Below are 72,089 nucleotides of genomic sequence, written 5' to 3' on the forward strand. Positions count from 1 at the left end.
ACTACCTTTGATAGCTTTCTGAGCTCGATACTCGATATCATACTCAGAAACAACATCTGCCAACGGGCAATCCTCCCAGTTAAAGTAGGCTTCTCGAAAATATACTTGATTGGATCCATTCGGGATATCAACCAAGTTGTATGATTTATCATGTACTGGCGCAAACGCTTAGCAGCCCAAGCCAAAGCACATCACGTTTTCTGAAGCATAGAGTATCGAGACTCACAATCAGTGAACTTCTTACTGAGGTAGTAGATAGCAGATTCTTTCTTCCCTGATTTGTCTTGCTGACTGAGGACACAACCCATCGAGTCTTCAAGAACAGTCAAATACATGATCAGAGGTCTTCCTTCTACAGGCAGAGACAAGATCGGAGGTTCAGACAGATACTCTTTGATACTGTCGAAAGCTTTCTGGAAATCCTCGGTCCAATCATGAGATTGATCTTTCCGGAGGAGCTTGAATATCGGCGCACATGTGGCAGTCATGTGGGATATAAATCTGGAAATATAATTCAAGCGGCCAAGAAAACCTCGGACTTGCTTCTTAGTTTTGGGTTCAGGCATATCTTGTATTGCTTTGACCTTTGCAGGATCAACCTCAATACCTCTCTCACTGTAACAAAACCCAATAACTTGCCAGAACGGACTCCAAATGTACATTTGTTCGGATTCAGACGAAGCCTAAACTTCCTCAAACGCTGAAAAAGCTTCAACAAATGCTCAACATGTTCAACTTCCATTCGGGACTTAGCAATCATATCATCAACATAGACCTCTATCTCCTTGTGCATCATATCATGAAACAAGGTAGTCATAGCTCGTTGATACGTGGCTCCGGCATTCTTCAAACCGAAGGGCATCACTCGATAACAGAATGTTCCCCAAGGTGTGATGAATGTTGTCTTCTCCATATCCTCGGGTGCCATCTTGATCTGGTTATAACCGGAAAATCCGTCCATAAAGGAAAAAACTTTGAATTTAGTTGTATTGTCTACCAACATATCAATGTGTGGTAGAGGGAAATCATCTTTCGGACTAGCTTTATTCAAATCTCTGTAATCAACACACATACGGACTTTTCCGTCTTTCTTAGGCACAAGCACAATATTGGCCACCCATTGAGGATATGTAGAAGTCACCAGAAACCTCGCATCAATTTGCTTCTGAACTTCCTCTTTGATCTTCACTGCCATATCTGGATGAGTTCTTCTGAGCTTCTGCTTCACAGGCACGCACTCAGGCTTCAAAGGCAGGAAATGTTGCACAATATCTGTATCTAGACCTGGCATGTCTTCATACGACCAAGCAAAGATATCGGAATATTCTCGTAGCAAACTGATCAACCCCTTCTTGACAGACTCTCCAAGAAGTGCCCCAATCTTCACCATACGAACACAATCTTCAGACCCCAAGTTGACTGTTTCCAAATCTTTGAGATACGGCTGAATGATCTTCTTCTCGTGCTCAAGGAGACGGGTAATCTCATCAGGAATCCCTTCAACATCATCTTCCTCTGCCTCGAATACAGGGGATTCAAAATTGGGAGATGGCGTTGGATCATTATGTTCAATGGGTTTTAGAATCAACCTGCATAATGATTTTGGATAATAAAAAGCTTTAGAATTTAAACAAGCAAACCATTATGCAGATGAAAAAGATTGCTTTTATTCTTGTTTTTAGGGTTTTTTTGTGATCACCGATTTCATGCAAAAGCAAAAAGTGAAAACAAATGGAAAAACAAATGTTTAACAATGCATTAATTGAATGAAAATATCATTGTATAAATGCTGCCAACAATGTCATCAGTTCTCCTTTTGGCATGGGAGAAGGGTTTTTAAACAAAGCAAACAAATTACGCTGACTTATGAATGACCGTAGGAACATCGACAGCGACCCAATTGTGGCAGACACCACCAGGGATGACAAAGTTGCTCAAATCCTCTGCATCCTCTTCCAGAATAGCAGCAGCTTCTTCGGCTCGATCAACATGGATGAAACCTCCACTCTTGAACAACCCTTTCTCATTAAATGCCCCAGAAGAATAGCCAATGCCAGTCTGGGATTTGTTGTCTTCAAGCTCAATCATCTTCCCTAAACCAGCAACTGCACCACATTCAATGGCCAGTTTCGCATCTCGATAGGAAGCAAATGAAGGAGACTTCTTCTCAATTGGCTCAACGATAGACAAAGCTTGGAAAGGCGTTCCAACTTCATCCTCAGCATCAATATATGAGAAAGAAGACAAGTGGCTAACCAGGAGAGCCTTTTCCCCCCTACCACCACCAGTTTCTTATTCTTGACGAATTTCAGCTTCTGGTGTAGGGTGGATGTCACGGCGCCAGCCTCGTGAATCCATGGTCTACCAAGGAGACAACTATAAGATGGGTGGATATCCATAACCTAAAAGGTGATCTGGAAATCACTTGGTTCAATCTTGATTGGGAGATCAACTTCCCCAATCACGGTCTTACGCGACCCATCGAAAGCTTTCACAACAACACCACTATGCCTCATGGGAGGCCCCTGATGTGACAATCTTGAAAGAGTGGTCTTTGGCAATACATTCAAAGATGACCCAGTGTCCACCAGCACATTGGACATGGCATCAGTCTTGCAGTTCATGGAAATATGGAAAGCCATGTTGTGGTCTCTTCCCTCCTCAGGGAGATCAGCGTCACAGAAACTCAAAGTGTTGCAAGCAGTGATGTTTGCAACTATACTGTCAAACTGCTCAATCGTGACATCATGATCAACATAAGCCAGGTCCAAAACTTTCTGCAGAGCCTCCCTATGGGGTTCTGAATTCAGAAGCAAAGATAGCACGGAGATCTTGGACGGCGTTTGTAGAAGCTGGTCTACAACGTTGTACTCACTCTTCTTGATGAGCCTCATCATCTCATCACAATCTTCATTCACAGTGCCACTCGGGCCGACAGAAGAAGTGGGAGTCTTTTGTACAGAGGAGGGTTTGGCAACAACAAGTGTCGGGTTCGGAACATTCACTGCAGTCCCAACCGGACGCTCAGCAGAATCAGAAACAACATGAGGCTTCGGGGGTGCAGAAAACACACAACCACTACGGGTCAACCCGCTCACATCAGCAATATTTACCACAGAAGTTGAAGGCAACGACACTTCTTTCCCATCTTCCACAGCAACTGGATTATAGCGGAAGGGAATTGCTCTATCTGAAGCATAAGGCACAGGCCTGCAGGCTTGATCACCAAAGAAGGAGAGGCCTTTGGCTTGCTACCATCATAACGGATGACAACAGGCTCAGGAATCTTGAACACAGGAGAAATCACGTTTACTTCTGGTTCATCTTCATCAACATTTCTGTTTTGAAGAATCTCAATGGTACCATCATCTAGCAGCTCTTGAAGCTCTCTGCGCACTTGGCGGCAACCCAATCTGTTGACGGAGTAGATACGGCATTTGTCATGGTCGTGCTCCATGTGACTGTAATCACACAGCAGACGATGCAACTCAACCAATGACTGTCGAATATGGCTTACATATTTGACCTTATATTTGCCAGGGCAACCCTGGACCATGTTAACCGACTTCCCATGCTCGGGCAATGGGTTCTTCGTAACATTGGGGCCTGAGTCCTCAAAGCTCAGAATGCCGCATCTCATAAGGTCTTGAACCTTAGTCTTCAATGGATAGTAGTTTTCTATATTGTGACCGGGAGCACCGGAATGATAAACACAATGCTGGTCGGGCTTGTACCACCACTGCGGGTTAGCAGGCACAGCCGGAGGGTCCCTCGGGGTAATCAGTTTCCGCTCTATTAAAGATGCATATAGCTCAGCGTATGACATAGGAATAGGATCGAAAGTGATCTTCTTCCTCTCATAATTCAAATTAGCCTGATTACTGTTGCCACGAGGCTAGTAAGCCTGTTGCTGTGGGCGGTGTTGCTGTTGATACTGAGGTTGTTGCTGATTATGCTGATTGTTGTCTCTGAAGACAGGTGCTATGTGAGCCACCTGATGCTGGTTGCTGGCATGACGCACAGGCTTCCTCTTGGCAGAGGGTCTTCTGGGTTTAGCATGGGATTGCACAGCATGTGCCTCCCCATCTTTCTTCTTAAACGCCCCATATCGTTTAGAAGAGCCTTCATCCTTGGTCAAACGTCCTTCCCGGACTCCTTCCTCCAATCGCATCCCCATGTTCACCATCTCGGTGAAATCAGAGGGAGCACTAGCGACTATCCGCTCATAATAAAATGAACTAAGAGTTTTCAAAAAGATCTTAGTCATCTCCTTCTCTTCCAACGGAGGAGTAATCTGAGCTGCCAGCTCTCGCCACCTTTGGGCGTATTCCTTAAATGTCTCTTTGTCCTTCTAGGACATAGCTCTGAGTTGATCATGGTCAGGAGCCATATCAATATTATATTTGTATTGCTTGACGAAGGCTTCGCCAAGATCGTTGAAGGAATGGATGTTTGCGCTATCAAGGCTCATATACCAACGAAGAGCTGCACCAGACAAACTATCCTGAAAATAATGAATCAGCAGCTGATCATTATCTGTTTGAGTAGACATTTTCCTGGCATACATAACCAGGTGGATGAGAGGGAAGGTGTTCCCCTTATACTTCTCAAAGTCAGGGAGTTTGAATTTGACGGGTATCTTAACACCGGGAACCAAACATAGTTCAGCAGCAGACTTGCCGAACAAATCTTTCCCTCGAAGGGTCCTCAATTCCTTGCGGAGTTCAAGGAATTGGTCGTTCATAGCTTCCATCTTTTAATTAACATCTGGGCCCTCAGACGGCTCAGAATGATAGATCGTGTCGTCTACCCTAGGAATGGTATGCACGACAGGAGGAGGCATTGCAAGGACCGGGCTAGATGCCGGCATGGAAGCAAAGGTAGGAGCTGGAATATCAGGCATAAAACCTGGAGGCATACCCCACGGAAACCCGGCTGGCATGGCTGGCATGAAATGAGTACTGGCAGCTGGCACAGTTGACGCAACTACTTCAGATATAACAGTCCTCTGGGGAGGAGTTGCAGGTGGTGGAGACGGTTGATTCTGGGCAGCCAAGAATTTGTCCATCAGATCTCTTAGTTTAGCGACCTCTTCCTTCAGCTCACGGTTCTCTTGTTCAAGTTGATCCATCACTCTTGCAGAATTAGCTCGGGTGTAGTACCGATGAGTCAGCTTGTCTTCAAAATAAATGAAAAGCACAGAGTTAGGCCACAGACAAGAAGACCAGAACAACACCTGCTTATGCGAGATGATGCATGCAATGCTTGTGCATATGCTTTCTTTTTATTTCAAGGAACTTTTAGGGTTCTATTTGCAATTTTTTTTGGAATATTAAGCATTTAATAGCATATAGAAAAATATCTCATCAAATATATATTCGAGACAAAGAAGTACAGCATTGTCGATTATATTACAAAGGGAAAAGGAAAATAAACATCCTATGGATCCCTAGAAGCTCGAGATGCTGGAAGACGAGATGCACAAAGCTTCTTGATCTCTCTCTCATATGCTGCTTCCATATCCGCTTTCTCCTTAGCCAGTCGATCATACTTCCTCTTCCAGAACTTGGAAGACTGAGGAAGTAGAGAAGTCCAGGTATCATTCGGATCATCTATCACCTGATGCTCGAGGAATTCGATCAGAGCATCCTTTTCCTTAAGTTGTTGAAGCAACTCTTCTCTTTCACGGATCCAGGCACGTGAAAGGTCTTCGTCTCTCAACTCCTCTACGCCTTGGTTAGGGAGGGTTGAAGGCCTAGCCACATCCAACGGTGTAGGTCTCGGATAATCATAAGGCATAAGATACTCTGATGCTCTCTGACGGACCCAAGAAGTATACGGCTCCAAAGCAATGCAGTTCTTCGGACCCAACTCATTTCTACCCTTCTTGTGAATCTTGCGCCAAGCGCGGGCCATCCTGGTTTTCAGGTCTTTGGGATCTTTACCCTCCTGAAAGAATACACCTTCTAACAGAATGTTATGAGGTTTATCCTTTAGGGGGAACCCAAGCTGACGACGTGCTAAGATAGGGTTGTAGCTGATCCCACCACATGTACCAAGAAGAGGCACATTAGGGAATTCACCACAATAATCAATGATCTGAACAGTATCATACACGCGATCATACCAAGAGATATCGTCATTAGTGAGAGACATGAGTCTCGTAGACCACCGTAGACATCCCGTGTTCTCCTTGAAAGCAACCGTCTGCGGTAAGTGAGAAATAAACCACTTATACAACAGAGGCAAACAACAAACAATAACTCTTCCACCCTTCGCATTCCTCAGGTGCAAAGAGAAATAGGTATCACCCAACAGAGTAGGAACGGGATTAAGAACAGAAAAAATCCTAATGGCGTTCACATCCACAAATTTGTCGATGTTAGGGAACAATACCAATCCATAGATGAGCATCACGAATATGGCCTCAAAGGCATCCTCACTCACGGCCTTCCCATAAACGGTAGCTTGAGCAATGAGGAAATCAGATGGAAGACCCTGAATTCCACCTTTGGTGGTCATATGCGCTTCAATCAGGGATTCATCTATGTGCAACAAGTCTGCGATCTCTCGAGAAGTCAGAATACTCTCTAAGCCACTAAACGGCACCTGATCCAGAATAGGAATACCCACAAGATGAGCATACTCCTCAAGCATAGGCAACAACTGAAAGTCCGGAAAAGAGAAGCAGTGATACAGAGGATCATAGAACTGCGCCAAAGTACTCATCAACCCTTCGTCAACCTGAGTAGTCAATAGGGGCAGAAGCTTCCCATAACGAGCTTTGAAACCCAAGGGATCTAATACATAAGATGTCAGATTCCTTAACTCTTTCACATCGGGCTGTCGAAAGCTGTACTTCTTTGTATGCCTTTTTGGTCTTTCCATGTCTGAAAATTTTGCAAATAAACCCTTTAAGTTTCTTGAAAATTTTCTGATTTTTCTGATGACATGAATGCAGATGAATGCATGAATGTATGAATGCAACAATCACACTCAAGGATCAAGCAAGTCACACCATACAAAGGTCATGGGAAAGCTCATAGTATCTTTAATATCAATCATCCCTTTTGGTGGATTATGGTTTTCACCTTATCAACACCCAAGTTCCATTGATATTAACGATACATGAACCGGCTCAATCATCCTTAATATCAATCATCCATTTTGGTGGATTATGGTTTACACCTTATCGACACCCAAGTTCCATTGATATTAACGATGTCTGAACGACTCAACCATGAATCACGGGTTTGTTAAGAGTCACGAGCACGGAGTCTCAGTTAAGAACCACCCAAAGGGAGTGTACTAGGGTTTAAACCTGTCGAACATGTTCTACAAGAGGTTCCCATAGTCATCATCCCATCTTTTGAATATTATCGGAGGAACGAATACTCGTATTCCAAAAATGTTCTCAAGAGAGACTCTTATGAGTGTAGTATCGCGTAACAATCGCATCAGATCTTACATCTGAACGACCTCCACACTACGTCCTAAAAATAGGCCAAGATGGGCTGGGTAAACTAAGGTCCTTGGCTTCCAAGGCACATGATTGAAAGAATAATGCCTAACCACAAATGACTTGTGTGACATTATTAATCCAACATGACCTCCACCTAGTGAATGGACTCGCAAGTCAACTTGTTAAGGAATACTCCACACAAGTCGTCGAGACTATGCCATTCTCCTATCCTAAGGTGCACTCGAGTTCGGGTATAGAACTCGTCTCACAGAGATCACCAAGCAAACAACAATTGTATATCAAGCAATTCAATCATTACAATCAATACAATTATCCCAAATTGTACAAAAATATGTCATATAACAAATAAATAATATCATACAACAAGGGTGAAAAGTAGGCAAAACCACCAAGGAGAATATCCCCAGTGGAGTCGCCACTTTTCTGTAGCGGTGTATTCGTCACTTTATGATTTATTGATTAAACCAAAAGCAAAGCATACAAAGAATCGAGTCCCCACCGCACTTTTATTTATCCAAAGGAATGGCTAAAAAGCGAACAAAAGCCTAAGAAGTTTTACACATAGAAAACTAATGAAAAGATCAGAGATCTGGGTAAGGGGTTAATTACGCAATGGGAAGGTGTTAGGCACCCAAAACGTCCTAGGTACTCCTAGGGAGCCATTTTCACAACTTGTTGTACGAAATGTTATTTGTTTATGAAATATTTATTGTGCAAACATGGATTGAAGGGATGAGAAAAGAATGTACAAGTTATTATTTTTGTGTTTGAACGGATGAACCCGTTGCCTACGTACCTTTCCATGGAAGGTAAGGATCAAAACGCCGTAGTTCGGCTAAAAGATTTCCAAAAGTAAGTGAATTGATTCTAAAACAAAAGCCCTAAGGTCTTTCGTTATCCACGGGAGAAAACTCAACCTATACAAACAACAAGTCCACCATGTGAGAATAACTTCAACTTGCTAGTGAGGGGTTAACCCTATAATAAGCAAGGAAGTCTTACAATTCAATCACTAAGGACAAAAGGTGAGATTAACATCAACCAACTAGGATAAATCAAACCTATGGCTAATGTATGAAAACTTATCAAGAATGGACAAAGCCACAAAACAATTGAGTGAGTGAAATTAACCAATTAGGATTATTCACAAAAGTGGTCAAGATATGATTAGAATTCAATTCAAAAGAAGTATTATGAAAATGAAGTTTGAAAAATCAGAGGCTTAAGGCCTAGGTTTCTAATTTGAAAACAAATGAAAATGTTTGCACAATAGTTTTCAAGTTTTGGATTAACATGCAAATGGAGGTTTGAAGAAACAAAAGGTGGGAGGGTGAGGAAGTAAAACTTCTTAGATGTTCACCTCTTGAGATCATATGTAGATGATTCAAGTGATTCCTTTGGAATAGGCCACAATGCAAATAATAGATGAACAAAGTAAATGGATACCGGATGCCAATCAATGGACTTATTCCAATCTCCTAAAACAAAATGGATACCAGATGCCAATCAATGGACTTACACCAATCTCCCAAAACAAAATGAAACATGGATACCAGATGCCAATCGTCTCACAAAAACAAAATGAAACATGGATACCAGATGCCAATGAATGGACTTATACTAGTCTCACAAAACAAACAAAACAAAGATACCAGATGCCAATCAATGGACTTATACTAGTCTCCCAAAACAAACAAAACAAGGATACCAGATGCCAATCAATGGACTTATACTAGTCTCCCACCATATCATAGGAAACAACTGCCAATCAATGGACTTATGCTTGCCTCCTCCATGGACAAAACAAAATGTTACAAAGTAATGAACAATATTTATGAAATGATATACAAGCAATGATGATAGATGCACAAAGGCACACATAAGCAAATATGCACAGATGAATCAAGTAATCAAACAAACAAATCAATTAGCACACACTATATACAATGAATTAGGCTCAAGCAAGGTTAGGCTTTATAGCCAACTAGAATGGGGTATTTTGAGCTCTTAACCCTAACATTGAGAGTTAGGGTGAAGCAGATGAAATGGAGATGAGGGGTGTGCCTCATAGCTCTTATCCCTGGTCAGGGAGAGCTTTGATCAATGGAAAGTGTGGGAGTTCAGAAAGTTGGAACTCTTCTCCACAAATGGTTGACTCTATAAGATCTTGGGTTTTTATTCACCATGCATCAACACATGGTGTGAGCAAGGTGAATGACACACTGAGTAGCAGGAGATGGATTACGCATCTCTTTTATCTGCCAATTGCCTCTTAAGAGGACTTTACCTGCTTGGCACAAAATTAAACAAGCACAAACATTGCCTCTTAAGGAGGGCTTCAGACAGGTGCCTACCAATAACAGTAGGTCTTCCAGACTACATGAAGATTAGAGATTATACCTAAGTGGTTAAGCAACCAAGCAAAGCAAAGTTCAAAATGAACTTAAAGCAACTTAAGTACCTATAGAAACAACTAAACAAATCAGTACAATACTCAGACAAACAGACAACAGTCAATAAGCAACAGACAATCCCAATGTACAAAATGTGTAAGCCAAAGGGCAAACTCAAATGAGTTAGCATCAATCTACAAAACACACAAGTGTTAGTAATCAAAAGCAAACATCAATATTCAAATGATGAAGCATCATCAACCATGGCATTTGGATGCTTAAACCTGAAATCAAAGCTCAAATGTAAGCAACAAACCACTAGGTCAAAGCCTAGGGTCAAAGATGGAGAAAAAATTCAAAACAGGAGCTGAAATTTAACACAAAGTAACTTCAAACACATGTTGACATATTCCAAAAGGTCTCACATCAAAACCAATCACCAAAAGCATTTCATGATCAAGTGAAGTCAAAGGGAATTTCAAAGCTCATATGTGATCAACAAGAATGAAAAATTTAAATCAAAACAGAAATGATTCAAATAAATCTAGAAAAATTCATGCACATTCAAGACATCCACAACATCCATCACAAAAAAAATCAGAAGCATTGGACATCATTTGGTATGGAAATCATATGGCACAAGTTGGACATTCAAAGGTGTGACACAAATTGTCACACCAAGTTAGCACAAGCATAAAACAACAATGGTAATTGAGAAAAATGTCAAACCAAAACCAAAATGTCAAGCAATGTGTCTAGATTCATCATGCAAAATTTCAGGTTCATTGGATAAGAAACAAGCATTTCACAATGAGATAAGCAAAGCAAGGTCACACATGCATATGTATCCAATCATCCTAGCACAAAATATTTTTCCAGCCAAGCACAACTTGCAAATTCATGCTCATAAAAAACTAGATAGAATGAGGAGCATCATGCAAAAAATTGGAGTGAAATTGATGCATTTTCCTATTTTATATGATTTTTTGAAGTTCATGAAAAAATTTGAAAATGTAAATGAAGCATGGCATGAAAAGTGGAGGGAAACATGAATAAATGATGAAGCATTTGAATTTATGCGCGAGCCAAGGATCGAAGCCTGTATCCATTCAAAAGTGGCGCGCGTTTCAAAACGACAACGTTTTGACTGTAAAACCCTAGCGGGCGCTGAGTTCGTAGCTAATTGGAATTTCGTAGCAAAACTGTGGCAATTTCGTAGCTAGTCTGGAAAACGAAGATCTTCATCTTCATGAAGATGAACAGTGTACGTGTTCATGCACTTTCCAGAAATTTTCTCCAGAAATCAAAATCAAATACATCAATGTGTAGATCTTTCAAAAGAGATCATGGATCTATGAAAAGCTAAGCATAATTTCACGTATTAAGATCAAATCGAACAAAATAATATTCATGCATGAAACTTTAATCAACCCTAACTCAGTCAATAGGACACCAAATTACACGATTCAAAGCTCAGATTTATCAGGACATCAAGATCTACAACAACATAGCAATGTATTTTAAAATTAAGAGATGCGAACTATGACCTCTTGAAGTGCAGAATTCGGATTTGGCTCGTTTCAAGGCTTGTGATGGTCCAAAAATCCTCTACAATGCTTGTTGAGATAATTGGTGAAGAGATTGAAGCTTAAGCGCACGTGAAACCAGCTCAATTTACAAACTCCATGGATGCTTCAAGCTTCGAGTATGGACAAATATGGCATGAATGCTCCAAGATTTACGTGCAATCTCACTCTAATCTTTTCCAAGACCAAGAATAATGCAAGAAACTGAGTGTTTATGTGAAGAATTTGGAAAATATTTTGAGAGAAAATTTTTGATGATTCTTTAAATTCAGATCTGAAATGAATGTTGATGGCAAATGCAGTTATGTTTAACCTTATATATGCCATGCTAATCATGCTGAAAACCTGTTTAAGCCAAAGCTAATTGAAATTAATCAAGTTTTAAGGTGTATGCACAAATTGGATTTTCACCCCCATGCATGGAATGCATGTGTGAACAGTACACGAATCTGGTCTAAATCCTTTTAAACAAGGCCCATGCACACTTTTGAATTGGTTTTGTATGCATACAATCATCCAAAATGGTTTTATGAAAATTCCTTCCAAAAACTTCATGAATGAGCACATGACATGCAAGAGGAATTCAAGCCATGTAATGAATGTTTTGGAAACTAGAGGTCATGATGAACAAAATTCAAAAAGAACCACTCATTTTGGAGCTTTGGTTCAAAAGTTATGTCCATTTGAATTTTCAAGCACACTTTGCCATGATTGGATCATATCTCCTCAACCACACATCATATGCTCATGATCTTGGACTTTTTGGAAATGGGAGAGAAAGATCTACAACTTTCATGTTCAACAAAATTTCATTTGAATCTTTCTTGATAATTTAATATTGAGTTGAAGTTGGTCCAAAACCTTTCCATTTTTGGAAATTTCAAATTATAGGTCACTTGCTATTTTTGGAAATTCTTGACCTGACTTCAAATTCTTCAATGTGAGTGTTTGAAATGTCAAATGAGACTTGTTTGAACATGAATGAAGTATTTCTAATCACTTCCCACCTCCAAATCCACAGTTGACTTTGCAGTTGACTTTCTAGGTCTTCAGATGACCTGAAAATATTCTGATGAGATTCAAGCCTCTACCACTTGGGATTTTGCTTCAAAATGACATCATAGCTCATATGAACTCTTGTGAATGATTGTGGGGTCCAAATCTCAAGAATGACCACCATCTATTGCTCAATGAATGCCTTTGATTGCCTTGACCTGTTAGTGCTTCATCTGCAAGACAAAGGTTAGATGACATAATTTTGTACTTTTGGTTAGTGATAGAAAGAAAAACAATGATATACAAATGCAAGGAATGCTTGGTGATCAAGAATCACTCTCAAGAGGATAACCCACCCATAGGGAAGGAAGCAAGGTGTCCAATGATCCTTGAGGCAATGCAATGTTATGATATGATGCCATGAGGGATCTTAGGGACAAAATTGGGGTCTTACAGGACTCGCTTAGGGAAACCGGTTTCCCCAACAGAGTCCCCAGCTGTCGCAACCTGAAAATACAGTGTGCGAAAAAATAACCGGCGAAAGAAAATGACAGAAGAGTCACCACCATGCGTTATTTATCCCAAAGGAGGGAAAGGAAACGCTCGAAGTAAACCTGAAAAGAGGAAAGGAAAAGACAAGGTCTCGCAACCAAATCTTGGGTTCGGGAGTCGGTTATGCGAAGGGAAGGTATTAACACCCCTATGCATCCGTAGTACTCTACGGGATCCACTTTTATAGTTCTTGTCTAAAGGGTGTGAGTTTATCTTGTGCTGTTTACTAAAAAGGGGTTAAATGAAAATGACTCGCGCGGATGTCGCATCCACTGCATATGTATCTCATTTGAATATGAGAATCAGAGTCTTTGTAGCTCGGTTGACCTATGGGTTGGGGGGACGTGTGCTCGCTAAGACATCACGTGTTATGCCTACGTATCTCATCTAGAATGAGAATCAGAGCAAGCCATAGTTTGGCTAACTACGGGGTTAAGGATTATGTTTTGGGGGCGGACGACGTTACTACGAAATCTACCGGATGCTCGACCTTTGGAGACTTACTCACCTGTAGTAAAAGGAGTAAATGTGTGTTTAGGAGAAGAAAAATCAATGAAGGGTTAGGGTTTGGGATGCTCATGCAAAAAGGCAGTCCTTGACGAAGGAACCGCGCTACCTGCGGGGATACGAACACATACAAAACAAACATGTATAAAGTAAATGTGCCAACAAGGCAATAAGAATAAATCTCCCAAATGGTATCCCACAAGCAAAGTGGAATATCCAGCGAGCTATCCTTGCAAAAGTCATGTGAGCCTTCACAAAAACTCAACAAAAGGGTTAGTGAAACAAGATAAGGATTAGGAGAAAACATGCTATGACAAACGTAAGTCACATTAGAGCAAAACAATATGGTTTTTCATGGATAACAGTATGGTTTCAGAAACCTCAAACCCTGTGGCATACACTTCAGAAATTAAACGATTAAGCATTCAAGGCATTATTTATACATTCATACATAATTATGAACCCGTGGGCAAAAACCTAATGAAATTCATCCATCATACCTCAAACATTTAGAGTATTCAACTTCAAAGCACAAAGGTAATGGTAATAAGGGCAAACCTAATTGGAGAGATCGGTTGAAATCAAATGGCACGGCTGGATTTGCAAACCAATGTTAGGGTTTGCTTGAGTTGAAAGTGTGTGGGTCAGAATGAACCTTTCAGAGTTGCCTGGAGATTGCTTTGAAATCTGTTAGCTCTTCTCTCACTATCTTTTTCCCCGGGGTTCTTCTCTCACTATCTTTTTCCCAGACAGGGTAATAGGAATAGAATGGCCTTGTGTTTCACTGAAATTCTGAATTTATAACCTGATTTTTGTGGACCTGTGGGCTCAAATGAGAGAGGTCAAAGTCCAAGATTTTTTCTTTTATTTGTTTATTTATTTATTTATTTATTTATTTATTTTCAAAACACGTGGGCTTCGCCTAGCGAGCATGACAACTCATGAACAAACCTTTGCTCCTTCAAGATTAACGTTTTGACTGACGAATAGACCCCTGTTGGAAGTAACTCAAGTCTTTCCCTTGTGTTGACTGATAATCTAAATAGAGCCCACAAAGTGTCCTGGATGATGTTCAAGCTTCTTGGATCCGATTCCAATTGCCATGATGAAATGCAAATGCTAAATGACCTAAAAATGAATGCATGCATGGGGTGTAAAGCGTATGCTTCCAAGAAAAATGAAGGGTAAATTTTGGGGTATTACAGAAAGCTAGAGGATATTACATTTGTTACAAACACCTGCATAGGTGTATAATAGATAATGGTGGTTAAGGGCTTGCCACGGTGGCGAGAAACCCTGTATGGTGGTGTTTACTGTGGTTTTAGGAGTCATGCTCACGTGAGGTGAGAGACTCTTTAGATAAATGATGTGCTTATTTGTAAGCGTGTGAGGAGAGTGATCAGTATAAGTTATGATATGTCTGTTATTCCTTTGAGGATATGTATTTATAGAGGCTCTTGGGCTTAGGGTTTTCATGGAAAAAGGTCATCGCCCACCTGGTCAATGATGGACCATTTAATCCCTATTTCCAAGGGGGACGTGGGTCGGTTAATGATCCTGACTTCTCTGCCCCAAAAATGTCTTATCTAACGTTTCCCATGATTAGGCGATAGGAAAACCCTGAGGCGGGGTGATGCCCTCCCTTGGGAGACATGTTGTTGTCACATCTCCTAGGGAGGACTACAGTCCTTGCCCTAGGCGGGTTCTTTAACAAATATAACACAATATTCTTCTTTCCAACTTAAGGGTACATCTAGTCCCTTCACATCTTGAAGGATTTCCACTATGTTAGATATTTGTACAAGCCTCACACCAAGACCTTTCTTACAATCTTCTAACATAAACATCAAACCTATAGTGGACTTTGAATCAATCCAGTTCAAAATACATTTTCACAAACACCAACACTATGGTGGACTTTGAATCTCACCGAGTCAAAGAACCTTTTACAACACACAAAAAATATACCACTTTCTATTTGCAAACACTTTTAGAAAGTACACCCACTTTCTTTACAAATTAAGTCACTACACACTTGGTGATCAGTTACAATACTTGAACAAATTTGAATATAAAAGTTATTCACGAATCAATTTTAATAGACAATTGATCTTCACTTTCAATGTATAATTCAATAATATATGAATCGTGCAATCAATTGAACTCAAGTAAAACTTGATATTTTTTTGCTTTTTAAAAGGGTTGGCATGGAATATTTGATGCAGGAATGTTTTTGAAAACTTTAGTGAAGAAGTTATAAAGACTTTTGAGCACCTAAAGCTTTATATAGAATGAATCAACACTGAATACCTTTCTTCGTGATCAAATTATCTTTTACTTTAACATCCAATGACTTGTGCAATATTGGTGTTTGATTTATATATACTTAAACATTTTTCTTCTTTGAATTTTTTTTGTATTCTTCAAAATTAAGCTAAGATAGATGATGAACGTCTTATTCACAACAATATTTATACATATGTGAAGACTTGATATCTCATATCCATGACTTGCAAAATATGACCATCAGTCTACTCACGTAATACTCTTTGCACATAATTTTAGTCCTATTTGACATTAAGGTTTAATTATTTTTTTTTAATGACAATCTTATATTTAATGGTATCTCACAATTAAGTCACACTTATGTTCCATTAAATGAAATAAATATTTTGTGAACTTTATTACTTTAAAATCAAACATAATAAATTAAGGCATTTTATTATAAATAATAAACATGATACAAGTTTTAAGCTTTATGCTTAAATCATTGGTCTCCATGGCTTACACCAACTATATATTCTCATATTTCTCGCATCTACACGAGCACCCCAATGTAGTAGTTGATATTATTTCTTGCTTGACTAAGTTGTCTTTTTGTAAGAATCTCGTTGTTAGAGAGTTTCCACATGAACATAAAAACTTTAAGCAATGTATATTTGTTTTAAATGAACTCAACTTAGAAAAAATATGGTTATCGTCTTTCAGAATATGATAATCTTCTTTCACTAAGTAACAAACCTCTCACTCTAGGATACACATCCAATGATCTGTGACATTATCATGCAAAATAAAGTTATTCAACAAATAACAACAATCTACCACATGTTTATCCTGCCAAGAACATAGTCTCATATTGCTCCTTAAACCTATCTCTTTGACCCCTTAAATCTAACCTTTCAACCTTCTCATATCTGTTACTAAAATATTACAATCTGCTGGCAACCCAACAAGACATCTAAATCTAAAGCCAACTAAATTTACCAATCAATTATATGGAATATTATTAGTAAGAATAAATCTACATCATTCTCAATCATTGAACCAACGATAATGTTGTATTTTGTGTGTGTGTGTGCATGCACACAGATGTATAATCTATTTTGAATAGGATTTTCGAATATAAACATAAAAATCCCCTAACAAGGAGACTTTTGTTTATTCTAAATATAGAAAATCGAAGATTAACCCCTTTCTTGCATGATCAACACATATATTTAATTACTTTTAGCTACCTTGCAAACTTTTTACATAACGTCCTTTTGAATTTGTAACTGCTTTCAACTTCTTCAGGATACATGTGGTAGGGTTTGAATGTGTTGGTGCAATGCTTTGAGTAACATACATAATTTTTTGAATAAGAAACTATTTTTATTGACTTCAAGGAAGTACTAGTACTTTGAGTTTGAAACTATAAGTTTTACATATAACAATAGGTTATCGTATTATTTACAAATCTTTTACGGTTCTACCGAAATGGGGTAAGTTGAATATATCATATTTGACTTGAATTTATCTTCTTGGAAGTCGTATATGACATTGTCAACTTCAATTTTGTACTTGTCAAAAAGTACATATATGTTGCCTAAGGGTCTCGATTGGAATTTTTTCCCGAGAGACTCAACACCTCGCCTGAGGGACTTAGAGTCTCATCATACATACACCTCTTACACATAGTCAATAAAAGCATTTCTCCCTTTATCAACCCCTTGTTTTTGAGGCATTTTGTAACAATATATTTTTTATTGTCCCCCAGGAAGAGGTAACTTACATAGATGTGATAAAAACCAACACATGGGCAAGGGGCAAGGTACCCAGCAAAGTCATCAACCTCCCGAAATGGGCCATGATGTTGGTCATATCTTAGTAACAAACTTCCCGATTGGTCTTAGTCCACCCAAAATCTTTCCCACCTATCTAATAGACGTGAGAGGCATTGTATCCCATTCCAATTGACTAGAAGAATGGGTCAAAAAAGCAATAACTCCTTCCTCCCCATGAAGTAGGGGATAAGAAGTATTTTTCCTCAACTCTAGGCGCACAAGCCTTTAAAAATACCTCATCACTAGCATGAGGAAAAGACGACTTAATACATATACTAAATATGTAGAAAATACATAGCTTCTCATCTCACGTGAGTTTGCTTTATCCATAGCCATAAAACACCACCAAATAGGATTTCTCACCATCGTGAGCAAGCCCTAACCCGCAGGGGTCCCACACATTATATACTTTTTGAAAAGTACAAATTGATATAAATAATAACTTTTTCAATGGTGAACTCCAAAAGGAGGTTTATATGCAACAACCACCTGGATTTACCAACACTAACTCAACTCTTGTGTGCAAGTTTAAAAAGGTAATCTATGGTCTTAAGAAGGCTCCAAGAGCATGGTATGAAAAAAACATCAAGCCTTACTTCACTTTGGCTCCTCCTTCAACAAATGTGATTATTTACTCTTTGTGTTATAAGCATTACACCATTGCTTTATATGCACTGGTTTATATTAATGACATACCGCTTGCTGATACATCTTTTAAACTAATTAATGATCTTATCACCAAACTCCATGATAAGTTTGCATTGGAAAAACTTGGCATACCAAAATATTTCCTTGAAATTGAGGTGCATTATCGGTCCAATGACTCTATAGGTCTACATTTGAAGCTCTTAAATATATTACATTAACTAGACATGACATTGCTTATTGTGTCAACAAAGCTTGTCAATTTATGGAAAACCGTCTTGGATCTCATTGGAGTATAGTTAAACGAATTCTCAGACACTTAAGTGGTATAACTAATCATGGCTAGATCCTTTAACCAACTAATCCTCTTTAGAAATTTTTCTTAAGGGCTTATAGTGACTCAAAATGGGCTAATGACCCTGATGATAGAAGGTCTACATCAGGTTTTTGTATTTACTTTGGTCCCAATCTGATTTCTTGGAGCTCAAGGAAGCAATTTCTAGTGGCACGATTAAACACTAAAGTAGAGGATATAGTTCTGCCTCATACAATCTCTGAATCACCTTGACTTGAATCTCTCTTATTAGAACTACAAATTAGCTACTTTGCACCAACTGTGCTATGTGATAACTTACGTGCAATCATGTTGTATAATAATCATATACTCAATGCCAGAACCAAAGACATGAAGCTTAATATTCATTTTGTTCGTGAGAGTTGTAGGAAACAAACTTCAAATTTAACATGTTCATGGACCAACACAAATATAAATAAATTTGAAAGGTATTAGAGAATATAGGAAAAGAAGAAGATCTCAAGATTTATGATATTATTCATATACCCAAAATTGAAAACATGGTCCATATGTAAATATAGATTTATAGGGACCGAGACATCACCAAAATTGAAAACATCACCATAAACTTTTATTAGTTAAAAATAAAATAAAATTGAAAACATGATCCATAGACACCAGATAACCCAAAAATTAATAATAAAATTTAATTGAGATACATTGACAGTGTAAAGATTTTCTACAATATAAATTAATCATAAACATTGATTTATTTAAACAATTTAATTTTTGTTTTAAAGACTTAAAAAATAATACAAACAAAAAATTGTGATATATTAATAATGTAAATTTTTTTATACTGACAATGTAAAACAATTAATCTCATAAAAAAAATAAAAAATTTAATAATTAATTTAAGGGATTAATTACTATGCATTATCAGTGTGAAAATTTTTACAGTATCGATTCATCACCATCATCAATTTGCATTACTTTATAAATTTTTAAAATATAAGTCAAACTTATTTTAATATTCAACGTCTATAATTAACCGACTGTTTAAAATTCTGTCGGTCTATTTTAATTAAATTTTTAATCTAATACAAATAGAAAAGGAAAAAAATATATTGTTCAATAAAGACGTATAATATCAAAATATGTCTCATATTTCGGATTTTTTACCAATATACCCCACATTTTCAATTAATTTCCCAAAATAACCCAGGTTTCAAAAAATTTCCCAATCTACCCCAGTTTTAGGAGGAGGCGCCAATTGGATTGGCGACCCCTCTTAAAAATTACAAGGAGGCGCCAATTGGATTGGCTAGGGCACCTGCCCTAGCCAATCCAATTGGCGCCTGTGTGTATTTTTTAAGAGGGGTCGCCAATCCAATTGGCGACTCCCTTAAAAAAGCCTCAAATGAAAAAACCTTCAACATAAAAGTTGTAGATCTTTTCAAGACAATGAATTTGGATATAAATTTTGCATCATTTGGATTTTTTATGAGAAAGTTATGGGCAGTTGAAGTTGGACTTCTGAGTTTTTCAACTGTAATCTGACCTATAATGTCTTGCATTATTTCATGTGTTTCTTTTAGAGTTATGAAATTTTGTCCAACATAACATTTGAAGTAGACATATTAAATTTTCCAATGCACTTGGTCCCACCTCAAAATAATTAAAAATGAGTGAGGTAGGTCCTTGCGAACTTGACCCAAAATTAGGGTTTCAACTGTAATCTGACCTATAATGTCTTGCATTATTTCATGTGTTTCTTTTAGAGTTATGAAATTTTGTCCAACATAACATTTGAAGTAGACATCTTAAATTTTCTAATGCACTTGGTCCCACCTCAAAATAATTAAAAATGAGTGAGTTAGGTCCCTGCGAAGTTGACCTAAAATTAGGGTTTCTGTCAAAATGATCTATAATGTTTTGAAATGAATGATGAGCTTCCAAGTTTCAAATGGATTTTTGATGAACATGAAAGTTGCTCATATGGCGACTGTTGTTAAAACTTGAATGGAGGCACCAGTTGGATTGGCTAGGGCAGGTGCCCTAGGCTAGGGTAGGTGCCCTAGCCAATCCAATTGGCGCCTATGTGTATGTTTTAAAAGGAGGCGCCAACTCAATTGGCGAGTCCCTCATAAAATGCCTTTTTTGTCTTATAAATAGATGCGTTGTGTGACCTATTGTTCCACAACTCATATAATCATTTGCCTATCATGTTTGGTGTTCGTCGCCGATACGGTAAGGTGATTTATGCGAGAGACAAACCTCAATTGCTGATGCTGTTTTGGAACATCACCACGTTAGATCAACTGAAGAGGGAGCTGGTTCGATGGTTAGACGGGAAAATACCAGAAGGGGAAAAAATCAGAAGTATTGAGAGACTTGACAGTATCTTTGGTTGGGTGCGAATGAAGACTGATAAGGATGCTAGGGAAATGATGTTTGGTCGAGACGACATTAATTTGATTGTTGTAATCAGTTAGAATTATTTATGTTTTCAGATGTTTTGTACTGATGTTGGTTATGAAACTCGTTGTAACAAGAACTTAATGATATATATTGATTGATTGTTACAGAAATACAATGTTTTAAAAAGCATAAGAGCAAGATAAAATGTTACAAAAAGCTTAAGGTCTAGATAAAATGTTACAAAAATCTTAAGATCTAGATGATGCTCCTTGATTGGGACAGTTATTTTTGTTGTGTCCTGGTTGACGACAGATACTACATAATCTTATCATTTTATCTGTGGAATCCATCTCTGTTCTGATATGTGTGCTGTTTGGCCTTCCTTTCTTCTTTCTACGCATCTCTTCATTGTGCCAAACAATATCTCCTTCATATGGAGGCCAGTAATCCTCCATTGGTAGTACTGAAAAGCTTTGACTATATACGTTCATGATGGTGTTTGCCTTGTACACATCAGATAAATGGGTGTAAGCGTCTTGACGAGTATAAGCGCATGCTGCAATGACATGGGAGCAAGGTATGCAGAAGGCCTGAAATTTTCCACAATCGCACCAACTTCTGTGTAGTTTAATCGCGTAGGCTAAGTTTGGTCTCCCGTCGCTGTTGCCCATTGTTTCCTGGACGCTGAAATTTTGTCTTTGACGGTCAAATACTGTTACAGCGTGTGTCGTAGCTTTGATGCTCTCCTCTTTCATGACCTTCATGCAACACTCACTGAATACTTGTCCAGACATTAACACTGCACTCCATCTTTCACCTCTGGTTGCGAACATAGAAGCCAACCTATAATAGGTTGATCTTACCAAGGCGGTTATCGGCAGGTTTCGAATTCCTTTGAAAACCCCGTTCATGCATTCCACAATGTTTGTTGTCATGTGGCCCCATCGACGACCACCGTCAAATGCTCTTGTCCACTGCTCAACTGGGATGTTATTTATCCATCTCCCCGCGTCTTCATTAGACAGACGAATCTCATCACGATAATATTGAAAAGACGGTTGAGTTAAAGCATACCCAGCATTCACCACCTTCTTGCGAAGATTCTTATCTTTTATAGCACGCATGAAGTTTTGTGCAATGTGTCTGATACAGTAGACATGTGTAGAAGGAGGATCATGCCATCCGTTGTCATGGTTGTTGTAGGCACTTTCGATGGCAGCATGTCTATCAGAAATCAAACATAGATTGGCTTGTGGAGCGACATGCGTTCTGAGATGTCGAAGAAAGAAACCCCATCCACCAGCCGTTTCACCTTCAACAAGAGCAAAGGCAATGGGAAATACATTGTTGTTACCGTCTTGTGCAACTGCCATGAGCAACGTACCCTTATATTTTCCGTATAACCAAGTGCCATCAATTTGTAGGAGAGGTTTGCAGAAAGCGAAACCTCTGATGCACGGGTCAAATGCCCAAAAGAGACGGTGAAATATTCTATTACCTGTAGCACAGGTTCCGTCTGGCATCATTGCTGGCATTGTCTCCAGAATTGCCACAGTTCCTGGGACATAAGTTTTTAGTGCCCATAAAAACCGTGGTAATTCCTTGAATGAGTCCTCCCAGTTTCCGAAAACCTGCTCAACAGCCTTTGTCCTCGCAATCCATGCTTTCTTGTAAGATGGAGTATAATTATATGTTGTTCGGATATGGGATATAATTATACTCACCTTCACTGATGGGTCTTTATTTACCAATGGCAGAATGTCTCGACATATCAAAGCTGTGCTCAGTTTACGGTGATCTTGTTCAACCGTTGTTGCGACGCAACTGTGTGGTGGGTCTATTGAAGCGATCTCCCAAGAGTCATTTTTCTTCTTGTAAGATGCAGCCAAACGAAATTTACAAAGCATGTTACGACATTCGATAACATACCTTCTAGAATCAGTGCGTTTCACCGTAAAGTCAGCAAAGTTGTTCATGTGGTATTTTTTGATTGCCAAGACACATTCCTCTTTGGTACGAAACATGTCTCCCACCTTTAATTCGCCTACTGGTCTCGGATACGGATTATAGAAGACACTGTCGGACATTTCATCGTCGTTAAGAGCCATATTTGTCATATGTTGAGGAGGAATATAGGCATGAGTAGGAGGTATTGGTGGTGGTTGAGCCTCATCTTCATCGTCGTTATTCAGGATGTGATCAACCTGTATCTCAGTCTCCTCTTCTTCTTCATCAATAACGTCGACCTCTACTTCTGCTTCTGGGTTGAGTTCATCTGACCATTGTGCATCATCTGCAGCATCTCCACCAGCTGGATCCTGATCTGTTAGTTGAGACTGTTGAGACGGTATACATGGCTGTAGAGTAATGTACAACTCGATACAATCCATGCCTGAATGTTCATGACTAAGAAACATGCTTTCAACATCTTCATCGTCTCGTATCTTTAGGGGGAAAAACTTGCATTGACCATTCTCAAAAAATATAGGATTCTGATATGTCATCTTTGACACATTACCTGATGCTATGAAGGATTGTATTCTTTTTTTGAAATGCAAAAAGGTTGCATTTCTCTTCATCGTCACTCTAATGGTATCAGTGTTTTTAAAACAAAAACCATGAATCTCAGACTCAAAAGTTTCACCGTTGCAGTGAACGTTGATACTGTATAATGATGAAGATGACATTTTGGAGATGAAAACTATTTTGCAAGTGCAGATGAATGTGAGTGAAGATGCTAGGTATTTTGCAGATGATAAGTATTAATGTGAGTGAAGATGAATGTGAGTGAAGATGAAAAGGATTTTGCAAGTGCAGATGAATATGATAGTAAGACACTTAAATAGATGGTATCAGTGTCTCACATTGAAGCAAGTCTGAGATACCGTGTCAAGCATGCAAGTAATTTCATAGATGAGGTGTCTGTCATGCAATACAGTGTGACTTGATGTGTCAAGCATGCTAGGTAGTCAAGAGTTGATGTGTCTGTCATGCAAGACAGAAGTGAGTATTCAGCATGCAGGATAGTAGAGAGCCACGTGTCTGAGATGATGTGTCAATCCTGCAAGACAGTGTGAGTTGATGTGTCAGCCAGGCAAGCTATCAAGAAGGTAGTCATCAGCATACAGGAGACAAGACAGACACGTGTCGGACACCTAAGATGGTCAGAGATGAGGTGTCAATCATGCAAGCCAACCATAAGTGTTTTGTTAAGCATGCAGGAGACAACAATGCCACGTGTCAGACATGCAGAAGGTGGCGCCAATTGGTTTGGCGCCTACCTTTATGGCTTGTACATGGTCGCCAATTTGAATGGCGCCCCCATGTAGTCAGTCCTCGAAACCATGCATTCAGAACTAGCCTTGCATGCATGTACCCTATGGTGTCGCCAATTTGAATGGCGCCCCCTCCTTAAAATTGTACATGGTCGCCAAATGAGGTGGAGACACCATGCAAACACATTTTTTCATGCACTCCTCCATTTGCCTATAAATTGATCCACCCCTTCAACAATTCTTCCACACAAACATTCTCACTACCTCATCTACATTTCTCACTACTTCATCTACATTACTTCTTTTCCATTTTCATCTACACCAACTCCCCAACAATATGTCTTTACTCACAATGGGCGAAGCACACAGAGGAACAGTTGCAAACATCGCGACATACGTAAGTTTTTTCGTGTACTTCTTTTTTATGTTTCATCTCCACCAACCCCATTTTATTTTGAAATACCGACTTAGTCAAGTGTTACATTATTTCTATTATAGGATGTCTCAAGGTTTCGCACTCGAGTCCACGAATTTGTCCCAATGGACCCGATGATTCAACCTTATGTTGAACTCGCCGGTTTTGGTCACCTTAGCAAAATTATGTCTTGGTCTATAGATAACAAATTCATTCTAGCCTTATGCGAAAGATGGAGGCCAGAGACACACACATTTTGGTTTCCAACCGGTGAGTGTACCGTGACGTTAGAAGACGTCTACATGCTTTTAGGACTACGAATTGAAGGCAAAGCTGTTAATGGTAAGACCAACTTTCCAAATTCAATTTGCATGGAGCTTTTAAACGTTGATTTGTTAGATGATAATGCTAGGGGACAAGGTATACTACTATCACGCCTAAAGTCATATTATAATAGTTTTTATTTAGATGAGCATTCTACCGAAGATGCTCGAATCATCAAAACTAGGTGTTACATTATGTTGTTACTAGGATCCTTTTTATTTCCCGAAGGTAGTGGTTCTAGCATGCATATTATGTACTTACCTTTACTTAGACATATAGATAGAATAGGTAGTTATAGTTGGGGATCCGCATGTCTAGCCTATCTGTATAGTTCTTTGTGCAAAAACTGCCACAAAGATACTTCTACATTTTCTGGATGTGCTGTTTTGCTACAAGCATGGGGATGGTCAAGACTACCGTCTCTAGCACCGGTCAATAGCAACCCCTTCACTTTTCCATATGCAAAAAAGTAAGTTGTTTAAATTGCTATATCTTTACATCCTTCCTTACAGTTTATTACCCATAACTAATTTATTTTAACTTTTTGGTGTAGATGGTCGGCACGCGGTATGAATTACAGTAGATGTCCGAGACACTGTATTACTCAATATCGCAACCTTTTGGATCACCTTCGACCGGCAGACGTAAGCAAAATAATTACATTATTTCTTCATATTATATTGACTTTTTCTACATTCATTTAAATCCTATTGTCTTTAACATTTCAGTTCATTTGGCGTCCATACCTTAATATGGATCATGAGCATCAGATCAACCCTGAAGACGCAGCCGTATGGACAACATGCACACCAATAATACGGTTCACAACAGTGGAGCTGCACAACACCGATCGTGTGAAGCTGCAGTTTGGTATGGTCCAGAATATCCCAGATCCCCCAGCTAGCCTAGGAGAATGGCATATGCGTAAAGTGAACGACCAATGGAACTACAACCCTTGGCAACAATTCGCAAGATCAGAGTGTCGCAAGTGGAAGCACCGTCATGACCATGTCTTAACTGACGCAGTCATGCCAAATGAGGTAAAACCAAGTCGTACTTATATGGCTTGGTATAGATCAGTTGGATTTCAATTCATCGCCGATGATATGTACCTCTACGACCCACGCCAGACAAGTTACACACAAGAAGGCTCAACATCTAACCCCCAACAACATTCTCAGCCCGATTACTCACAACCACCTATCCGACAAACTTTCCGTTCCACAAACACACAAACATACAACCAAAACATGCCATTCACCCAACCCCAAAACCAAGAACATCCCCCATACCACCACCAACAAATGGACCATCAACCTTCGACCGAACATCGCTTCGCACCCACACCATCACCCTACCAAAGTCGCCTTACCCAAAACACTAACCGCCCCATCACCTACCGTAGCCAAGAACCCCAAACATCACAATACCAAAACATCCCACAACCATATCTCTTCCAAACACCCCAACAACCTTTCCAACCTTTCCTAGACCCATCATTGTCACCCATGTCCCCCTTCAACCGTCCTGGTCGCCCATCAATGACTCAACCATACCCCAACTTCTCTGGCATGGGTCATGAGCTCAGCTACGCCGGTACACCATCATTGAATACTGAAGACTATGCTGAGTTGGCTGAATACCTCAACGGACCTTCTCCTGTAGGCGGTAATGACGCTCCTGGACCATCAGATGAACAAACACCGGTGCAGAATCGTCAACGTGGGTTAGGGCCAAGGGTTAGGGTAGCTAGGGGATGTGGGACCGGAGGTCGGTTAGGTGATCCCGGTCATCACCATTAGGATTCATTGTGTAAAATCCAAATTTTATTAATATCAATTCGTATTATGTCAAATTTATCTTTGTGTATTCTCCAAACATTAAGTTTCTTTCATAATTCTAAAATAAACACATATCATAAAACAAAAATTTATAGGTCAGAAACCCTAATTCAAGGACTTCTTATTGTTATGTTGAAGGGCTTGAATTTGGTCCCTTTTGGCAAAATACACATACACTTGTTTTGACAGAAACCCTAATTTTGGGTCAAGTTCGCAGGGACATAACTCACTCATTTTTAATTATTTTGATGTGGGACCAAGTGCATTGGAAAATTTAAGATGTCTACTTCAAATGTTATGTTGGACAAAAATTCATATTCCTAAAAGAAACACATGCAATAATACAAAACATTATGACTCAGATAACAGTTAAAATGTCAAAGAGTCCAAGTTCAGGTGCCCATACCTTTCTCATAAAAATTGCAAATGATGCAAAACTTTAGTCCAAATTCATTATCTTGAAAAGATCTACAACTTTTATGTTGAAGGTTTTGTCATTTGAGGCTTTTATCAATCAAACTAAAGGGCTTGAATTTGGTCCCTTTTGGCAAAATTCACATACACTTGTTTTGACAGAAACCCTAATTTTGGGCCAAGTTCGCAGGGACATAACTCACTCATTTTTAATTATTTTGATGTGGGACCAAGTGCATTGGAAAATTTAAGATGTCTACTTCAAATGTTATGTTGGACAAAAATTCATATTCCTAAAAGAAACACATGCAATAATACAAAACATTATGACTCAGATACCAGTTGAAAAACTCAGAAGTTCAACTTCAACTGCCCATAACTTTCTCAAAAAAAATCCAAATGTTGCAAAATTTATATCCAAATTCATTGTCTTGAAAAGATCTACAACTTTCATGTTGGAAGTTTTTCCATTTGAGGCTTTTTTAAGGGAGGCGCCAATTGGATTGGCGCCCCCTCTTAAAAATTACACATAGGCGCCAATTGGATTGGCTAGGGCAGGTGCCCTAGCCAATCCAATTGGCGCCTCCTTGCAATTTTTAAGAGGGGGCGCCAATCCAATTGGCGCCTCCCTCTAAAAGTGGGGTATATTGGGAAATTTTTTGAAACCTGAGTTATTTTGGGAAATTAATTGAAAATGTGGGGTATATTGGTAAAAAATCCTCATATTTCGACCATTTGTCTTTTTCATTGTATTAATACTAAGTTAGGAACTTTTAAATTTTTTATTTTTTTACTCAATTTTTTATTGGTTAATCTTAGTTAAAAGGGGAAACTAAAAAATAATTAAATTAGAAAGTAGAAAAATACTAATTAATAAATTAGGATTTTTTTTGACAAATTTAATAAATTAAGAAGAAAAGTGAAATTTAGAAATAATTATTATCCGTAAGACCAAAACCACCCTTCATCGTTTCAGTTCAATGTAAATTGTAAACCTTCGTTTCATTCTTCAACAACGTTAATTACTATTATAGTCCTCATTGTTCTGTTCTTGGATTTCTTCTCTTCTCCGAACGCTTTTGCGTTGGATTCTCACCGCCATGTCCTTCCAATTCCGATCCATCTTCTTCCTCTTCTTCTCCTCTCTCTTCATTTCTTCATCCTTCGCTTCCGAGTCAGATCACAAGGTAATCGTTTTTCAAACCCCTTTCCGATCTCATGATTCGATCTACTTTTTTCTTTGTGGAATTTCGATTTGGATCTGCCCAATGTGTCCCCTTTTAGCTCTTGCTAACACTGAATTTTAATATGTTGGCTTTGGATTTTTGATTTGGAATTGGTTTTGTGAATGTGATTGTTGTGTAGTTGTGTTCTCAAGGGTTGGATCTTAACTGGGTTTTTGGTTTGGGATTTGTGTAATGTAGGTGTTATACTGTTCAATGCTCATCATTTTTTTAATTTTTTGTATTAGATTTGGTAATTTAACTTTTTGTTGACTAATTAGCTCTATTATTATTTGGTGATCTTGGATCATTTCTTTCTCTTTTATTGAATGTTGAATAAATAAATCACTCTAGGGTTGAGCTGGTTTTGGTTTCCGAATTCCAAGTATGTTTTGAAAGACCTAACAGTATACAGAGGGATGTTAGGTGAGATTAACATATCTGACTATTAGGCTTTGATATCTAGCTTTCTTTTGCACGAATCATTTCAATTGTTGCGGAATGCAATCTGCGGTTGTTTTGCATAGTTGTTTACAAGTATTTACAACAGTGAGAATGCCAATTGTTGGTCTTCTAGGCTCCCTGTTGGCAATATTGAAAAGTTTCAAATTGGAAAGATTAGTTTGAAAACAATTGAATGCGTAGGATTGTCATTTCATCTGGGGATTGTACGTCAAGTTCTTCCCTTTAATACTTTTTTTTTTATATCTTGGATTAGTTTGGACGACTTTGATATGTGATTCGGCGATTGTATGTCAAGTTCTTCCCTTTCATACTTAGTTTTTATTTCTTGGATTAGTTTGGTTGACTTTGATATGTGCTTCAAGCACTTAAGTGCATATTAAGATTAAGCCAACTCCTATATCTGTTATCTCACAGCCTTTTCCCTGCCGAGCTAGTGAAACAGATTGACATATCTTACCTTTGTAGTTTTGTCTTCTGTTTTTTAAAAGATGTATTTAATTTCATTGCAGTATCAACGAGATGACCCCGTTAACCTTTGGGTGAACAAAGTTGGTCCATACAACAATCCACAAGAAACATACAACTATTACAGTCTCCCATTTTGCCATCCATCTAGTACTTCTACCGCTGCACACAAGTGGGGTGGTCTTGGTGAGGTCCTGGGTGGCAATGAACTCATTGATAGCCAAATTGATATAAAGTTCCTAAGTATGAATACTTCTCTTGTACTATTTATTTATAGAAGAGCTGTTACAAACAAACTTTCTTTAATGAATACTCTTTTTTCAGAAAATGTGGATAAGACTGTCTTTTGCCAGATAGATCTTGAGGAAGCAAAGGTTAAACAGTTCAAGGATGCAATAGAGAATAATTACTGGTTTGAATTTTTCATGGGTATGCTCTGTATTTTTCATGCAATTGTTATTCTGAGAAATTTTATATTGATTATACTTTCCAACATTTAGTAAGAAAAATGTTGAAAGCTAGAACGAAAATATTCTTTTGCCACTAAACCGTGAAGGATAATAGTAACAAGGCAAAAATAACAGAAGGGGACAGAACACTTAAAGCAGAAACACCCATCTGAGGGAAAGAACATAAAAAAACATTGCTATAAATGGATAAAATAGTGTTTCCATTTATTCATAAAAAAGGCGCATTCTTTGAAGCCAAAATGCATTTTCCTTGATAACTAACGTAAAGAATGTTAGGATCCTTGAAGAATGTTGAAGTATACAAAAAATCCTTAGCAAAAAATTTTACAAACCCACTTGAGTAAGAGTACAAGCCATAGAGGTCAATGTAAATAATTTTTCCATTCTTAGGACACGCCCCCTTGCCGTCTTCGTGATCCAATTGAATGAACTGTTTTACAACCTTAGAATCAACATCAGGGATATCTCACTAGAAGAGGCTGGCAGTAGTTATAGGTCATGAAATCTTCTAATCAATCTAAGAGAAGACTAAAAAACATGAAGTGGTCTTGACTTGAGAATCAGTTTTCAAGACTTATGGGAACAGAAGATTTTATGAGATTTTTTTTGTTTCATTGACTTTTAACTGCTTCTGACTAATAATAGGACATTATGATGTTACTTGGTTCGTGTAGCCATGAAGTGGTCTTGACTTTAGAATCAAGAAGATAGTAACACCCAGGCTCAGAACTCTTTAGTTATCATGTGCTAACTGAAGTATATACAATAATGCCTAGGCCTCTGGAGCAAGACAGTTATCTGTGACTGGGTATCACCATCTCATTCAACCACACTGATAGCTTACTATTGATAACGGTGCCAATGTTTGTCAAGAAGTATGAAGTTACGCTGACAGCTTACTATCTACAGGATGTCATTTATCTTGTATGATTTTGAGAGAGAAGTTTAAAGTTACAGAATCTTTATGTGAAGTTGTTTTTTAACTATTCTAGAATGCCTCAGCAAGTGTTAGTATTCAGTATTATAACATCTAGAACTGACAAGTATGGAATTAAGAATTCCGTGTGAAGTAATTGCTAAAGCATTTTCATATTCAATTACTAACTGAGTGTTTGGTAATGAAATTGATGTTATATAATTTTGGTTTTCTGCTGGTTAATCCTCATTCCTTGTTTTAAATTTAATAATTCCTAGTTTTTGTTTCATTATTGGCTGAATAACTCACTTGTTTTTTTTTTTTTAAATTTCTTTTGGTCTGCTCTGCAATGGGGTAAATACAAATTCAGATGACCTGCCTTTGTGGGGTATGCCTAGAATTGCCTCTTTCTCTTTATTTGGCATAATACTGTATTTTGTTTATTCATCATTACAAAAGATTTTTCTTTTTTGTCTTATTTAAGGATATGTTGGTGAGCTACATCCTGATAAGAAAAGTGATAATGGCAAGCACGTTCTTTACACACACAAGAATATTATTGTTAAATACAATAATGATCAGGTCAGAAACTATTACATATCTTATCCTGTCTTATAAGAACTTTTGAGATCCATGAAGTTTCATATTTAGGTCCCTCTCCTTGCAGATCATTCATGTTAATCTCACTCAAGATATCCCAAGGCCTTTGGAGGCAGGAAAACATTTGGATTTGACATATTCTGTCAAATGGGTCCCTACTAACATCACTTTTGGACGCCGCTTTGATGTCTACCTTGACTATCCTTTCTTTGAGCATCAGGTACAGCGATTTTAAAAATATGCAAATACATATTTTTGGGTAATTGCTGCATGTTTATCATATTGGTCCCGCCTTAGCTCTGTGACTGAGAGTTTTGCTCCTCCTTTTTTGTCTCATAGATTCATTGGTTCTCCATTTTCAACTCTTTCATGATGGTCATCTTCCTTACGGGATTGGTATCAATGATATTAATGCGAACTCTAAGAAATGACTATGCAAAATATGCTCGGGAAGATGATGATTTGGAATCTCTGGTGATGGTTTTATAAGTTTTATCTGTTCTTATTTATGGAATATGAACTCTTTCTTCCTAGGAAATTATTTTTTTCTAATCATCAATTTTGGTCATTGCTTACGTACTTACAGGAGAGAGACGTTAGTGAAGAATCTGGCTGGAAACTTGTGCATGGTGATGTTTTTCGGCCTCCTCGCTATTTAGTTATTCTTTCAGCTGTGGTTGGCACAGGTGCTCAGCTAGCATTGCTGGTTTTTATTGTCATCTTGCTGGCTATTATTGGGATGTTGTATGTTGGGTATGTGCATAACCTTCATCATGACTTGCACATCTCGGTCATTTATGTGCTTCTGTTCTAGTTTTTGTAATGGACTTCATAATGTTTGTCCGTAGCTTTTCATTCACTATCAGCTAACATTATTTTGATTGTGTCTCAGGCGAGGAGCAATTGTCACAACCTTCATTGTTTGTTATGCTCTCACATCATTCATTTCTGGTTATGTGAGTGGGGGAATGTACTCACGGAATGGGGGTAGGAATCTCATTGAAGTTTTTTTTTTCTTTCTTGTGTGGCTTTGTATCTGTCCTCTCTCTCTCTCTGGTTTTGAACAACTATAACTAGTTTGATTTGTTTGTTAGGTAAAAGCTGGATTAAATCCATGATCCTTACAGCTTCTTTGTTCCCATTCACATGCTTTGAAATTGGATTTGTTCTAAACACTATTGCTATATTCTATGGGTCTCTAGCAGCTATTCCATTTGGCACAATGGTGGTTGTTTTTGTCATTTGGGGTTTCATTTCTTTTCCTCTAGCACTTCTTGGCACAGTTGTTGGAAGAAACTGGAGTGGTGCTCCAAATAATCCATGTCGTGTAAAAACTATCCCTCGTCCCATTCCTGAGAAGAAGTGGTACCTCACACCTTCAGTGGTTTCTCTGATGGGAGGACTGTTACCCTTTGGCAGTATATTTATTGAAATGTATTTTGTATTTACATCCTTCTGGAATTACAAGGTGAACTTCAACACTGTGACTTGTGTTTTAATTATAAAGTTCCTTTTATTTGTTTGTTTTAGAATACAGCAATATCAACAAAAAGGATCCTTTGATAATGATCCTTTTAAATTAACTTATTGGCTTATATATTTTTTCCTCCTTTGTGACAAACAGGTGTACTACGTGTATGGCTTTATGCTTCTGGTTTTTCTGATTCTCACCATTGTTACTGTTTGCGTGACAATTGTTGGGACATACTTTTTGTTAAATGCCGAGAACTACCACTGGCAATGGACTTCTTTCTTTTCAGCTGCCTCAACATCAGTTTACGTGTATCTGTACTCAATATATTATTACTACGTGAAGACAAAGATGTCAGGGTTCTTCCAAACCAGCTTCTATTTTGGATACACTTTGATGTTTTCTCTTGGACTTGGAATTCTATGCGGTAAGTCTCAGTTTCATTTTAGATTTTCATCCTGCAGATGTGATGTGATGTGATATGATGTCTTATCATCTGCACCCTGAACTGAGTTGAAAGTTTTTCTTCTAATGTGCAGGAGCTGTGGGTTTTCTTGGTTCAAATTTGTTTGTGAGAAGGATCTACAGAAACATTAAATGCGATTGAGGTTTTCTGAGTTAGACCTGAGCACTTCCAGAGGTTTGTTGCTGGAGACAATAAATTCTTAAATGAAGCCTCTGGTCATTGTAGGGGGAACGTAAAGAAGTTTACAGGTAGAAGAATTGCAGGGTTTTGAGGATGAGGGTGTATTCTTTTTCTACAATGGGGAAGCCCCGAGGTTTTTTCCCCGGCTGTATAAGACTGTCTTTATAATTTTAGAGTTAGTACAATGTCCGACTCTCGTTACTGTTTCAATCATCCCTTTATAAAATAGGACCCCCATTGAAGGACTTGTATCTTATTCCCCAACATGGTTTAAAGTTTCAATCATCCAATGTAATGTAAAGAGGGGAAGAAGTCTGAAAAATGAATTTTGTATGAAGATCTGAATATCATTCTTATATGCTTCCTTCATGTTTAAATTTCAATTATTACCTGCTTCAAATTTAATTTACCTTCTTCTGTGTAATAATTTTAATGTCACACCCTTCAGAATATCCCTTAAAATATGAACATAAGTTCCTCTGTTTTTAGAATCATTTTGTTGGATAAATATCATGTGCTGTAAATAAATATTACAGTATTTACAAAATGAGTCAGAAATTTAATTCAATTTTTTCCTGGGATAAATTTGGTTGGCTCTGAAAAATTGTGGAAGAAGATTGTGTTTGTGCCTATCACAATCACCATCAACCAATGGTAATAAGTAGAGATAACAAAACAACTAATGAAATTCTGACAAGTGGCAGATAGGATACCATGTTACATGTTGTGAACACACTATCATTAATATAAACAATTCCTATCCTCTGTTTGGTTTCATCTACTACACACTTCTGCACCACCACTAAAGTCATGGCCACCACCACAGCAGCCCTCTCAGGAACCATGGCGAGCGCCTCGTTCATCCGGAGGCAGCCAATTAACACTAGCTTAACAGCATTCCCTAACGCGGGTCATGCTCTATTCGGTCTGAAAGCCGGTCGTGGAAGTCGTATCACTGCCATGGCCACTTACAATATCAAGCTCATCACCCCTGAAGGAACTAAAGAGATTACCTGTTCGGATAGCGAGTACATTCTGGACGCAGCAGAGGAAAAAGGCCTTGATCTCCCGTACTCGTGTAGAGCCGGTGCCTGCTCTTCGTGTGCTGGAAAAGTTACACAAGGAGAAGTGGATAATTCAGATAACAGCTTCCTTGATGATGATCAGTTAGAAGCTGGGTATATTCTCACATGTGTCGCTTACCCTCGTTCGGACCTTGTTATCGAGACACACAAGGAGGAAGAACTTGTTTCTTAAACATGATATTTGTCTGTTTTTTGTGGAATTGCTACTGTATTAACTTTATCTAGCTCTTCTGTTATCCGTGTTCTGTTTTGTTGTGAAGAATGAGTTGGTTACACTGATTATTTCTTTCTTCTATATGTTGTAGTATAAGAAGTGTGTTGTAGTTTTAAATTTTTTCGGTTTTCTTTCTCTTCTTTCCTCTTCTTGATCTACACAATTATTCAAAAATCTTATAACTATGATAAACTTAACTTGAACTAAATTTGGTAGGGTGCGATGCTTAAGAAAAAATTTACATTTCACCTAAAACTTTTAAAGCTTGTAAAAAAAACTCAAAATATTTAACAATTAGTATTTTTAACACTATCCAAACAATAAAATTTTAAAATAAATAAATTTAAATTACTTAAAATTCTAAATAAAAAAAAAATGAATGCATAAATCACTTCACTCATGTATTTTTGTGTCTCAACGTCTTACGTTTTCTATTTGTCAGTGAGTCTGGAATTGGAAGAGTATGTGCTGCATTTTATTACTCTTGTTTTTTGTATTTTTAGACTTATTAATGTTATTACTTTCTCTCATGCATGTTTTTCGTTTTCAATTTGCCAAATTTGGAAATGAAAAATCAACAGACACAGTTTTTCCAACTAACAATTCCTCACATCATTTTTGGCCTACCAAACCTCTCTCACTTGCTTTCAATGGATGAACAACCATCCTCTCCCTGCAGAATTGAAATTTGAATCAACCTTGTTATTATCATCTCAATCCAGATATATAAAGAAAAATACATTTAATTTATTTCTTATCATTATTACCTTCTTCTCTTTTCTCTCCTTTTCGAAACCATTTTCGAAACCATTCTATTATGCATCTAGATTTGTTGAATCCTATTTTTTTGAGTGTGTTATAACGTTGTAATGGATCAAAGTCAAGGTGGTGGTGAAAATGTTCCACACAAGTCTCAAAAGGAACCTGAAAATTATAACAAAGAAACAGTTTTCTTACATGGTGACTTAGATATATTGATCATAGAAGCAAAATCTCTTCCGAATCTAGATTTTTCGACTGAAGCAGTTAGGAAATGTCTCACTATGGGAAATAGTTGCTCACCGCCTTTTGTAAAAGGACTCAAAACACACTCAGGAAAAGATAAGATCATAACAAGTGATCCTTATGTATCTGTTTGTTTAGCCGGTGCAACTATAGCGCAAACAAGAGTTATTCCGAATTGCGAAAACCCTTTATGGGATGAACATTATACTGTTCCTGTTGCTCATCCGGTTCAGAAAGTCGAGTTTCTAGTGAAGGATAATGATATTCTTGGTGCTGAACTTATCGGAGTTGTGGAAATACCTGTTCATAAGATACTTTCTGGTAACTCTTTGAATGATTGGTTTCCGATTATTGGTCAATATTCAAGCTGCTTAAAACCTTATCCTGAATTGCATATTTCAATTCAGTATAAGCCAATTGGTATATGTAATGACAAAAAGGGAAGTGTTGATTTTGGTGTTCCTGATACATATTTTCCGCTTAGGAAAGGCGGGAGTGTCACTCTTTATCAAGATGCGCATGTACCGGACGGTATGCTACCACAGATTGAACTTGAAGATGGAAACTTTTTTCAGCATAGTAAATGTTGGGAGGATATTTGTCACGCGATTTTGGAAGCTCATCATATGATATATATTATTGGATGGTCGATTTTTCACCCCGTGAAGCTTGTTCGCGAGCCTACGAAACCATTGCCTTCTGGTGGAGAGCTTTCACTTGGAGAGTTGTTGAAGTACAAGTCACAAGAAGGGTTAAGAGTTGTTATGTTGATTTGGGATGATAGAACTTCACATGACAAGTTTCTTTTGAAAACAGTAATTTTCATTTTCCTAAAACTCATTAAATTTTAAGTTTTAGTTTACAATCGGCGTATTTGTTTGTATTGGAGTTTTGTTTTCATGTATCACTAATATACATAGCAATGATTGATTTTGTTGGTTGCAGGATGGTGTCATGCAGACTCATGATGAAGAAACGAAAAAGTTTTTTAAACATTCAACTGTTCATTGCGTGTTATCTCCGCGTTATGCGAGCAATAAACTCAGTATTTTCAAGCAACAGGTGAAGTTAGTTATTTTCTGTTTATGATTCAAGATCAGAACTGTACTTTTTTTTTTACCTTTTCAGTTAGTATAGTACAGCGATATTGTTGAATCTTTTGGTCCAGGTTGTTGGAACCCTCTTTACGCATCACCAGAAATGTGTGCTTTTAGACACTCAAGGTTCTGGGAATACTCGGAAAATAACCGCATTTATCGGTGGTCTGGATCTATGTGATGGCAGATATGACACACCTGAGCATAGGATTTTTGATGATCTTGATACTGTCTTTCATAATGATTTTCATAATCCTACATTTCAAGTAAGTTGTTAATGTAAACACTGAAGATTATATCTTCACAAAGCTGAAAAAATCTTCGAAATTAACATTAAGTAGTATTGTGTTGAAATCGTATGATGTATGATGCAGTTAAGTTCTAATTCTCATGCACCAAGACAACCGTGGCATGACTTACATTGCAAAATTGAAGGTCCGGCTGCATATGATATACTGACCAATTTTGAACAAAGATCACGGAAGGCTAAAAAATGGCGCGATTTCAGACTCCGAAAGGTGACAAATTGGCACGATGATGCTTTGCTAAGGCTAGACCGTATTTCGTGGATTGTTAAACCATCTTCTGGTCCTGATGGTGAAGAATGCGTTCGTGTAACCGAAGAAAATGATCCCGAGAGTTGGCATGTACAGGTATCTATATATTAGTACTGATTTATTTGGTATACACTTTCAATCAATTATAATCGTTAGATGATTAAAGATTATTATGAACAAGTATTAAATACAGGTATTTCGGTCCATAGATTCAGGATCTGTGAAGGGATTTCCAAAGGATTTTGACAAAGCAAAGGCTCAGGTGAGAACAAGATTGTACGTGCTTCGTTATTTTGTAACCTTATTTTGATTTGCTTAATTTGCATTGCAATGTGATATCTAGTTATTCTGAAAACAATTAGTCTTTTTCTTTAACTTCTATTATCATAATCAACTTTCTGCAGCATCTTTTATGTGGCAAAAATTTAAAAGTTGATCAAAGCATCCACATGGCTTACGTAAAAGCAATAAGAGCAGCTCAACGCTTCATTTATATTGAGAATCAATATTTTCTTGGCTCTTCATATCACTGGCCTTCATATAAAAATGCAGGTAGATAAAGTTTCAACAATGTTACAACATGGTTTAAAGGCTTAATACAAGCACATACACATTGGTGAGTATTTTCTTTTAATTTGTTTTCTTCAACAGGCGCAAACCACTTGGTTCCGATGGAGATAGCATTGAAGATCGCGAGCAAGATAAGCGCGAACGAACGATTTTCTGTGTATATAGTTATACCAATGTGGCCAGAAGGAGTGCCAACTAGTGCTGCTGTTCAAGAAATCTTGTTCTGGCAGGGACAGACAATGTCTATGATGTACAAGATTGTTGCAGATGCGCTTGCGAAAGCAGGTCTATCTGAATGTTATCATCCACAAGATTATCTCAATTTTTACTGTCTTGGAAAGAGAGAACCTCAAACGCACGAAACTCCATCGACGCCAGCTCACTCGTCTGAAAATCGCGCCTTGGTATAATAACCTTGACCCTTTTGTTTTTTAAGTCAGATTCCTTCTGTCAAGGGATTCCACATTCACACATTTGAAAAATCAGTGTCCGAAACATCAATGATTGAACGGTGCATATTTACATTTTGACTTATCATCCGTTCTTTCTTTAATCAGGGATCAGTTAAAAAATACAGACGTTTTATGATTTATGTTCATGCAAAAGGAATGATAGTTGATGACGGATATGTAATAATTGGATCAGCAAATATTAATCAGAGATCAATGGATGGATCAAGGGACACAGAAATAGCCATGGGAGCTTATCAACCAAAACATACATTAGCAGAAAAGAACTCTCTTCCACGCGGCCAGGTTTGAATCTTGAGTAACACAACTGAAAAATGAACATTTTGTTAATCCGTAGACGAAGTGACAATAACCACCAGAAACTCACACACACAACTACGAGACCCCGAGAACAAAGTCTCCAGCCTAACAATATCGGCATTTGTCAGTTGAACAATGAACACATTAATTCTCTATCCTATGATTCTTTATACTATGATTATGTAATATCATATTATTGTGTGGATGTAGGTGTATGGATACAGAATGTCACTTTGGGCCGAGCACCTTAAAAGTATTGATGAGACATTTACCGAACCTCACACGTTGGAATGTGTACGACATGTGAATCGAATTGCTAGAAAAAATTGGAGCTCATATGTGTCTGAAGAAGGTCATCATCAAATGAGGGGAAACTTGATGCATTATCCAGTTCATGTTAGCAGAAATGGAAAAGTTAGTTCATTGGAGGGTTATGAGTATTTTCCTGATGTTGGTGGGAAAATTCTTGGAGCACAGAATTCACTTCCGGATGCACTAACCACATGATTGACCAGTTTATATTTTTAAAATTATCTTTTGATACATAATATGTAACATTCATGATGCAGATAAATGAATTGGCAGTGATTTTTGATCCACAGTCTTTTCTTATGACTTACTCTATTGTTTATTATCTATGGAAGAAATCAAAGATGGAAAACAAGTTATTGTCATTCTTACAGCTTTTTTAAACAACTGCAAGAAATTTTATTTGATTTTGCAACTGCTTTAATAGTGGCAAACACCTCTACTTTTGACATTTTTCACTTGGATGTTATTCTGATCAAGTCGATCAAATCAGTTAAATCAAAGATCGAGGTTTATATATGGTGGATGGTTAAAACTGCTTTCGGTTGGCGCGGCGTGGAATGCGGGAGACCGTTGGATTGAATCGGATGGCTGATGATGAGACTGACTTGGATCGCGTGTTCGGTCTTCTGGCAAGAGTCCACATTTTAAGTTAGGATGTTTGGGATTGGGTCTTTAGATTGGACTCAACTAATAATGAAGTTATGTGGTGGATAGAATCGCAATCACGCAATTATACTTACATCCGTTCTCTTTTGCCTTTTCACAATAGAGAAGCAATGGGTTGAGAGGATCAACAAAATTATAATGCTCTTGAAGTCAAAGATCAGCTCCTCTAGGTAGATAAAGAAACACTGAGCATGGTCTCTGCATTTGCAGATGTAGGAGGTCTAGATAATGTTTTCACTAAGGTGTCCTACCCCTTGAAGGTGACAAGAGATTGTGTAGTCGATATACGGGGTGTGGTCTCCCTCTCCACGCGTGTCTCTTCTCTAGGATGAGGTCCTGACTCCTCTTTAATGATTTTGAGATAAGGGATCTCAATCAGATGGGGCTGCCCCTTCACAACTTCATCCTATGAGTTGGGCCTACATCAAAGTCTTTTAATATTGATTCGAATATAAGAAGGGCGTCCCAAATTTGACGCTTTTCTTCTGTCTTTTTAATATCAAACATACTTTGACTGACTCGCATCAAAGTCAACACTACTACGTAAAAGCCATTTTAGAACGATTGAAAAAGGGATACCATCACGCCTGACCAACCATTGTGAGATAAGGGTTGGTTGTATGTACAATGTTTTCCACCACGGTCGTGCGACCGTGATTATAATCTATGTAGCACTCTACCTATCACAACGATTACCTTACACAGCCGTTGTGATATTCTTTAATGCATAACATTTAACAATGATTGTTCTAAACAACCATTGTAATATATACATTAAGTTTATTATAAATTATGTAGAATGTTTATTTCACCAATGTCCACTAACCATATAATATTTCAATTTGATCTAGAACATTATAATATGACAAATTAAGTTATATTAGAAGAACAATTTACACATTCAATGCTAGATAATAGTTCTTCAACTCCTTATCCGTATTTTGCTGTTTATCGATTATAACTTGATTTAATGCTCCCAGTTCTTCAACTTCCCCTTCCTTCACCTCTAGATCATTTTGCAAACAAAGTTATAGGTGAAGAAATGGACAGATGAAGAACTAGAAGCATTAAACCAAGTTCTAATAGTTAATCAGCGAAATACGGATAACAGACTGCAAAATTCTTATCTAGAATTGAACATGTAACTTGTTTTTTAATATAACTTTATCTATCGTATTATAATTTTTCAGTTCAATCTGAAAAGTTATATATTCGATAAGGGGTTGAAAAAACATTAAAACCATATAATATATAATAAACTCATCTTTTAAACAAACATTAACAACAACATCATCAACAACAAACCTTAAACAACATACAAGATACAACAAATAACTTTTATTAAAAACAACACGTAGCATAAACTACATATATCATACAACTTTTATTAATAACAAAAACAACATGTCAACTCATAGAATGTATCAGAAATGTACATGTCCCATAATGACATTCATAATGAAAGGAGGATGAAGTTGAACGCAAACTTGTGTTAATTTTGAATAAATGTCATTATGGGTCTTTCGCACAAGTTTGCATTGCTCACTTTAACTTAATTCCTCATTATTAGAACAAGCATTCATACCTACAAGTCAAAAGAAGCATAAAGTTCAAACATTATAAAACAAGCTATTGAAATGTAAACAATAATACATAAACAGATTTTGAAACATAAACTATTGTAAAGATGAACCTGTAAGGTAGCGATTTTCTAAGATTTGATGCAACAAAGGTAATCCTTCGAAGAGAGGAATTGGATGCATAAGTTTGGGGTTTCCATATGAGAGAGACGAGTGACAAAGATGCTAAGGTTTTGTTTTGAGAGAGACGAGTGAAAGAGATGTTAGGATTTTGTTTTGAGAGAGACAATTGTTATGTACTGAAGTGAGAGATAATTTCATTTATATATAAATATGTAACACCTTTCACCACAGTTGATAATACGAACCACGAGGAAATTATTGCACCTTACACCATGTTTGATTAAGACCTGTGGTGATATACAAGGTCAAACTCATTATTTCACGATAAATGAAAAATTGTTGGTGCTGGGATTCAAACCCTTTCACTCCAGATACATTTCACTACAATTGTTAACTATGACCGTAGTGAAACGTCTTGTAGTAAATACCAACAAAAAAAAGAATCCAAAAAAGAGTCATTACCATGATTAACATGATGATTGTTGTAATATGGTGTTATGAGAGGTATATTTTGTAGTAGTGCAAGATTTGTTCTCTCTTAGGCAAGGCAGAAAGATGTTTGAAATATATATTGACAGTCTGAAAAACTTTAAAAACATATATTACTTGGTCACACCTCTAACTAGTACATTTTATGAGAGTGTCTATGAGATTCATCCCGGTGTTCCCTCCAGGTGTACTGACAAGTTTCCTAAATTTAAGCGCAAAATTAGTTTTCTAATGGGACCAAAGACATAAATATATATGCATATTGACTTATCTTAAAAGGAGAAGTATTTGAAGAATAAGCTCACGGATTTCTTAAAAAAAATCTTGGTTTTGTAGACAGTGTTGGACCCTCTAATGTCGTGACTGAGAAGTGGAAGAAGTCGTATATTCAGACACGATTGGTAGTCGAGGAAGCTAAAAGAGAGGGGAGGCGTTACATATTTGGTATGCGTGAAAACTTTCCATGTTCATTTAATCATTGTGTATCGAGGGCACTTATCAATTTTACTTTCCTTTGCTTCGTCTTACAGATAAGATGGACTATCTTAAAATGATGCTTCGAATGAGGAGAATGTCAATAAATATGTCTTCACCGTACGATGTTGTTGTTGCATCGCCTCTTGGGGAGACCCCTTCTAAGGGAGGTATCCTAAATCTGATTTCTCCAACTCTTCCTCGACCGGAGCGGCCTGGGCCACAAAGTACCCCTAGTCCAAAAGTGATCAAACACAAATACAATAATCTTCCCACTGTCATGACTGTGGGAGTATTCTTAGATCATCATCGAGGGTATCTAGTGAAGATTCTCGAAAGGCGTCCCATAATGGTGATTCTTCCCCAGGTGAACATGTATTTTAAAGACCTCGAGATAAGGGTCTGAATTCAAGGGTGTTGGGTAATAAGAGGAGCCTATTGCACTCCCCAATGAACTTGTCTCCATCATTTATTGCTCGTCCCGATCTCAAGACGACTAGAGAGCTTCGGTCATATGTTTCTGAAAAAAGACTACACATATTTTTCGAGTAATGTTGAAATTATCTATCAAGAAGAGATGGCGAAAATATTTTATTAGATGCACAAAGTTGCTGATATGTTGGATTTTGGAGTCGTGTTGAAGGGGAGAAGTTTTAGCACCTAGGTGTCTACATAAAGAAAAAAAGAAAGGATCGAGGAGCGTCTTGGTGCACTTGTTATTGAAAGGGATGAGATTCTTAATGAACTTACTAGGTCAGCTAACCTTTTAAGGGGAATGAGCGGGTACCCCTCTAGGTTAGCTTAGAAAGTATAAAAGTTTATTCTAGGAATAAATAAGAGGGATACAACCTTGACATCAATTAATAAAGCATAGTTTGTTGGAACAAGATTTGTTCATGCCCTTAAAAGGTTTTGACGATAACAAAATATTTAAAGAACAATAAGATCTATTAATGGTTATTCTAGTGTGCAGACTCAAAAGGCATTAACCTTGATATAAACCAAGTTAATCACTAAGAAGAATCATTAAAGAGAAGCAAGGTTGTTATGAATCTTAAGAATCAGAACCAAATCCTTAAGACTTTGAAGAGTCAACTTAAGTCTTTCAGATTACCAACCTTATTCAAAGATCAACAAGGTTCTGAAGACTGGAGAAATTTGAAGCAAGCAAAATCTGTCATAAGAAATAACTTTGCAACTTCTGAACAAACATCATCAGCATTTCTGAAGATCCAGCTTCAAAGGATTATTGTCTATATCAAGTCAATAATTCTGAAAGTGATCATCCAAATTAGTTCTGATTAAGACTCTAATATAAGGAAAGTTCAGAACCTGTGAACCCAAGACTCTGAAGTCTCATTCCAACCAGGTTATGAAGACATATTTTAACTTCTGATCACGCTTTAACTAATTATATGAAAAGCCTATGATTCAAGAAGTTAAGTATAAAGATAACAATGACTCAAATCAAGCTTTAACAAACGTCTACAAGAAGTCCCCAGTCAGAAGTTATCTAAAGAAGATCACGTGACAACGGTACACTACTTTATGTAAAATCAAGATAAAGTAATGTTATCAGGATATGATCTCTTTAACTGTTCTGAACTCTACCATGCTCTTCTCAACGTCTTTATGCTATCTGAGTTTAAAGTACACTTCACGTGCTCTAGCTAAAGACCTTCAACAGCTACTTGTACCATTGATATTTTCAATCTTCAACGGTTTTATTCTCAACATCTATTTAAGAAAAATATTGAAAACATTCAAATTGTCTAGTTCTGACCAAGAATGAATGGGGTTGAAGAATCCATGATTGTGTTCACATAGTTGTGATACCAATTCATAATATATATATATATATATATATATATATATATATATATATATATATATATATATATATATATATATATATATATATATATATATATATATATATATATATATATATATATATATAGAGAGAGAGAGAGAGAGAGAGAGAGAGAGAGAGAGAGAGAGAGAGAGAGAGAGAGAGAGAGAGAGAGAGAGAGAGAGAGAGAGAGAGAGAGAGAGAGAGAGAGAGAGAGAGAGAGAGAGAGAGAGAGAGAGAGACTGTGTTTATACAGAAAATACAGATAAAAGAACCACACACTGTGCTTGAAGAGAAAAAGATTAAAATTTTAACCTTCCACACTTATGAGCAATCAACTTATATTCTGCTCAAAAGTGTATAACCTTTATGTATCTGCTTAACTAAGAGGCACACACATAAACACAAGGTTAATACCATACTCTTTTGTTAAGAGAATCTGAAGACTCTAGCTTATTTGCTCAGAGTAAGTCTCTTTCTGTTAGATTGAACAAAGAAGTCTCTTGTTGGTTGCTTGATCAAATAAGTCTATTTCTGGATAAATTGAGCATTGACGTCTCATGCTTGCAAGAAGAGAAAGAAGTCCCGAATGGGTTTCTCAAGCATTAAAGTCTAACGCTTACGGGCATAACAGAAGTCCCTTTCAAGGATTGATTGAGCATTGAAGTTTCATGCTTGAGGGAAAAGCAAAAGCCTCTTTATGTGGGATTAAGCAGGAAGTCTTGAATGGGTAGTTCAAGCAAAGAAGTCTCTTGCTTGAGGGCTTGAGTAGAAGTCTATTTCTAGTTTGATTGAGAAAATTTTAATCTTAATGATTATAGTGAAAATATCTTGTCCTGCTAGGGGATTGAACTGATATTGGTTTGAAAGGAACCATGATATATTGTGTCTCTCTCTATTTACTTCTGCATTTATATTCTGTTGTGCAACAAACTCTGAAGTCAGACTCTGATCTGATTCAGACTCTTACTTGGATCAGAATCTGAGCTTGATATCTTAGGTTCTGAACAGGTTTAAGAAAAAGAACTAAATTTATATATACACAATTCAACCCCCTCCCCCCATTATTGTGTATATTTTTCTCACCTTCATAGTTTGAAACAAATATTGCTTTAGTCGATGCAAACATGGCTTTTGATTATTTTCTTAAAACGGTAGGGGCGATGGAGAAATCCCTAAGTGAAGCCCAAAGCGGTTTTGAAGCAGCTCAGGACAAGTTGCGGGAGATTCAATTTTAAAACGGTCCACCTAAAGAAGGAGTATATGAAATTAGTGAAGTTTAGTTATTCCATTATGCATGTGGCATTTGAGAATTCCTCGAAGCAAGTATAAACCTTCCACCATATAGTGAAAATCCTGTGGGAGTAGATTCATACTAAGAAAGAAATAATAGACGGGAGAATGGTTATCCTTCTATTATAATCATGTGTGTGTGGGTGTATTTGTGTCTTTGTGTGTGTCTGTGTGTGAACATACTTTGTCTCAAGCCATCCTTGTCATAATATTGCCAATGATCAAAGTGTTCATGCGTTCTCTCTTATTTGTATTGTCATTTTTGGTTTTATGGTTTCCATGTTTCTTTAGAAAATGAGTGTTGATTCCCTGTATGTTTAAAACACTTTATTCACCTTTGAGAGTTATCTCTCTTGGCTCGAGGTTAGTATTATTGGTCTATGGGTAATACGTAGCAAAATCAAATAGATACCATTTTATTCTTCCAAGTAATACTACTTCCTTGATGGGGGGTTTCTCTACAGAAACGTCTCACGAAAACGTCTCACAGAACTGAACCAGCTGCTGGGAATGGAAATTTGTGATCTTACATCACTTTACCTTCTCCAACTCTTCATTCTACACAAAATTTGTGGCAGAGTTTTCTTCCTTCACGTCATGCCTTGCACCTTATTGTGATGGTCTATCTAGTGTTGTTCTTCCATAACATGTGCTTGCATTTACTAAATAAGGAGGTATTTGTTGGTTTGAATATAGTGTTAACTATCTAGAATGAGGGTTGAATAGATAGATAAATTTCCCTTCTTTTTTATTTTAAAAATCACATTTAATGAGCGGAATCAAAGATGGTGAAAACGTTGATTTAAAAGGTTTTTTAATATTTGAAGAAGTTTGCTATTATACACACAAATGGTTTGTAATCAATGTAATGACTAATGGTTAAAGCTTCAAACAAGATGTTTAATGACTTTAACTATTTTTCAATTTGAAGCAAATCTAATCACATTTCTCACAGAATAATCAATAACAAGATAATTATTAAAAACCAATTATAATCAAACCTAAGATTACACAAATTAAGACTATGGACACAATAAACCTATGAATCATGCAATTCTAAGCGATGGATCTAACACCTAAACACAAAAAATACACCAGGGGCATTAGAAACACCAAACGACATCATTGAGTACTCATAGTGACCGTATCATATCCTGAACGCAGTCTTCGGGATATCCTCATCCTTCACTCGAATCTGATGATAGCCCGACCTCAAGTCGATTTTAGTGAATACATAATCCTCCATTAATTGATCCATAAGGTCGTCGATTTTAGGAAGAGGACACTTATTCTTACTAGTATCCTTATTCAGTTGCCGATAGTCACACATAATCTCATACTTATTCTTACTAGAATCTTTATTCTTACCAAGTGCTACTAGTATCCTTATACAATTGGTTTAACAAATTTATTGTTAAGAAGATCTTCTAACTGACTCTTCAATCCAATCAACTCTGAAGCATACATCTTGTATGGCGATCTAAACTTCTCACTCCTGAGGCAAGTCACAAATGTTCCTAGGAAACATATCAGGAAACTCACACACCACAGATATGTCTCTAGCCGCAACATCATATTCCACTCTCAATGAAGCGAACATCACGAGCATCTGATCGTCCTTCCTCGATGACATCTCAACTTGACCGACATAAATGAAACTCGAATCTGTATTCTTTTCAGATTCAAGAAATAACATAGCCTCAACAACACCTGCATTCTTGCAATCAACAACCCGATGAACCAATCCTCCAAACCAGAACAATCTCAGAGAAGTAGAAGTTTCTTCCCCATTTGTTTCAATTCCGCTCCTGTTGGCAAGCGGTAAAAAAACAAACAAGCATTGACAGTGTTTCACACACATGTCACATACTAGGAACAGATAAAAAACACAAAACCCGGATAGACAAACCAACATGCTCTAATACCACTATATAACACCCTAAACCTTAACTCTTAATATAAAAGAGAATTTCCACTAATTATGATGCTACTCCAAACAAAATACGCACTTCATGAAGTTTTTTAAAAAACTCGCAGAAGAAAACTCGAATAATCCTCATAACATCAAATAATTAATTAAAATAATCATTCAATGAAAATAAAATCCAAATGACAACTCAAAACAAAATAATGTTTCTTGTCCCCGATATTACAGATCAGAGCATATAAAACCGACTAAAATAACGATAAATATGAAACAAATGAAGAACAACTCCAAGGTTATCTTCCTACTCACAAGCAACTACTCCTAATGGATACCTGATTGTTTATACTGCAGAGGAGCACAAACGTCATAACAACAAAAAAGGGGTGAGAATATACCTTACAAATGATAACAGTGAAAAATAGGAACATAATGGTAAATACCGATAATCATGAATGCATCATTCATGCAAAATACAATCAAAACTCGAATATTAATGCAAATGCTAATGCCACAAACTCCTTCATCAAAAATGCATGTGGTATCGGGTTTTTAAGGTCAGAGGTATGTTATTGATTACCCATGTCTCTGGTTCCTCTTAAACGGCGTCCCTCGCTGGACGTGAGACCACCATATTCCCTCTTTGAACCATGTCATCATTGGACCGAAGTCCTACCTAACTCCAAAATATATGCATGCATGATCATTTATAAAAGTATGTAACTCATCAATCATAAAAAACATCATCATCATAATAATCATCAAAAACATCATGATTATAATAAACATCATCATCATAATCATAAAATACATCATCATCATAAGGTTTCACTCTTGAACCAGTAAGTTGCCAATCACAAGCCGTCACTATAATTCCTTCGGATTAGTAATCTCTAAAATTGTCAATCATAGACCGTCACTATAATCCTTTCAGATTACTAATCTCCTAAAAATAGGTTTTTAAAATATATTTATTTTTCATCAAAATGAGTAAAGTTGTTTTATTACTCAAAATTTCTCCAAGTTTTATTATATTAGTCACAACTCATCAGAATTTTCAGAAAAACTCAAAAACAACTAAATACCTCTTAATTTTCAAAATGACTCTAGAGTACCTCTGTAGCGGTAAATTCATGACCACCAAACTATGGATAAACTTGACGTCAATAAAATCAGAGTCGCCACCGTGTTTTTATTGTTTCCAAAGGAAAAGGGAAAAGTATGAACAAAACCCAAAGATAAGAAGTTTTCAAATCAAAACTAATAAAATGTCAGAGATTACAGGTAAGGGGGTTGGTTATACAGAGGGAAGGTGTTAACATCCAAAGTGTCCTAGGTACTCCTAGGAAGCCCTTTTTTGTGTGCATATGTTTTTGGTATAAATGATGTTTGATAAAATATAAAGTGGGGAGATGAGAAAAGAATGTATTAATTATATTTTTGTGTTTGACGAGACCTTCGGTCTTATACCTACGTACCAACATAAAAATGAGGGATCAAATCCCCGTAGTTTGTGGTAAAAATTTTAAAGGAGTTAGTGAATTGATTTTAACAAAAAAAGTTTAACAAGAAAAGGCACAAAAGGCTAAAGATTTGAATGAGGTTGTTAGTTCTTTTTGTCTTTTTGAAATTAAAGTCAACATGGTTCAATTTATTTACAAATTTGATTTAAAAAAAGTTTGGAAATTCAATGGCATAAGGCCAAATTTTTAATCATTAAAATATGTCTAAGTTTGAAATCACAAACAAAGAAGGTTTTTGAAAAGAGGGAGAGATTTTAAAATTTAATAAGTGGGAGGAGATGAAGAGACTATCCTAAGCAAAAAATTAAAAGTTAAGAGTTGAAAAGATCTGACTATTGGGATACAATCCAACAGACAAGAATGTCATATAAAAATCCATTTTCCTTTGGACTTTGACAAGCAATAAGCAATAAGAAATGAGCAATATCCAAGCATCATATGAAGACCAAGGCATCAAATGAAGATAGCCATTATATCCAAGCAAGCATTCCAATAACTAGCAGTCTTCAATGTCTTCCAATGTATCAGATTAAATATTCCTTGATCAACTCAGAACAAAACATTAGACATAGACAATAATAACAAAATAACAATTAATCACAAAGACAGAGTATCAGATGAATCAAGGGCACTCAAGGTCTTGCATCATATGAAAGCCTAGTTAAAGATAGCTTGGTCTCTGATGTTGGCATTAGCCAAGTCCTTTAGCACAAGGGATATTGCCTAGTTCTAAGTCCAGAAGTTCAGATCAAATCCCAACAGTCCAACCAAATGTTTTTTAGGTTTTTTTTTGTTATTATGTGTTTTAAGGTCCTAAGACCATAAACAAAACAAAAGAAAAGACAAACAAACAATATATACAATCACAAGATATGGCTCAAATGAGCAAAGTGAAAAGGACTTGAAACATAAATAAGTTGCATGAAATGTAAATGGCAATGAATGATAAAGGTACTGAAAATTAAATTGCATAAAGTAAATGACTTTAAGGTAAATCAAAGTTAATTAAGTAGTTAGTTAATGATTAGTAAAATGTTAGTGATGAGTTTTAATTGATTAAGTCATTCTTTGGAGAACACTCAACCATTCATTCACAAGTATGAATCCTTGAACCAAGATATCATCCATGAGAAGGGCTCCAACTTGGATAAATCAACAAGTATGCCACTAGCTCTCATGAATGGAAAAAAGGTTAAGTTCCCACGCAATGCCATGAATAATGAGAGACTTACAATCTCACTTACTAGAATGATATGCCTTGAGGGTCAAATTTAGCTATATGTTAAGCAATTGTAATTGGACTTATGTAAAGTCACAACTATTTGAGGCCGGACAATAAAAATATAGGTATTAATGCATGTTAGAGATTTGGTACAAAGAACCAAACTCCTAAAACATACCACACACTAAAAGAAAAAATGGGGAGGACCTATCTCAGTCTGGCTCATGTTGATTCATCTGACACAAGGTCATTGATGAATCAACTAGCATTAGACATAAAGAGATTTCATTAATCAATGAGGGATTGGGGAAGAATAGGGATGAAAATGAAGAGGTAAGGGGAAATAGAAACACAAATTGATCATGATAGGAGTTTCATATGATCAATACCATCCATTCATTTGGGGAGATGAAATGTATATTTCATTAATCCCAAAAATCCAATGGTATTGATCAAACAAAAGTCAAATCAACCATGACCAATGCCCAAATAGAAAGTCAAACATCGCAAGACCATAAAAATGACTCAACATAATTTTTAAACATTTAATTAATTAAAAATCAAATTAAAAATGAATTAAAATGCATTTAAAAATGGACAAAATCTCAAATCCCTTCAAAACACCAAATAAATGGCCAAAGGATTTATCCTAGGTCAAACAAGGTCAAAGAACCTTAGACAAAAAATTTCACAATTTTTGGAAAGTCAGACGTATTTTAAAATAATTAAAAATATGCACAAAAACATTTAATTCATGAAAAATATCAAAATTAATCCAAAAAATAATTTTAATTCAAATATGAAAGAAAAAAAATATTTAACGATTTTTGGTGAAAGTCCCGTATTTTTTGGATTAAAAATGAAATTTCTATGAATTAAACAAAATAAAGGAATTAAACAGAAAATCAGAAAATCAAATAAAATTCAAAAAAACAAGAGCCATCAGATCTCCCTTATTAATTGAGGTGACAGATTGGATGGCCATAATGCGCGCTTCATCATGTACCACAGTCAACGCGTGTACACTGTGATAATCAAAAGCGAAGGCCAGAATTAACACATTTGAACATGATTAAGTGGTTGGGAGGATGCCAACACACCACCAGAGCCCTAGCTCTGGTCATCTTCTCCGGTGGACCTCACCGGACTGGTCCACCACCAACCACCATTAAAATAAAAAGTGAGTACACTATTTTAAAGAAAAAATGCTTAGGAGCTCGAATCTGGCCTCAATTTCAGCCAATTCCAAGTATATTGAAAAATACATGGACTTGAAGTTTGAGGTGCATGATCTAAGTTGCTTCAATTTGACCACAAAGCAACTCAATCTTGTTGCCTACATTGGTAGGACTTTAGCCAACTAAAAATTACTTGAAATGATGGAGAATTGAGAGAGAATCGAAGAGAGAAAGTTTCATAAAATTCACCTTTTGTTTGCAGTGATGAAGCTCGATTTAGATCTCAATTAGCTTGGACTTGCTTCTACTTGCTTGTAGAAGATGAAAGGGATGATCAAAAGGCTTGGATCCTTGGAGTTTTAATCCCAAAACAAAAATGAAATTGAAGCTCGATTTCAAGTGAAATCTTCAAGGTTATCCTATCAATGGAGGTTAGGGAAGATGCAACTCAAAGATTGGGCAAGTGGGTCCTTTTTCTGATCACAAGGGCAATGTATTTATAGGGTTTTGCATTGCTTTTCACACACTTTCCAAAATTGGTCAAATATAGAAATGTTAGTGCATGCTTGCATGGGCATGTGATAGGCCCATGAAATGATTGGAAAAGGTCCGCAATTGTGTATGAATGATGCTGAAAGCTTAATATGAGGCCATGTAATTGTACTTGAGAAATGGTTATGTGATTCATCCAAATGGGACCATGAAAAGTAACCATGCGCAAGTCCTTTTAAAATGCTCCAAATGCCATAATCTTAGACTTTTTGAAAATATGACATTAAGGGGAACAACTTTGATGTTGAAAACCTTTCCATTTGGAGATTGGATCATGATGATTTTTGAGGTGGAAGTTGGAGAAATCAAACATAGTTGAAAATCTTCTAAGTATAAAATCAAATGACCACTTCTTCCACCTTGAATAACTTTTTCTATGAGCTCCAAATGAAAATGGTTTCTTCACTAAAGTTGTAGATTTTTAATTCCTATTCAATTTGGTCACAAATTTGACATCATTTGGATTTGGCATGAGGGAGTTATGCATTTTAGAAGTTGAGGAAGATTGCTTGTTCAACGATGATGGCCCAAAATGACCTATAATGCCCTTGCAAGTTAAATTTGACATTTCTCAAAGAATCAAAGTTGGAGAAGACATCCTGAAATTGATCATGAAACTTTGATGGACTTCATATCATAAAAATTTAGTAAGTTATGGTCTTTGGAAGTTGACCTCCTAACTAGGGCACAAACAAAATGACCTATAATGTTTCACCATAAAAAGTGACTTTCCAAGCAAAACTAGATCTTGATATCAACATGAAAGTTGTTTGGAATGTTATAAATAGTAACTTTTATCTCGGAATAATTTTCATATGACAAAAATTGTAGGATATAGGGTCCAGGGAACCCCAGTTTTGACTAGTTGACTTTCTCTAGTCAACATCTTTGAACCAACTTGCAAACTTGAAGTTCTCTTGATCTTTGAGGCTCATGGAGAATGATATATGCTTGAGATGATGTACAATAAAGTATACCTTGATATATTTGACCAATTGCTAAATAAACTTGTTGAGGAAGTAACACAAGATACCCAGATGAATTAGGGCTTCCAAGGCAAACAAGCTTCAAACTCTTGATGAATTCTTGATCAAAATGATAAATGAATAACATGGGGATCCATATATGATGTTTATAACCATTTTTAACCATTCCTTGATTGATCGCTTGCCATGAGGATCTCAAACCCTAGTTGTGAGCTTGATAGGGCACATGTGGATGCACGCACTACCTACAAAAGAAACCAAGCTATACATGGGCATATTTTTGGCATTTTGGTTAGTAAACAAAAGAAAATAAAGTATGATACAATAAAATGTGCTTGGTGATATCTCCCAATGCAAATCCAATGAATGAGGGGTAAGGAGGATGTCAAGGTGTGATCCCAAAGCCAATGCAAATGATGAGATATCATGAGGGATCTTAGGGTCAAAATTGGGGTCTTACACGTGGATAGGCATTACTTTCTCTGATTTGGGGTCCGAGAAGCTGAGGGTCGTAGAAGATTAAACCCAACTTGGCCTATTTAGGACGTAGTGTGGAGACTGTTCAAGTGTATACTTGATAAAAGTTGTTACGCGATACTACACTCAGACGAGTTTCTCTTGAGATTACTATGGGTTGATGTGTCAGATAGATGGGATCACGACTATGGGAACTTTTTAGAACATAATCTATAGGTTTTATCCTTAGTACACTCCTTTGGGATGGTTCTTAACCTGACTCTATGCTCGTGACTCACAACAAACCCTTTGATTCTCGGTTGATCCGATCGGTCTCGTCAAAATCAATGGAACTTGGATGTTGATAAGGTGAAAAACCTAAATCCACCAAAATGGATGATTGATCTTGATGATGACTTGATCCATCCTGTGACCTTTTTTTGTGTTTGCCTTGTGTGTGATCCCTTGTGTTTGATTGTTGCATTAATGCATTCGTGCACATCATAACATTCATCACAACAATACATTTTTAAGGAACTAAGGTCTTGTTTGCAAATATTTTTAGACCATGGATTGTGTACGAAGTGTGAGCAAATTCTTTACTTTGAATAAGTTTTGAATGATAGCAAATTGTGTGATCATTGTCTAATTGTTGGTTGTGCATTATTTTACATGTTTCATTTGTGTTTTTAGCCTATACTATTGTTTCGTGTCTATACATAAAGATCCACATTGATACATTTCTTAAAAGAACTCATAAAAACTGTTTTGTGTCAGTATGTATCGATACATGTTCATCTGCATCGATACATAAATTTGTTTTAAATCACAAAACGTTTTTGCTTCAGTATGTATCGATACATACGAGCTTTGTATCGATACATGCTTAGTTAAAATGTCCTATGTATCGATACATACGAGCTTTGCATCGATACATGCTTAGTTAAAATGTTCTATGTATCGATACATACGAGCTTTGCATCGATACATGCTTAGTTAAAATGTTCTATGTATCGATACATACGAGCTTTGTATCGATACATGCTTGTATTAATTCTCTAAAATTAATCAAAGCTACAGTATGTATCGATGCATAATCTTTTGTATCAATACATAATTCTGTTTTGTCTACTAACAACTTCTGTCTTTCACATATAAGAAGTATTTTGACAGCTCAGTAAAACGGTACGAATTCAGAAGAGAAAAACAATTGTAACACAAATCAAAGGAGTGTGTAGCAGCAATTGTTTGAGCAGTTAGAAACCTGAAAGAGACTTCATCTTCTTCATCTTCTCAATCTCTTTTCTTCAAGAACATCAACACTTAATCATTCTTGTTCTTTGGATTAAAGGATCAACGAGATAACGTTCAGTGGAACGATCAAGGATCTAGCTGAGGTGTTCAGTGGAACGATCGAGGATCTAGCTGAGTTGAAGGTTGAAGGGGGTTTCGAGGAAAAACCAAATGGTTTGTCCTTCAAGAACTGGAGTGTTCTTGCGGGTTTGTTAGTCACGTTTGCAGAACAGATTCAACCGTAGCATAGGGTTTGGAAATTGGGTAATTTCGCAAACAGGTCGTGGAACCGGTGAATTGTTTGCAATTTCTTGCAGGAAATTCTTAATCGAGCTCAGATCAAGTGGAGGTTTTATACAAGAAGAAGATCTTGGGATTTAGATTTCTGTCTTTGTATTGAAACCTTGTATCAACGAATTCGGCATTATTGATAATTACAGTTCTCAATTTCATTTGAAATTGAGAGGGAGACGTACCCACACGCGAGGACGACAGTGGGGAACTTCCTTACCAAATCTCTGCGTATCGTATTCTTTCCTTATCTCTCTTTACGTTTTCAACAGTTTTGTGATTTTAGTTGGTGGATTGTGGCTGTACATTTCGTTATAGAATAGTGGAAATAAACTTCTTTATATAAACTCCACCATTGTTCATTATTGATCACATACACACCAAATGTTTGACAAAACTGTCAGCTGAGTTTTATTCATTGGAATCAGAATTTAGTGATAAGTGCATTTGATTTGATAATATTCTGGTGTTAATTTTCTCTATCGTTCTAATTCAAATCCAGCAATAAATTCGCGTGTTCGGTTTTCTAATAGCGGTTCAGAATAGACGGAAGTCGATTCGGGACTGTAATTTTCCGCTAAGTTTCAATAACTCTGATAAGAATTTTTAAATCCGTTTATTCAAAAAGAGGTGATCTATTCACCCCCCCTTTCGATCACTAGCCACACCGTCTAACAAGTGGTATCAGAGCACCGGTTCGCTGGTGATCTGTGGCTGCCTGTAACGATATGGATTCTGAACCAAATGGGGCGTATAATAGAGCGCCGATTTTCAACGGTGAAAATTACGGCTACTGGAAAGACTGCATGCGAGTTCATATAAATTCTGTTGATAGGCTAGTATGGGCTGCCATTGAAAATGGTCCTTTTCAAATTACTATGACAAATGCGGCTGGCGCCATAGTTCCTAAACCAGAAGGTGATTGGAATGAGAAAGATGAAAAAAAGTGGTCGAGTGATTGGAGAGCTCAAAATATGCTTATTTCAGCACTTGGTGTTGATGAGTATTATCGGGTATCCCATTGCACGACAGCTAAAGAAATGTGGGATGCTTTAGAAGTTGCCCATGAGGGTACTACTGAAGTAAAACACTCCCGCATTAAGACACTCAATCAAGAGTTTGAGCTCTTTCGCATGAAACAAGGAGAATCTATCTCCGACATGCAAAAGAGATTTACTCATCTCACTAATCGGTTAAATGCACTTGGAAAACCTGTTTCCAATGAAATAGCTACTAATAAAATTCTGAGATGTCTTAGCAGGAAATGGCAACCTAAAGTAACAGCTATTAAGGAAGCCAACGATCTAACGACACTTACAATTACAACTCTGTTTGGAAAGCTGGAAGAACATCAACAAGCATTAGAAAGTCTTGAAAAGTTTGAGAACAAAAGTAAGAAGGAAAAGGAGAAGAAGAGAGACAAAGAGGGAGAGAAGAAGCCAATAGCTCTAAGTCCTCACGAAAAGAGCAAAGTGACAATGATTCTAGTAGTGACAAAGATTCGGATGATGAGGAAATGGGACTTTTTGTAAGGAGATATAATAGATTCATTCGAAAGAATAGAGTCAAGCATTCCGACAAAAACCTCATGAAGTTTCGAAGACAATCTACAGATTCAAAACAGGAAGAGAATAAGAAGAGTAGAGGAAAAGGATCTTGTTTTAATTGTGGTAAATCTGGACATTATAAAACAGATTGTCCTATGAAGTATAAGGATCAAGGAAAAGCTCTACCAAAAGGGTACAACAAACAAAGAAGAGCTTACATTGCATGGGAAAGTGATAGTGATTCATCAAGCACACAAAGTTCAAGTGATAGTGATGAAACCGCAAATCTGTGCCTTATGGCTCACACCAAAAATCTGTCCTACCACAAGAAGAAAATAAATGATAAAAAGGTAAAATAAGCCTATTATAATAATTTCTCTTCTATGTCTTTTTCTGAACTGAAAATAGCTTTTGAAAAACTGCATAACGAAGCTGTAGATGCTTTTAAAAGATTATCTTCCGATAAACAATTTTTTTCATTTCTGGAAGGTAAAGTATACAAAGCTGAAAAAGATTTAGAATGGTTAAAAGCTAGTATTGCAGAAAATTCAAAAAATATTGACATAAATGGATGTAGTAAAGTTGGGTACTGTGAAGCTTGTCATATTTGGCAACAAGAGGTAAACACTCTCAAGGTCAAATTTGAAAAAGCTTTACAACCTAAGGTTACTTATGCCGTTGACTCTAGGTTGTTTAAGAAGTCATTAAATCCACCATATGCAAAATACTCTTTTATTCCAAAGGATTTAATGAACAAGAATAAACAAACACATCATCATGGTTTATGTCATTATTGTTGTCGTGCTGGCCATACCATTGAGAAATGCAAGTTTAGGAGATTTCTTGTTCCTAAAGGTATTTATCAATGGAAGCCAAAAGGCAACCGTGTTAGAACTTACCCACTTGGACCCAATGAAAATTGGGTACCAACTTCTCTCTTTTGATATTGTAGGATGAGTGCCTTGCTTCCGTAGATAGGAGATGGTTTCTTGACAGCGGTTGCTCAAGGCACATGACCGGTGACATATCGCTTTTTATAGACTTCAAAGCAAAGAAGAAGGGATATGTTACTTATGGAGACAATAACAAAGAAGCTATACTTGGCAAAGGTAGTGTAGGTAATCCCTCTACCACTACTATTTCTGATGTCCATTTAGTAGAGGGGCTTAAACACAATTTGTTAAGCATAAGTCAATTGTGTGACAAGGGTTATAAAGTTTCTTTCACAAAAACTTGCTGCATAATTGAACATGCTGAACAGAACGTTGTGTTTAAGGGTGTAAGAGTAAACAATATCTATATGCTTGACCTTTTTGATGTATCTTTAACAAGTACTAAATGTCTAGTTACCTTGAATGATGATTCTTGGCTTTGGCATAGACGTTTAGCGCATGTTAATTTCGATTTGCTTAATAAGGTTGTATCTAAGGATCTAGTAGTCGGTCTTCCAAAAATAAAATTTTCAAAAGACCACCTATGTGACGCGTGCCAAATGGGAAAACAAACGAGGGTCTCTTTTAAATCTAAAAATGTAATTTCAACTTCACGACCCCTTGAGCTTCTCCATATGGATCTCTTTGGACCGTCTAGGACAAAGAGCTTAGGTGGAAATTATTATGGTTTTGTAATCGTTGATGACTATTCTAGATTTACTTGGACTATATTCCTTCATAGCAAAGATGAAACTTTTTCTGCTTTTAAGAATTTTGCAAATCTGTCCCAAAACAAAATGAATTCCAAAATAGTTACAATTCGTAGCGATCATGGTGGTGAATTTCAAAACTATCACTTTGATAAGTACTGTGACAAGTATGGTATTGAGCATAACTTTTCAGCTCCTCGAACTCCACAATAAAATGGCGTTGTGGAGCGTAAAAATCGTGTTTTAGAGGAGTTGGCAAGAACAATGCTAAATGAGGGTGGATTACCAAAATATTTTTGGGCTGATGCAGTTAGCACAGCTTGTTATGTTTTAAACAGGATCTTAATTCGTCCTATTTTAAATAAAACTCCTTATGAGCTTTTAAAAGGAAGAAAGCCAAACTTGTCACATCTTCACGTATTCGGTTGTAAGTGTTTTGTTTTGAATAATGGTAACGAAAATATTGGGAAGTTTGATGCAAAAGCGGATGAAGGTATCTTTCTTGGATACTCACAATCAAGTAAAGCATATAGAGTATATAATAAGCGTTTACTTACTGTTGAAGAATCTGTCCATGTTTCTTTTGATGAGTCTTATCCGAAAAGTGTCGGAAAAGGTATTTCTTTTGATGACGCATGTGTATCTACAGAAGACATACTCAAGGAAGCTGTTACGGAAACTGATCCGTCCAGAACAGTTGCCCATGAGAAGGAGGAAGATACTAGTCATGAAGAAGATGAGGAAGAAAGGACAACTGAAGTGAATGACCTTCCACCAGCTTGGAAATCTTCAAAAGACCATCCTATTGACAACATCTTGGGAGATATTTCAAAGGGAGTAATGACTCGTTCTAAGATAAGTAATTTTTGTTCTCACTTCGCTTTTGTTTCACAAGTAGAACCTAAAAATGCCAAAGAGGCCTTGATTGATGAATGTTGGCTAATGGCCATGCAAGAAGAGCTTAATCAATTTAAAAGAAATGACGTTTGGGAACTTGTCCCTCATCCGCGAGATCATCATATCATAGGTACTAAATGGGTTTTTAGAAATAAGCTTGATGAAAACGGAGTGATAACTAGGAACAAGGCACGTTTAGTAGCACAAGGGTATAACCATGAGGAGGGCATAGACTATGAGGAAACTTATGCTCCAGTTGCTCGCCTTGAAGCTATACGTCTCTTGCTTGCCTATGCGTGTTCTAATAATTTTAAGCTTTACCAAATGGACGTAAAGAGTGCGTTTCTAAATGGTGTCATAAATGAAGAGGTATATGTCTCACAACCTCCTGGTTTTGAGAATGCTGAAAATCCAGATTATGTTTACAAATTAAAACGAGCTTTGTATGGTCTTAAACAAGCCCCTCGGGTTTGGTATGAAAGGCTTAGCAAATTTCTAATTGATCATGGATATTCAAGAGGTAAAGTGGATAATACTCTCTTTATTAAACACAAGGGAAAGCACATTCTTTTAGTTCAAGTTTATGTAGACGATATAATTTTTGGTTCAACTAACACACACTTGGTCGAAGAATTTTCTAAGGTTATGCAGGGTGAATTTGAGATGAGTCTTATGGGGGAGCTGAATTACTTCCTAGGTCTTCAGATAAAGCAACTTGATGAGGGTACAACAGTATGTCAAACAAAGTACTGCAGAGAACTACTCAAGCGCTTTGGAATGAACGACTCAAAATCAATTGACACCCCTATGCCTACCAACGGAAATCTAGATAAAGATGAGCATGGTAAGAGTGCAGATGTCAAAAAGTTTAGAGGTATGATTGGGTCTCTTCTTTATCTTTCTGCTTCTAGACCTGACATCATGTTTAGTGTTTGTATGTGTGCATGATATCAATCAAATCCTAAGGAATCACACCTGAAAGCTGTTAAGCGTATATTTAGATATCTTCATGGAACATCTAAATATGGGCTTTGGTATTCCAAAGGAAGTGATTGTAGCTTAGTAGGTTACTCCGATTCTGATTTTGCTGGCTGCAAATCAGATAGGAAAAGCACGAGTGGTACATGTCACTTGTTTTCGAACTCCTTGGTAAGTTGGCATAGCAAAAAGCAGGTATCTGTGGCTTTGTCAACTGCAGAGGCTGAGTACGTTGCAGCCGGTAGTTGTTGCGCTCAGATTTTGTGGCTAAAGCAACAACTACAAGACTTTAACATTCAACTCAAACGTATTCCAATAAAATGTGACAACACTAGTGCCATAAACCTTACTAAAAATCCTGTTTTACACTCACGCACTAAACACATAGAGATTAGACATCACTTTCTTCGCGATCATGTTGAAAAAGAAGACGTTGTATTTGAGCATGTTGATACTAAAAACTAGCTTGCTGACATTTTCACTAAACCTTTGGCAACGGAACCGTTCTTCAACATTCGTCGTGAATTAGGGATCTTAGATCTCTCTTCATTGTTGTCTTAAGCATGTCTGTTCTTATTTATATTATGTCTCACCTTGGTTGATGAGATTTGTTTTAGATTTCATTTATACCTCACAAGGTTACATCAACAGAGGTAATATCACTCCTTTCTATATCTCTTTTAGAACTATGTGATTGTGTTTGTTAGAACAAAATTCCTTATTTTCGTTTATGTGAATTTCTTTGCATATATTGTTTGAACATTAATATCTGATTTGTGAATTATACTTGGGCATCATTATCATGACATACTTCATAATGCATAACCATACTGCATAAAAATTAATTAAAATTTGGTTTGGCATCAGTATGTATCGATTCAAAGATATATGTAACGATTCATGTCTTCTTCATTTCACATTTGTCAAAATTGGTTCAGTATGTATCGATGCATTCGTCGTTTGTATCAATACATAAACCTTTTTAAAAACAAAAACTCGTGACATGGATCGATCCATTCCCATATGTATCGACACATACTGATTGTTTTTGGATTAAATGCATTTTATTTCACTCATGGATCGACACATCAGCAATTCTTAGCACATCTTTTCACAAACTTGGTATCAGCAGTTCCTCTACCTCTCAAAACCTGCAGCTAACCCTAATCTCCTTCATCATCATTCTCTTCAATACCCTAAATTCATCTCACTTTTCTTCAATTTTTCATCACCATGCCTCCAAGAATCATTCCGGCTAGAGCAAGGGGAAAAGGAAAAGGAAAGGAACCGGTTGGCACTTCTCAGCAGTTACCAGAAATTCCTCCTAATGCCTTAGATTTGCTTCATCCTGCAATTGCTACTGAGTTTGAGGATTCTTTCAAGACAAGGTTAGTTATGAAACCCCATGTCTTCGATAAACATGATGCTATTCATCTGCATCTCAATGATGTGGTTGAACTCCTTAATGCACAAAAACTTGGTTCATTTTTGACTACAAAGGATGATTACCATGAGGATTTTATCCGTGCATTTTATGCTGGCTTACAATCTGGTAAAGGATATATGTTTAAGTGTTCTATTGGTGTCAGAACCTATACTTTTGAGGCTGGTGATTGGGAAACAGTATTTCAAATTCCGCTTCCGTCGCATAATTTCAAGACTTGGCATGACTTGAAGTTTGATACTGACTTTAACCTAAAGGAGTTTACTCTATCTATCTTGAAATTGGACAGACCGCCGGGTGAGGATGAACAGGTTACGTCTGGTATGATTAAGAAAATTCCTCATATACTTCATTGGATTATCTCGCACATTCTGCGTCCAGCAAACAGTGGACATTCTAGGTTAGACAGGGCAGGCATTCATCTCTTGTATATTCTTCAAAATAAGGTTCCTTTGAATTGGGCAAATTACTTTGTGAAGCGTCTCTTTTTCGTGCGTAACAGTGCCAAGAATGTTGCTCTTGGTTATGCGTCTCAAATCATGAAAATTCTTACGTTCTGGAATGTTGCAATCCCTTTAGTTCCTCTCATATCTCCATCTGCTGCTCAAGAGTTTGACTCTTCCACTTTATCTCATATGGGATATCGGTGGGACAAGGATCGTCAATGTTTCTATTTCTTTGAAAGGAAATCCAAAACAAGGATCTATAATTTTGATGTGCCTTCTGAACAAATTCATGTAGTTGAAGACCAACCTGATGAAGAAATGCATGATGTGAACGAAGCAGATGTGCCTGCAGCTGATGACAATGCTGGTTGGGGTGATTGGGTGCCACAAAGGTGGTCTCCAACCAACTATGTACCTGAACCAACGGTTCCTCCGTTCTCTGGCGGTGCTTCATCTTCAACACCTACTGCGCACCTAACTCAAATGCTTCAACAAATGGAGCTTGCCAACCAAGGACGTCATGAAGAGGCATGGTCTTGGCATGTACAATAAAGTGAGTGGCATAAGGAGCATCGTGAGTGGCATGACGATCATACACGGATGTACCATAACCAACACTCTTGGCACACGAACTTGGTTAAGTGGCACCAAGTCTTCTACAATGAAATGTCTGGTTTTATGGACGACTGCCGTGCCAATCCTGGTATTATGGACAGATTCAGAAGTGTTGAAGTTCAGGACCGGTTCAGGCACTACACCTTCATGGGCCACAATCCAGATGCAATGCCTCCTCCTCCGCCTCCGCCAAGCTTCAGAGATCCTGATAGAGATGACGAGGAGTCCTGTAGTGGCTATAATCCGCATTAAACCATCACCATTTCATTTCACTGCATTTCATTGCATGTTGCTTGAGTTTTTTTGGATTAGTTGCACCTTATATGTCTTGGCTTATGTAATTTTTAAATACTTTCTACTAGTTAAATGCTTATTTCCTTCTGCTTACTTCTGGTGTTATTGCCCTTATTTGTCATTCTTTGTGAGTGATTCTTTACTTTTAAGCTTCCTTCTGTGTGATTGTTAGCTTCTTTATCATTTTTGCTGTGTCTTGCTATAACAGGTTGCCTTGATAAAACTGTTTTTCTTCTTCTTTTTGATGTTGACAAAGGGGGAGAAATGCAGATGTTGACAGATATGCACAAACTCAGGGGGAGTATCACACATCTTGCTAAAAATTTGCCATCATCAAAAAGGGGGAGTTTGTGAGCAAATTCTTTACTTTGAATAAGTTTTGAATGATAGCAAATTGTGTGATCATTGTCTAATTGTTGGTTGTGCATTATTTTACATGTTTCTTTTGTGTTTTTAGCCTATACTATTGTTTCGTGTCTATACATAAAGATCCACATTGATACATTTCTTAAAAGAACTCATAAAAACTGTTTTGTGTCAGTATGTATCGATACATGTTCATCTACATCGATACATAAATTTGTTTTAAATCACAAAACGTTTTTGCTTCAGTATGTATCAATACATACGAGCTTTGTATCGATACATGCTTAGTTAAAATGTTCTATGTATCGATACATACGAGCTTTGCATCGATACATGCTTAGTTAAAATGTTCTATGTATCGATACATACGAGCTTTGCATCGATACATGCTTAGTTAAAATGTTCTATGTATCGATACATACGAGCTTTGTATCGATACATGCTTGTATTAATTCTCTAAAATTAATCAAAGCTACAGTATGTATCAATGCATAATCTTTGGTATCAATACATAATTCTGTTTTGTCTACTAACAGCTTCTGTCTTTCACATATAAGAAGTATTTTGACAGCTCAGTAAAACGGTACGAATTCAGAAGAGAAAAACAGTTGTAACACAAATCAAAGAAGTGTGTAGCAACAATTGTTTGAGCAGTTAGAAACCTGAAAGAGACTTCATCTTCTTCATCTTCTCAATCTCTTTTCTTCAAGAACATCAACACTTAATCATTCTTGTTCTTTGGATTAAAGGATCAACGAGATAACATTCAGTGGAACGATCAAGGATCTAGTTGAGGTGTTCAGTGGAACGATCGAGGATCTAGCTGAGTTGAAGGTTGAAGGGGGTTTCGAGGAAAAACCAAATGGTTTGTCCTTCAAGAACTGGAGTGTTCTTGCGGGTTTGTTAGTCACGTTTGCAGAACAGATTCAACCGTAGCATAGGGTTTGGAAATTGGGTAATTTCGCAAACAGGTCGTGGAACCGGTGAATTGTTTGCAATTTCTTGCAGGAAATTCTTAATCGAGCTCAGATCAAGTGGAGGTTTTATACAAGAAGAAGATCTTGGGATTTAGATTTCTGTCTTTGTATTGAAACCTTGTATCAACGAATTCGGCATTATTGATAATTACAGTTCTCAATTTCATTTGAAATTGAGAGGGAGACGTACCCACACGCGAGGACGACAGTGGGGAACTTCCTTACCAAATCTCTGCGTATCGTATTCTTTCCTTATCTCTCTTTACGTTTTCAACAGTTTTGTGATTTTAGTTAGTGGATTGTGGCTGTACATTTCGTTATAGAATAGTGGAAAGAAAACTTCTTTATATAAACTCCACCATTGTTCATTATTGATCACATACACACCAAATGTTTGACAAAACTGTCAGCTGAGTTTTATTCATTGGAATCAGAATTTAGTGATAAGTGCATTTGATTTGATAATATTCTGGTGTTAATTTTCTCTATCGTTCTAATTCAAATCCAGCAATAAATTCGCGTGTCCGGTTTTCTAGTAGCGGTTCAGAATAGACGGAAGTCGATTCGGGACTGTAATTTTCCGCTAAGTTTCAATAACTCTGATAAGAATTTTTAAATCCGTTTATTCAAAAAGAGGTGATCTATTCACCCCCCCTCTCGATCACTGGCCACACCGTCTAACACGAAGGAACACTAAGAAGTACTGTTTCAGATGTCCTGGTTCGAAGGAGTTAAAGAGGTTATCATCCTTTATATTATACCCCTTGGACTTCAAGCAACATTATGGGAAGCTCTTGTCTGTGTTATCTACTGATGTGGTTGAAGGGCTGGTGAGTGTTTTGGTTCAGTTCTATGATCCTCTCTACCGGTGCTTCATTTTTCCTGATTATCAGCTTGTGTCCATGTTGGAGGAGTATACCCATCTCTTGGGTATGCTCGTATCTAACAAAGTACCTTTCAGTGGACTAGAGGAGATTTCCAGATCTCATGTCATAGCCGAAGCTCTTCATATGAAGAAATATGAGATTGATGCTCATTTGGTGAAGAAAGAAGGGATTCTTAGGTTAACTTCTAAATTTCTCATTGGTAGAGCTATCGTTTTGCTCAATCCGGTAACATGGACGCTTTTGAAGCCATCTTTGTATTGCTTATCTATGGTCTAGCTTTGTTTCCTAACATTGGCGGTTTTGTTGATGTTAACGCCGTTAGAATTTTCTTGATTGGGAATCCTGTTACAACCCTGTTGGGTGGCATACAATTCTCTCTTCATTTGAGGAATTCTAAAGGTGGTGGGACTATTGTGTGTCGTGTTCCTCTTCTGTACACATGATTTATTTCGCACTTGCCTCAGACGCCTGCTTTCTTGGAGAACCGACAATGTCTACGGTGGTCTCAGAGACTTATGTCTCTCACTAATGATGATATTGTTTGGTATGATTATGCTTTTGATGTCATAAAGATTATTGATATTTGTGGTGAGTTCTCTAATGTGCCTCTCATTGGTACACAAGGAGGAATCAACTACAACCCTGCTTTGACCCATCGTCAGCTTGGGTTCCCCTTGAGAGATAAACCTAATAACGTTCACTTAGAGGGTATATTCTATCAAGAGGGTAAAGATCCCCAACATTTGAAGAGTAGAATGGTGCGTGCTTGGCATAATGTGCATAGGAAAGGAAGATCCGAGCTTGGTCCATGCAACTATGTAGCTTTGGAAGCTTACACTATTTAGGTGAAGAAGAGAGCTTTGGAGATGAAGATGTCGTACGCTTGTGAGAGACCTATGTCTGTGGTTATGGTTGAGCCATCAACTTCAAGGTAGATAAAAATAAGAAAAGGGGGTTTGAATTGTTTTCACAGGTAATAAAAACTTTTTCAAATAAAACACACACGAAAGATAAGGCAATCAACACAGAAGTTTATCCTAGTTCGCTTGAAATTCAAAGTTACTCTAGTCCACCCGGCCAAGGTGATTTCGCCTTCAACATGGACTTAATCCAATAATATAGAAAGATTACACCAAAAGTGTCTAAGAGAGTAAAGATCTCTTATCCCTCTCAAGTTTATAGACTTCACAAGTCACTTGAGGAAATATTCAACAACTATTTTAGAATTACAATGAAGTGTTTAGTGCTTCTAGGTAAGCAATATTAACACAATAAAAACTGTAAGACCTCACACTTAGAGCAACAACTCATGTGAACAGATTTGAACAAGACTGAATGAGAATGTAGAATTGAGTTTGCAGTATTCTTGTGTGAATGCTTCATACTTGGTATGATGATGATCCTGCCTTTATACAGTGTTTAGAACATGAGACCGCTAGCTGAGGCATTAATGTAATATCTTGCAATTATGGAACTTAATTGACATTAAGTTTGTTGCCCTTTCCATAACAATTTTGGAGAGTGTTTATTCTTTTCCAAATAAGGATTCATACCAAAAATGGAGTACTTCGAAGCAAAATCTTGTGGTTGATCTGCTTGTATAGAATCAGAGTGCGCGAAATCCAGATCTTTTTGTTCAACATGTATTCTTCAAATAGTTGCTGAGAGTAGATTTTCTTCAGAAGTTCTTGATATGTTTTTCTATAAAGTCTTCTTCAGAGTACAAATCATCAGAGTAGTTGTGTAGAATTCTTCAGATTTAGAGTGTCTGAGTCTTCTACCGTCAGACTCTATGAGCTTCCTTTTCCTCAGAGTCAGAGTGAATGCTTCAATTGATTCTAAGTTATCTCTTCTTAGAATTATGTGAAGTCAGATATAGTCTATCAGATCCATTTTCTGTTAGAGTCCTGCATACTTAGATAAATTCGTTAGGGTACCAATTTGTTTCATCCTTTGTTATCATCAAAACTTAGAGATGAATTGTAGACTTGGAATCTTATTCTAACAATCTCCCCCTTTTTGATGATGACAAAAACACTTTAGACTAATGATGGAATAGTGATACTTCATAACAAATTGAAGGAGTTATCTCAGAGTCAGATGTACCATGACTCCCCCTGAGATAGGCAATCTCCCCTTAAATTAGATGCTTAAGAAGTTTTAGATATTCTTACCAGATCTCCTTACGTTGTCGCTTTTTTCTCAGATGTTTTAACTTAGATACTTCCTGCAGAGCTTAAGACTTTATAATAGTTTTAAATATGCACAGTGCACAATGAGGCTTAGATAATATTTCATCAGAGGCTATTAAATTTATTCTCCCCCTTTTTGTCAGACTAAAAAAGACTTAGCAACGTAGATGAGGCAAATCATATTTCATTTATGAGAGAGAAGTATAGATAGGAAATAGTACAGAAAAGAACAGAGGGAAAAACACTTAGAAGAAAAACATAGAAGATAAGCACTTAGAGAAAATAGCAACAAAATCCTAGGTTGTTCCTAAGGGTTCGGAGGAGGCGGCATCCTCTAAAGCAACTGAGTCAGCAAGTTCTGGATGTTGGAGTTGACGGAGTCCTGTTAATCTAGTCTTGCTCTCACAATTTGTTGCTCTTTCTTTAGCTCTTCCAGAGTATTCAACACTAGGGGAGCGAAACTAGAGTGAGATATCCCCCCTTGAGTCAGAGCATCGTCCCTAGCTCTGGCACCGTCTTCCACAATAATGTGTGTTGCTTCTTCAGCGTCAGTCTTGGCTTTGGCTTCAACTTCAGCAGCAGCAACAACCTCAATAACGACCTTTTCTGCAACTTCTGTTGCTCTCTCTTCTTCTTCCAGGTGAGCCTTTTCCTCAACTTCTCTGTGAGCTTTTTCCTCATCCTCTCTGGCCAGACGGTCCTGTACCTCTCTCCAGCTTCTCTAATGAAGTCGTTTCGGACTTGTTCAGAGAGGCCTTTCAGCTTGAAAGTCTCAGATATCATCCATCTGATTACTCTATTCTAGTGAATCCTCACAACAGAGGGATCATCACTGATTCTAGAGTTTTCAGATAGTGATCTGATCTTTTCCACTGAAGACTCAGCAAATAAGATGACTACCTCTTCCCGAGTGGGGAAGGCGGGTTCAGGTTCAGAGGTGGGAGGTATAGGTGCTAGTGGTGTGGGGATGGTTTCAGTGGGAGGTTCAGATTGTTGGGTAATGGGGTTTTAAGAGGGCGTTTCTATGTGAGGTTCAGAGGGTGGTGTTGGTGGTTGTTGAGATGGTGAAGGAATGTTGGTTTCTGGCTCATATGGGTTTTGAGTGGAGAGGGCGTGAGCCTGGGGTTGCACAAGAGTAGGGGATTGAGGGTCAGATTATTCAGAGTCATAAGAGATATTGTAGTAGGGTGGAGATGAGGGAGTGGATGAGGGTGGTAATATGGGTTCATTGAATAGTTGGGCTTCAGATATTGGTAAGCTTGTGGTGGTTAGATTGAATATTTGAAGGGAAGGTGATGGTGGGTTAGAGGTGGGAGTTTCAGAAGGATTTATAGTGGAGGTTGTGGGTTCAGAGTGTGTGTAAATGGGGGAAGGTTTAGGTATGGAAGAAGGCAATTGCCTTAAATGAAAAGTAGGAGATACAGACGGAGGAGACTTACTTGGAGAGGAGACCAGAGGCACAGGTGGTCTGGACATAAAAGGTTCTCCAAGCTTTGATTTCTTAGCTTTCTTCGTCTTCTCATAGGGTTCTCTTTTCCTCTTCATAAAGTTGGGTGGATGTTCAGGAAGCCAGTCCACCGAAAAGTCTGAGATGTCTACCCTTTGATTAGCCAGATCCTGCAGATAGTGGGTGATAACCTCTGGAGGATCTATCTTTGAAAAGAGATAGAGACCATTGGGTATCTTTCTCTGATCCTTCATAGCTTCCCAAGAGGTTTCCAGGGAAGGCTTGACCAGAACTCTCTCTATAATTCCCATGCTCTTCAGATTCCTTGAGTTCAGATGCCTACCGGTGTCTACCGTCACATCCTCCATCAGGTTATGGCTAATCAGATGATCCACCAACCTGCTTTCTATCAGAACTTTAGAGATCAACCTTCCCAGAAGAATGTATGTTCTGGGCTTCATGTTGTTTCTGGTGTCCTTGATGGAGTCCCTCAAATATTTGAACAAAAGAGCTGGAAGATTCAGCTTGAGTCCTTTGTGGAGGCAGTAGAGGATTCATTTCTGGTCAGTGTTCATGTAATTTGACGAGTTGGATGTTGGGCGATGATGAATAGTCCCCAGAATAATTTTCAGTGAGGCCCTCAGATTCTGGTGAAGTTCTTTGTTCTTAGAGGAATTTCCTTCTGTGTTCTGCTTGAAGATTGTTGGGATAATCTCCTGGGACAAATATTTTGCCCTATGGTTGATGTTGTAGATTCTTCTTCCCCCTGTCTTCTCCATATTCAGAAGTTTGGCTATGGATTTCTCAGTGATAACCATCTTCACCCCCAAAACATGTGAGACGATGCAGTGGTCATATGAATATGCAAATATCCAAAACTCCTTGACCAGAAAAGTGTAGATGGGGCCATAGAGGCCTTGAAAGTAGTTTTCCCAGCCTTGCTTTCTCAAATCCTCTATGAGGTCAATACTATTTCTCTTCATATTTTCAAAGTCTACCAAAGATTTGCAGAGAACTTCCAGTTTGTCGAATGGTGTTGCAAGATGAATGTGAGGTGGGGGATCCAAAATGTGAGGTTCCTTGTAGATAGGAGTAGATATGGCAGTAGTTACAGTGGTGGTTTGCTGGGAAGAGGTTGAATGTTGTTATGTTGATTCCATCTGTTGAGAAAAGTTGTATACTTAATGTTGTTGAGAATCCATGTAGAAGATGAATATGCTTGAAGAACACTTGAAGAACTGAGAGAGAGTTGAGAGCGAAGGTTTATGTTGGATGTGAGTGAAAAGTGTGAAAGTGAGAGTTGTGGCAAGTATATGTACACAAAGTTAGCATGCAAAACAACATCATTTCATGGGAATATTAAACAACAGTTAATTAATAGCACAAAATTAAGTTGACACGCTAGAGGGAAAATTAATTACAGCTTATGATGGATGTTTAATCCCAAAAAAAAATATGCACACTGCTCGAGGAGATCTCAATAGTCTGTCTCTTAAGTTCTGTGCTAGATAGTTGTCTAGAAGATCCAAGGTCAGGCGCAAGAGAGGCCACGTCTTGATATATCTGATCTTCAGGAATACCAAGAGATTGGGTCCTGAAGATTTCTGATTCAGATTACTTCTAACTGGTAGAAGTATCAGAGTCAGATCCAGATGCCAGAAATTTTAAGTTAGAGTCTTTTTTGCCATTTCAGAGAAGCACATATATGACTCATTCTGGGAAATTTTCCATGTTTAAATGTTTCAGAATGAATGAGAAACTATCTCCAGCAAGGGGTTTTGTGAAGATATCATCCCATTGGTGGTTTGTATCTATAAATTTTAATGTAATTACCCCTTTCTGAACATAGTCTTTGATAAAATGATGTTTTATTTCTATGTGCTTTGCTCTGGAATGCAAAATAGGGTTCTTACTTAAACATATGGAAGCAGTATTATCACAAAAGATAGGAACGTTACTCTCATATATCTGAAGATCTTCTAGTTGATTCTTCATCTAGAGCATCTGAGTAGTGCATAGTGAAGCTAAAATATATTCTACTTCTGCAGTGGAGAGTGCTATGGTTGACTGTCTTTTGCTAGCCCAAGATTTAAGATGTTTCCCCAGAAATTGACAGTTTCCAGAGGTGCTTTTTTTTCGTTCCAATCTGTCTCCGACATAATCTGCATCACAATATCTAGAGAGCCTATACTCTGATGTTTTCTCATACATCAGGCCAAGGTTAGGTGTTCCTTTCAGATACCTTAGGATTCTCTTAACAACTCTTAGATGAGATTCCCTTGGATCTGATTGGAATCTGGCGCAGAGACAAACACTGAAAAGAATATCTGGCCGTGCAGGAGTAAGATAGAGAAGAGAGCCTATCATACCACGATAGAGCTTCTGACAAACTTTTTGACTTACTTCTTCATTTTCTAGAATGCAAGTAGGATGCATGGGAGTCTTTGCTGGTTTGATTTCTGACATTTCAAATTTCTTCAGAATATCTTTTATGTATTTTCTTTGACATACATATGTAGCGTCTGAAGCTTGGTTGATTTGAATTCCCAGAAAGAATTTCAATTCTTGCATCAGATTCATTTCAAATTCTGCCTGCATTAACTCAGAGAATTCTTGATAAACAGAAGGGTTAGCTGAACCAAAAATTATATCATCAACATATATTTGACAGATCATGAGGTCATTTCTGAAGTTTTTACAAAAGAGAGTAGAGTCAACTTTGCCTCTAATAAATACATGTTCCAGATGAAATGTGCTTAGTCTTTCATACCAAGCTCTAGGGGCTTGTTTTAGACCATACAAAGATTTTTTTAGTTTAAAAATGTGTTTTTGACATTTTGAGTTTTCAAAACCCGGAGGTTGGTGAACATACACTTCTTTAGAAATATAACCATTCAGAAATGCACTCTTGACATTCATTTGATATAATTTGATGGAATGATTAACAACGAATGATACAAGTAAACAAATAGATTCTAACCTGGCGACTGGAGCAAATGTTTCGTTGTAGTCAATCCCTTCTTGTTGACTATAACCTTGTGCTATTAGTCGTGCTTTTTTTCTGACCACTTCTCCTTTTTCATTTAGTTTGCTTTTGTACACCCATTTTGTTCCAATAACGTGGGTACCTTTTGGCTTTGGTACAAGATCCCAGACGCCGTTCTTTGAAAATTGATCAAGTTTTCTTCCATTGCTAGAATCCATTCTTTATCTTGAAGTGCCTCATCACATGATGTTGGTTCTATCAGAGACACTAATCCCAAAGGGGTTTCCTCGGATACTTTGAATGTAGACCTTGTTTTGACAAGTTCTTCCTTGTTTCCCAGAATTAATTCTTCA

General features: G+C 37.2%; 4 protein-coding genes across 4 annotated transcripts; all 4 read left to right on the forward strand.

Moving 5' to 3' along the window:
- The first annotated feature begins 24,525 nt into the window (after positions 1 to 24,525).
- LOC127107024 (protein MAIN-LIKE 2-like) lies at positions 24,526 to 26,854 on the forward strand. Its single transcript, XM_051044307.1, has 3 exons — positions 24,526 to 25,464; positions 25,549 to 25,639; positions 25,724 to 26,854. Exons 1-3 carry the CDS (start codon positions 24,797 to 24,799, stop codon positions 26,795 to 26,797), a joined length of 1,833 nt encoding a protein of 610 aa, XP_050900264.1. The 5' UTR covers positions 24,526 to 24,796; the 3' UTR covers positions 26,798 to 26,854.
- A 1,335-nt stretch (positions 26,855 to 28,189) lies between these two features.
- LOC127107026 (transmembrane 9 superfamily member 1) lies at positions 28,190 to 33,889 on the forward strand. Its single transcript, XM_051044309.1, has 12 exons — positions 28,190 to 28,437; positions 29,448 to 29,646; positions 29,728 to 29,832; positions 31,160 to 31,177; positions 31,274 to 31,371; positions 31,457 to 31,609; positions 31,729 to 31,863; positions 31,976 to 32,142; positions 32,282 to 32,376; positions 32,484 to 32,857; positions 33,014 to 33,287; positions 33,400 to 33,889. The coding sequence occupies exons 1-12, from the start codon at positions 28,351 to 28,353 to the stop codon at positions 33,465 to 33,467; spliced, it is 1,773 nt and encodes a 590-aa protein (XP_050900266.1). The 5' UTR covers positions 28,190 to 28,350; the 3' UTR covers positions 33,468 to 33,889.
- A 363-nt stretch (positions 33,890 to 34,252) lies between these two features.
- Positions 34,253 to 34,873, forward strand: LOC127107027 (uncharacterized). Its single transcript, XM_051044310.1, has one exon. The coding sequence runs from the start codon at positions 34,317 to 34,319 to the stop codon at positions 34,761 to 34,763; it is 447 nt and encodes a 148-aa protein (XP_050900267.1). The 5' UTR covers positions 34,253 to 34,316; the 3' UTR covers positions 34,764 to 34,873.
- A 182-nt stretch (positions 34,874 to 35,055) lies between these two features.
- LOC127107025 (phospholipase D delta) lies at positions 35,056 to 39,478 on the forward strand. The gene is made up of 9 exons (XM_051044308.1): positions 35,056 to 36,625; positions 36,756 to 36,872; positions 36,979 to 37,173; positions 37,282 to 37,560; positions 37,658 to 37,726; positions 37,869 to 38,016; positions 38,116 to 38,438; positions 38,592 to 38,789; positions 39,015 to 39,478. The coding sequence occupies exons 1-9, from the start codon at positions 35,675 to 35,677 to the stop codon at positions 39,309 to 39,311; spliced, it is 2,577 nt and encodes an 858-aa protein (XP_050900265.1). The 5' UTR covers positions 35,056 to 35,674; the 3' UTR covers positions 39,312 to 39,478.
- Positions 39,479 to 72,089: the final 32,611 nt, after the last annotated feature.

Source organism: Lathyrus oleraceus, chromosome 7, assembly GCF_024323335.1.
Source record: "Lathyrus oleraceus cultivar Zhongwan6 chromosome 7, CAAS_Psat_ZW6_1.0, whole genome shotgun sequence".
Taxonomy (NCBI): domain Eukaryota; kingdom Viridiplantae; phylum Streptophyta; class Magnoliopsida; order Fabales; family Fabaceae; genus Lathyrus; species Lathyrus oleraceus.

What these genes read in the sequence shown, in the direction of transcription:
- LOC127107024 (XM_051044307.1), top strand. Translation starts at nt 24,797, where the DNA reads ATGGACCCGATGATTCAACCTTATGTTGAACTCGCCGGTTTTGGTCAC. An exon ending in ACTTTTCCATATGCAAAAAA is followed by an intron (nt 25,465 to 25,548) that starts GTAAGTTGTTTA and finishes TTTTTGGTGTAG; the next exon opens with ATGGTCGGCACGCGGTATGA. An exon ending in ATCACCTTCGACCGGCAGAC is followed by an intron (nt 25,640 to 25,723) that starts GTAAGCAAAATA and finishes TTAACATTTCAG; the next exon opens with TTCATTTGGCGTCCATACCT.
- LOC127107026 (XM_051044309.1), top strand. Translation starts at nt 28,351, where the DNA reads ATGTCCTTCCAATTCCGATCCATCTTCTTCCTCTTCTTCTCCTCTCTC. An exon ending in TTAAATACAATAATGATCAG is followed by an intron (nt 31,372 to 31,456) that starts GTCAGAAACTAT and finishes CTCTCCTTGCAG; the next exon opens with ATCATTCATGTTAATCTCAC. An exon ending in ATGATGATTTGGAATCTCTG is followed by an intron (nt 31,864 to 31,975) that starts GTGATGGTTTTA and finishes ACGTACTTACAG; the next exon opens with GAGAGAGACGTTAGTGAAGA.
- LOC127107027 (XM_051044310.1), top strand. Translation starts at nt 34,317, where the DNA reads ATGGCCACCACCACAGCAGCCCTCTCAGGAACCATGGCGAGCGCCTCG.
- LOC127107025 (XM_051044308.1), top strand. Translation starts at nt 35,675, where the DNA reads ATGGATCAAAGTCAAGGTGGTGGTGAAAATGTTCCACACAAGTCTCAA. An exon ending in TTCATAATCCTACATTTCAA is followed by an intron (nt 37,174 to 37,281) that starts GTAAGTTGTTAA and finishes TGTATGATGCAG; the next exon opens with TTAAGTTCTAATTCTCATGC. An exon ending in GCCTTCATATAAAAATGCAG is followed by an intron (nt 38,017 to 38,115) that starts GTAGATAAAGTT and finishes TTTCTTCAACAG; the next exon opens with GCGCAAACCACTTGGTTCCG.